This window comes from Malus domestica, chromosome 08 (assembly GCF_042453785.1).
Source record: "Malus domestica chromosome 08, GDT2T_hap1".
NCBI lineage: Eukaryota > Viridiplantae > Streptophyta > Magnoliopsida > Rosales > Rosaceae > Malus > Malus domestica.
This window is the reverse complement of record NC_091668.1, coordinates 28,714,130-28,773,459: the sequence shown is the minus strand read 5'-3', so window position 1 is coordinate 28,773,459 and position 59,330 is coordinate 28,714,130. Positions and strand designations below refer to the sequence as shown.

The window sequence follows — 59,330 nt, the reverse complement described above, 5'->3', positions numbered from 1 at the left end:
CGATCGGAGCCACACATGTTTATAGATTTTACCAATCAGAGCCAATTGGAAGTGATGATGGCGCTTCTGGTGATTAGCAACTGATTAGGTCCAACCGGAAGGGATTGTGTGGAGCCAAAAATAATCCCAAAAATTCTAGTGGCGACACGTGAACTTTTATTCAAGAAGGACAAGATTGCCCTTAATAAATGGGCAGGCTTCTCAGATTCTTGCATGCGCAGCTCACATCCCTGAAGGACTCAGCAGCTGAACACCACTGCCCACAGCTCACCTGCCCATGACAAGGAATTAAAGATAAGGATTAATTACCCAAATCCTATCTTTACTACATTTCTAATTAAAGATTGACTCCAATCAAGTAAGTAGTACTAATTTAAACCAATTAAGGATTATTACCCTATTATCTCAAGATATTATCTCCTATTAAATATCTTGAGAATATTTAGAGAATATTTTCTCCATTAAACCTATATGGCCGGCCCTAGCCCTATAAATACTCCATATTCTCCCAATTTCGGGGAGCTTTGGACAACCCTAAAAAGCCTCAAAACACTTTACTCTCTCAAAGAAATTAACTTAGGCATCGGAGATCCGTTGACCTAACCCCCCCCACCTCGTGGGCACGTGAGGCTTAGGTCTCTGATCAAAGGTGTTAATTGTTTTGCAGGTGCATTTTCGTCAAGACTGAAGACGGCGGAAATTTGCATCCACAAATTGGTGCTTTCATTAAGAGCTGATTCAAAATACTCGAAGAAGCCTCTCGCATTTGTTTCTTGAATTTTCTGTTACGTTGAATTTCTCACACTTCGTATCAATTAATTTTTCCTAGAAAAGTTTCTTGATCAATCCCTGGAGAAAGGATACAATGGTAGGAAATTCAGAAACTACGACGAACGGAACACCGTACGTGTAAGGATTTGGACTAGAGAGTGGAGATGAGGACATAGCCCCACGACGGAGGTCCTCAAGGCTCAACACGACAGCAAGAGGAGCCCTACCGCAGCGAAGCTGCGTCACCACATTCACCATCGTGACCCAGCAGCCACGGCAAGGCCACCAGGCCACGACACCACTTCCACCAAACCCTAGGCATGAGGCCCAGATCCATTTCCAAGCCCGTGGGCTCCCAGAACTTGGCAGCTGCCATGGCAAACCTTGGGCAGGCGGCCCAGCCCAATGCAGCAGTAGGCCTTGTTACTCAGCAGGCAGCCAAGCAGTTCAGCGGGCCCAAACCCAAGCCACTCAGCCAGCAGCCCAACGGCAAGGAGGGCCCACGGTCATGCATATCCAAGGCGAGCAGGAGCCGGTCTAACGCGTCCCGCAGCCTGCTCCAGCGGCCTGACCTGCAACCTAACCCATTCCAAGGCCATCTCCCGCGATCCAGATTCTGACCACCGAACCCGCGATCAATTCAGGGTTACTTACACCCCACTTTTCTGTAGGACTGCCCGATTTGGGTTCAAGCTTTGTACCTGCAGTCTAATATACTTCCACCACACATGGAGACTCCCATCATCCAAACTCTTCCAATCCAAATGGCGAGCACCATTTGCCCTAGCAAGTCGCCAATTTGACGAACGCCCTCGAGCAGCAGACCACCTTGGTGAACCAACTCCTCGAGCTCATCGAGGTGCAGCGCGCCCCAAACGAGGTGTCCCGAAGCAGGACAAAGGCGGAAGAACGTGACTCATTCCAGCGACGTCCCAGCAAAGAGCCACTCAGCCCGCCATGAACGGAGCGTTCGGGCAGTGTACACTCTTGTTTGAGCCCTCGGAGAAACGTATTCTCCCGTCTAGATGCGCAGAGAAGCGTTCATTCCCGACTCGGCTCACGAGTCAGTGTGCGTTCGAGGTTGGGTCCACACTCTGACGAGCACTCAGGACATTCCAGGCAAAGCGTACACACAAGGCTAGGCCCACAAGGAAATCCTCCTACGAGGCAACGGAGTAGGCAGCCGCATGACGCACAGAGAAGGGCATGTGAGCAGTCCAACTCAAGTTCCACTGGCAGCCCCCGTCAAGCGCGACGGCAAGCAGCACAACATGGACTACGTGCACAGAAACCGCGGCACGGACGAGCAGGACATGCTGAAGAGCAACATGGACCAACAGGTTAACACTAGGGGCAGCTGGAGGCTCCATTGCCCCACCAGGCACAAATCCAGGAGGAAGTACAAAGGCTCGTAGCAGAGCAGCTGCGCGAATTCCAACGCATTGACACTGCCGACGATGCATTTCTTAGAGACGTGGCTAACCTGAGTAGGTCACCATTTACAGACGAGATCGAGCAGACGGAGCCACCGCGGAAGTTCAACCCGCCATATTTCGCCTTGTTCAAAGGAGATGAAGATTCAGATAGACATTTGATGCACTACCGAAGTGCCATAACCCTCTACGCCAACAACGACGCGCTCATGTGCAAAATCTTTGCCGCGACACTCCAAGGCAAGGCACAAGACTGGTTCTATACCCTGCCGCCACATTCAATCTGGAACTTCAGCGAACTTTCCCTGGTTTTCACTAAGGAATATTCGTCCTACCGCTCAATCAAAAGGAAGTCTGACCACCTATTCAACATGAAAAATGACCCGAATGAGTCACGCTTTGGCAGATATCGGAATATTCGTCCTACCGCTCAATCCCAGTAGATTTCAGAAAATTGATCATGGACGAGAACCTGACCCTGGCAAACTCTTACGCTTTGGCAGAGAAGCACGCACTGTGGGATGAGGCCAAGCAATCCTGCGAGAATGAGAAAAAAAATAAGTGCATGAACCATTCTCCAAACAGAGAAGACTCAGCGCCTAAGGCATTCACCAAGTTTACAGTTCGGATTGGCCAGATTCTCCGTCAGCTCAAGAATGAACCATGGTTCAAACTGCCGCCACGCATGAGAGGTGATCTTACCAAACTGGATCAGACAAAGTATTGCGCATTCCACCAAGGGCCAGGTCACACTACCAACGGCTGCCTAAAATGGAAACAGTACCTCGAGGTGCTGTCAGTGGAACGAGTACCTCGACAAGCCAGCTACACGACCCATGCAAGCAGCAGAAGTTGACATTGAACCCCTATCGAAGACAATGCAAATTAATGGCATTTTTGCCAAGTCAGAGCACTATTGGTCCATCACCTCCTGAACCCTATTCAAGACGACAAAGTTCTAAGACTCAAGCAGCTCGATGAACAAGACCTCGTATACCGAGAATTGTTAGTTGTTATGCCATTATTGTGGAGCCAAAAATATTCTCAAGGCGACACGTGGATTTTTGGACAAAAAGGACAAAAATACCCTTGCAGTACAACGAGGTTCCTACGCGCAAGCAGCGGGCAACCCTCTTTCAACCAAGACAGAAGTGCCCAAAATAGGTAACATTTCAAAGTCCATCTCATCAAATCCTTTCTACAAGGTAATTCCCAAACACATTCCTTTTAAATTATGTTAATTGGCTAATTAATGGGTTTATTGCCTAATTAACCCATTAATTGTCAATTAAACCATCCATTATATCCAAATAACCACAAAACACATCCAATTCAACCCTAAAACACCACATGGCCGGCTATCCCCATTCAAAACCTAATCCATCACTTTTTCTACCTTTTTCACCATTTCTTCCTTTTTATTAGCCAATTAATTCCATAACCACAAAAATATTTCCTTTCATGTTTAATTAGCCAATTAATTGGCTAATTAAACCAAAATAAAACCTAAACCAACCTAGCCCTATAAATAGGCTCCTATTTTCACCAAATATTCATTCCAACACTTTGGCAAAAATCCCAAAATTCTCTAAACACTCTTTCTCTCTAAATTCTAACTTTGGCATCGGAGGTTCTTCGGCCAAAGCCCCCCCCATTCATCGTGGGCGCGTGAGGCTCTTGGCCTTAACCTAAGGTGTTAATTGTTTTGTAGGTGCAAAATTGTCCAAGATCAAGGAGGAAGAAATTTGCATCCACAAATTGGTGCTTTCATTGAGAGTTGAAATCCATACTCGTAGAAGACTCTCGCACAAAAAGGTTTTTTCTTTATTTTCTAGTCCATTTGAATATTTTTCATACGTTCTTATTATTAGAATTGTTTTACTTGCAAAGGTTCTTTGATAAAACGTATAAGCAAAATATAATGGCTAGAAATTTAGAAAATTCCACAAGTGAAAATTCTAATATTCAAGAAATGGGATTGCGGAGATCCGTGAGGCTAAATGCGACAATAAGTGGAGCGGCAGCACCACCACGAGTTTCCACCATGGGAACCACCACGGTGGCTACCTCGGTAGCCACCCGTGGCGAGGTCCATGGTGCCTTCACCACGACTCGAGCTGTGCCATCCAAGGCTCACGGCACCAAGGCCATTATCCAAGTCGTGCCATCCAAGTTTGCACGGGCCCGGGCCCAAGCCTTGCATTCGCATGCATCACATACTAAGCAGCCTGCTCCCGCCAAGCAACCTGCTCTCGCGGCCCAGCCTGCTCCCGCCAAGCAACCTGCTCTAACGGCCCAGCCTGCTTCTGCCAAGCAGCCTGCTCTCGTGACCCAGCCTGCTCCCGACGAGCAACCCACTCTCGTGACCCAGCCTGCTCCCAACCCACTCTCGTGACCCAGCCTGCTCCCGACGAGCAGCCCACTCCCTTGGCCCAGCCTGCTTCCGTCGAGCAGCCCACTCCCGTGGCCCAGCCTGCTCCTGCCAAGCAGCCTGCTCTCATGACCCAGCCTGCTCCCGACGAGCAGCCCACTCTCGTGGCCCAGCCTGCTCCTGCCAAGCAGCCTGCTCTCGTGACCCAGCCTGCTCCCGACGAGCAACCCACTCTCGTGACCCAGCCTGCTCCCGACGAGCAACCCACTCCCTTGGCCCAGCCTGCTTCTGTCGAGCAGCCCACTCCCATGACCTAGCCTGCTTCCGTCGAGCAGCCCACTCCCGTGGCCCAGCCTGCTCCTGCCAAGCAGCCTGCTTTCGTGACCCAGCCTGCTCCCGACGAGCAGCCCACTCCCGTGGTCCAACCTGCTTCCGTCGAGCAGCCCACTCCCTTGGCCCAGCCTGCTCCTGCCAAGCAGCCTGCTCTCGTGACCCAGCCTGCTCCCGACGAGCAGCCCACTCCCGTGGTCCAGCCTGCTTCCGTCGAGCAGCCCACTCCCTTGGCCCAGCCTGCTCCCGACGAGCAGCCCACTCCCGTGGTCCAGCCTGCTCCCGTCGAGCAGCCCACTCTCACGGCCCAACCTGCTCCTGCCGAGCAGCCTGCTCTCGTGACCCAGCCTGCTCCCGACAAGCAGCCCACTCCCGTGGCCCAGCCAGCTCTAGTCGAGCAGCCCACTCTCACGGCCCAGCCTGCTCCCGTGGCTTTCCAAGCAGCCCAAGTTGGCCCAAGACTATCTCAACCATCCGGACCTACCATCGAGCCGGGGGCATTCTCACCACATTTTTTCGCGGATTTGACATTTCCCAACTCAAATCTCGCGCCCGGAGTCTACCACCCTTCCACTGCCCAATGAGGCGCATTCCTTCCAAGCTCTTCCAATCCAAATGGCGAACAACACTTGTCTCGACAAGTCATAAAGTTGACGAGCGCCCTTGCACAACAGACAGCCTTGGTGAATCAACTTTTGCAACGCATCGGGATCCAACGTGCCCCGGACGAGGTATCTCGAAGTAAGACAAGGGCAGACGGACCTTTCCAGCAGCGTCCCAGCAATCGGCCACTCGACCAGCCAGGAGCCGAACGTTTGGGAAGTGTACATTCCCGTCTTAGCACGCGGAGGAGCATGCATTCTCGACTAGGCCCACGGATGAGCATACATTCACGGTTTGGGTCATACTCTGATAGTCAACATGAGCAACCTTCCGGGCAAAGTGTCTATTCGCAGTTAAGCCCACAAGGAGCATCCTCCACCTCACATCAGAGTAGGCAGCACGACGGACGGAGAGAAGTAGTCACTCAATCCAGCTCAAGTTCAACCAGCAGCCTGCGAAGAACTCGCTCGCCTGCTAGGAACGCACCACATGCACTGCATCCGCGGCATAGACGAGCCAAACACCTGGAAGAGCAGCCTAGACCTGCAAGTCATGGCTAGGGGTAGCCGAGAGCTCAGCTACCCCAACAAAGGCAAATTCAGGAAGAAGTAGAGAGACTCTTGACCAAGCGATTGCATGATTTCCAACGCAACGAGGTCACCGACGAGGCACTTCGACGGAACATGACCAACATAAGCAGGTTACCCTTCACGGACGAGATCGAGCAGGCAGAGCCTCCACGCGAGTTCAGCATGCCACATTTCACATCTTTCAAAGAGGATGAAAACCCGGAGAGACACATAAAGCGCTACCGAAGCGCAATGATACTTTATCGAAACAACGATGATCTCATGTGCAAGATATTCACCACCACTCTACAAGGCGAGACGCAAGATTGGTTCTACACCCTGCCGCCACAATCCATCCGGAATTTCTACGAACTTTCTTTGGTTTTCACCAAATAATATTCATTCTATCGCTCGATCAAAAAGAAGTCTGACCATTTGTTCGACGTCAAGAAGACCCAAAGGAGTCGCTTCGCGACTATGTGAGGAGATTCAAAGTAGAGAAGGCAAAAATAGTCGGATGCAACGACTCGATAGCTAGAGCAGCCTTCCAAAAAGGACTTCCAGCAGACCACCCGCTATTCGGAAAATTGATCATGAAAGAAGATCTAACTCTGGCAGACTCTTTTGCTTTGGTAGAGAAGCATGCACTTTGGGATGAGGCTCGCCAATGCACATTCAAGGACTTGAAGAAGTACCCGACATCACCTCCATAGAAGCAGCGGATGACTTATTCACATGTTTGACGGTATCTAAAGTAGAAATAAGCTCTACCATCATGCGAGAAGAGATGGGGGCCCGACTACCTGTATTCTACAGTTACCTGTATTCTATAGTTCAAAAGCTATCCTCAATGCTATTAAAAATTCAAAAGCTAACTTTGGCGATAGTTGTTGTAACCCGGAAGCACAAGTTTTACTTTCAAACGCATGCAGTCATCCTCATGACGTACTATTCTGCCCAATCCAGACGCGCGACAATAAATGCATAGACCCCGGCGGATGTAAAGTTTTCTGACGAACGCAACACTGGAAGGACACACTCAGAAGCAAGTTTTGTCCTCGTCACCCTAAAAGATTCTACATAGGAGCAACATGTACGGGCAGTTGTACCACTTCTTGCTGCGCACCACACGGCCCTAGCCGACCCTTGCTCAATGATTCAACTCTAGAGTGGCCCAATACCGGCAGTTGAGCATCTCCTGCTGCGTATGACATGGCCTCATCTCCACAGCTCCCTACTGCGCCTTCACGCCGAGCCTAGGTGACGCAACAGAGCGGCCCAACGATGCCTCAGAAGTAGCCGAGCACACTCTAGCCGCGCCTACTCCACCCGATGGAGACTTCTGGCATTTGCATGTCGACGGCGCAGAAAAGCCCTCATCACTGCCTACAGAGAATGATCCAAAAAGACGAATCTCATTCGGGAAGGTCTGTACAAAATCAGCAGAGTAGGCGGTAAGAGTAATTACACCATCGCCACCATGAAACGGCAAAAAGATCGAAAAACAGTATATGGCCTACAATCTGAAGAAGTACCATGTGTGACCTCCCGCTACATCAAAACCCGAAGACTCAAGAAGCTCGACGGGCACCGCCTCACAAGCTGAGGACTATCCAGTTGTTATGCAGTTCCTACCTTACAGCTAAAGTTCTCGTTCGTTTCACTCGTTTTTCAATGAGGAATTTAGAAGTAATCACAAATTGGCTTGGCTACATGCTTACAACAACTAATCACTCCTGCACTTCAAAAGAAGACTGCGCCTTCTTAGGGACTCATCGCAGGAATTGCACCTCCCGAGGGACCAACCATGCTCTCTAGTACGAGAGGGTAAACCAATTCCCCGACACCCATATGGGTTAGCTCTCCAAGATGGGAGGATAAACTTTACACTCCGAATATCTAGACGTGGATGAGCCTGGCTGCCCTAGTATAACTAGATGCACGATGGTGCGCCGGGATTTCTAGAAGTAGCCACAATGGTCTTTTTCAAGGCTTAGCTAACTGAAGGATTTTGGGTCTCTTGGCCTAATCCGTGGGAAACCGGGCCCTAGATACGGAGGGGGCACATTATGCAGTACGCCCTACAGACGGCTGCCCTGGAACCCTAAAGCTGCTACCGAGTGCACTAAGGTAGCCTACGGATTCCGGAAGACTGCCTACGGCTTGCCCTTCGAGCAGTAAAGCCGCATTAGACTTTTACAACCGCACATTCTTGTGAAAGGTTAAACAAGTTAGCACGCATATACGAAGTTTTATCCACTGCCGACATGCTACGTAGTCGATAAGCTTCACCTCTGCCAAGCGCGGAACAACCTACACCAAGTCCTAAAGTGTTGTGATACTTGCTACGCAACCTACGAAATTGGAGAAAGTCAAGTTAACAAGCCTAGTGGTTACGCGGACTTGTCTGCTTCTGTAAGTAAGGCATCCGGCTGCCAACCCTATGGCTAACAACTTTGCAAAGTTCTACACCAACACCTACGGCTGCATAGGCTACGCAGGCTTGTCTGCTTATAAAAAAGTAGCATGCCTGCCACTGGTCTATCAAGTCTAAAGGTTAGAGCATGAACAAAAGAAGCGAAGATGAAGAAAAGCGAAGGAAAACATATTTATAAACAACTAGCAAAGGCCGAAGGAGTTCAAGCAAAACAAGAGCTACAAGAAAAAAAAACAAATAAAATCCTAAAGGCTATCTAAAAGACTATAGCAGCTTGGACATCCCACGACTACTCGGTCGCCACACCTTCAGCAGCCACGACGCTCTTAGCAGCGGTATCATCCGGCGCTTCACCCCCGGCTGCCCCAGCCTGGGCACTAACTTCTCCAACTACTTCACCAATGGAAGCCTCAAAAGTAAAATCAAGCAAGTCTTCCGGAGAAATAAAGAAGGTCTCAAAACCCCGAGCCCAGCATTTTCACCTTTCAGCTGCTCATCCTCCTCGAGCAGACCAACATGGATGCTCTGCAGCTCATCCACTTCCTTCTTCAGACTTTCGTTGATCTTCAGTATGCCTTGAAGTTCCAACACTTGGGGTTCAAGCCTATCGATGATTCTCTTGAAGTGGATCACTTAGTTATAAGCAGCAATCAACTCTTCATCCTTTGTAGCAGAACGAAGCTTAGAAACGACATGCTTAAGATCTTGAATCTAAGGTATGTGACATCTGATCTTCTTCTCTGTACTTTCATGCTTAACTTGGATCGCGTCAAGCCTAGTCTTCAAGTCAACGATCTCTTGGCGAGCGGTCTCAAGCTGCAAAGAAGTGGGGGCAGAAATATTAGACCCCTTCAAAGTAATGAGCTCAGAATCTACCATAGTATTTGCCATCTCCTTAGCAGCCTTGCTATATCTACATCATAGCAAGAAAAGCAGTTCTTCTATATTGGGTCGTATGCTTCGCAAACAAGCTTGGGCAAACACCTTTCTGACGCCATCAACAAACTTGGCACAAACGTCCATGTTTTCAAGAGATCTGGTTTCAAAAGCACATAGATCTCAGCAGCCTCCCCAGAAGCAGGCTTAGTGGATTTCTCACAGCTGCCTACGCGAGCAGTCTCCTCATTCCCAGCAAGCGAATCAGTCTCAGCAGCATAAGGAATGGGCCTTGGCGCCACTTTAGCAGCAGAGTCCACCTTATCGCTCTTCATAATAGCAAGCCTCTCCAAAGGTGAACCAGACTTAGCTCCCAACAGACGTCTTGGTACAAAATTCGGTACTAGGGGCATGACAGGACCTTTATGCCGAACAATCCTATTAGCAATCGTACTAGCCATTCTTGACATGGCAGGCGCCACATGCTCAGATCTAGCAGCCTCATTTTTCGTCCCCTTGGAAAAAGTCAAGTCAATAACAAGCCTGGAGGCAGTCGACGAACCCGCGCGAGCGAAAGAAGTCTTTAGTTTTTCTCAACCGGCTTCTCTTGAGCAGGCAGGGAATATCATTTTTTCCCACCTTCACTTGCAGCAGGATCCACAACAATGATTGGACGAGCCAATGCATCCGCCTTGATCCTATTCACCTCATCTTTTGGGAGCAGCCCATGTTTCTCCTGACGAAGAGAGTTAAAGTAGCCAACGTCATTCGTGGTACCTAGCAGGGGAGTTCAACCCAACATTCCAGCAGCTCATGAGGCCCGCAACCTCTTCATTCATCTCAATCACCGGCCTAGCTCGCGTCGTGTTCAAAAGCCTAAAAGGACATGAGCCATGTGACTCGCCTAGTACTGCGCCCCAACGCCACAATCCGCGGCCCCAGCCTCACAAGCTGCCCTTGGTTCTAGCCAAGTCAAGCAGCTTAAAGCAGTGGTCCCTACCACAATACCTCCTCGGCCCATGCCGAGCCGACTCCTGGCCCATGCCAGCCGACGTGCCGTACCACCCCGACGGCTGCCCCGCGGTAGCACCATCCAAGAAGAAGACAAGGAAAATTAATTTTTTCTTACCTCAGTGTGGCACGAAGAAGACGAAGAAAGCAACGAAAGACGGTCCTTCGCACGGGCAAGATGTAAAAGATTGCTAGGGGAGGGGGAACAAATATCCTCTAAGCTATCTCTCTCTTGTAGGGTAGAATAAATCGCTCTCCAAAGTTGATTTAATAACCCACTTAAGGTGGACTTAAATAGGCTTTGAGAGAATTTTATTTCCCTTTCCTAGAAGGATCTAATTTCCTATTAAAGAGAGAATCTACATCAAAATAGGAAGCAGTCCTAAGTTTCCTAAAGCAAGAAGATCTCTACACCTGCTACCCTTTTCTGCGAGCAGCCCAACAGGTGTGGGGGCATTTGTGGAGCCAAAAATATTCTCAAGGCGACACATGGATTTTTGGACAAAAAGGACAAAAATACCCTTGCAGTACAACGAGGTTCCTACGCGCAAGCAGCGGGCACCCCTCTTTCAACCAAGACAAAAGTGCCCAAAATAGGTAACATTTCAAAGTCCATCTCATCAAATCCTTTCTACAAGGTAATTCCCAAACACATTCCTTTTAAATTATGTTAATTGGCTAATTAATGGGTTTATTGCCTAATTAACCCATTAATTGTCAATTAAACCATCCATTATATCCAAATAACCACAAAACACATCCAATTCAACCCTAAAACACCACATGGCCGGCTATCCCCATTCAAAACCTAATCCATCACTTTTTCTACCTTTTCCCACCATTTCTTCCTTTTTATTAGCCAATTAATTCCATAACCACAAAAATATTTCCTTTCATGTTTAATTAACCAATTAATTGGCTAATTAAACCAAAATAAAACCTAAACCAACCTAGCCCTATAAATAGGCTCCTATTTTCACCAAATATTCATTCCAACACTTTGGCAAAAATCCCAAAATTCTCTAAACACTCTTTCTCTCTAAATTCTAACTTTGGCATCGGAGGTTCTTCGGCCAAAGCCCCCCTCATTCATCGTGGGCGCGTGAGGCTCTTGGCCTTAACCTAAGGTGTTAATTGTTTTGTAGGTGCAAAATTGTCCAAGATCAAGGAGGAAGAAATTTGCATCCACAATTATCGCATACGAGCAAAGTTAATAAAAGCCTCTATGTTCAATGAAGATTGAAGGATTTATTCACAAGCCTGGGCTAAATGCATGAACAAACTGACCAACCCTGTGACAAGCAGAAGATGCCCGCTGCCCAGCAGACATGGCGTAAGCTCTTCAGTGCGAGAGGGTAAACTAATTCCCCGACACCCATTTGGGTAAGCTCTCCAGTGTGAGAGGGTAAATTAATTCCCCGACACCCATTTGGGTAAGCTCTCCAGTACGAGAGGGTAAACTAATTCCCCGACACCCATCTAGGTAAGCTCTCCAGTGTGAGAGGGTAAACTAATTCCCCGACACCCATCTGGGTAAGCTCTCTAGCGCGAGAAGGTAAACTAATTCCTCGACACCTATCTGGGTAAGCTCCCCAGCGCGAGAGGATAAACTAATTCCCCGACACCCATCAGGGTAAAATAATCCAGAATATCCAGACGTGGATGGGTGATACGACTGCTCAATTTCCCCTGAATGCAACGACTACCTGCGCCGGACGACTCCCAGAATTGGCCACGATAGTCATTCCATTGGAATAGGCTTAGCCAACTGAAGGATTAATTCCGCGGGATCCCGGGTATCTAACCGGAAGAGACAATTAAGTGCAGGACCCCTACCCATGAAAGATGTCACGTGAACAAGATGGTATGTCCTCGACGTGCAAATATTCATGAGTGGCTTGATTTCAATGTGTTGCAATACTAGTCAAGCGATCTGCGGGATCAAAGCTGCGACTCAGATGGATATGGTTTCTGAGGAGCGACTTCGCCTACATGCCAAAGAATGCCTCCGAGAGCCAGGGATGACGCCTGAAGTGGTCACGCGGGTCGTCTGCTTTTGTAAGTAAGACGCCCGGCCGACGACCCTACGACTATAAGCCCAAGGCAACCCATAAGCCATAACTTACACCTGCCATGACTACGCGGACTCGCCTGCTTACTTATAAGCAGCGCTTCCGGCTAACGGTCTATGGGTTAAGTTTTGTTGGGACAAAGTCGAGTGTCACGACTATAGTAGCTGCGCGGACCTCCTCTGCTTCCTACGAGAAGCACGAGTCCGGCCGACGGCTCTATAAGTAAAAAAATCTCGCAACATGCCCTGGGAGGGCCAAGGCTCAAGAAGCCACTAAAGTCGAGTGTCACGACTATGGTAGCTACGCGGACCTCCTCTACTTCCTATGAAAAGCATGAGCTCGGCTAATAGCTCTATAAGTTAAAAAAATCTCGCCTTTTTCCTCTTGCAGGTAAAGCTTACGAAGCTACCCAAGCCAAAACTGAAGCCTAAAGTGACCACGTGAGTCAACTGCTCCATCGGAGTAACCCACTCAACTGCCCGTCCTACAGCAAGGTTTTGCAAGACGCCACAAGCAGGCAAGGCTCATGAAGCCCAAAAGCCGAAACTAAAACCTAAGTGACGACGTGGGATCAACTGCTTCGTTAAAGCAGCTCACCCAGTCGCCCGTACTACGGTAAAGTTTTGCAAAAGACATGGCAAAATAGAAGGATGAAGCAAAAACAAGGGAAGCTGTTTATTAAATTTCTAGCAAATTGATAAACCGGCTTGAAGGCCAACAAAGTTCAAGCGAAGTAGAACAAAAGGGAAAAGAAGAAAAACTCCTAAGTCTAAGCAAAAAGACTACTTCTTAGTAGCAACCACCGGTTCCTCAACTGCCACACATTCAGCAGCCGTGCCATTCCCAGCAGCTAAAGCTTCCATCAGCTTACCCTCAGCCGCCCCTGCCTGGACTGCCTGACCTTCAGCTACTCCATTAAAGGCAGCCTCAAATGAGAAATCAAGCAGATCAACTGGAGAAATGGAAAAAGTCTCGAAGTCTTTCTCGGAAAACTCATAATCCGACGGCCTGCCCTGAAAATGGTCTACATAGCCAAGCTTATAAAAATCGGCCTGACAAGAAGCAAGCGCCACTTCGTGACCAGCTTTCTCATTCTTCAGCTGCACATTCTCCTCAACAAGCCCAGTGTGAGCACCATGCAGCTCATCCAGTTCATTTTTTCAGGTTCTCGCTAGCAGACAGCGCACCTTGCAAATCCACTTCCTTGGACTCAAGCTTACTGGCAATATCCTTGAGACGAGATACTTCAGCATGCATGAAGATAAGCTCCTCGTCCTTGGCAAAACAAGCATATCGTAGCTTTGAATTGACACGCTCAAGGTCATCGACCACCGGAGAAACACGACTGATTTCCTTCTCTGCAGCTTCCAACATCGCCTGAGTCGCACTAAGCCTAGCATTCAAATGGGCGGCCTCTTCACGAGCGATCTCCAATTGCAAATAAGTGGGGGCAGAGACATCAGACCCTTTCAAAACGGCAAGTTCAGATTCGAGCTTCTCGATCTTTTCAGCAGCCGAGTGAAGTTGAGTCACCAATGCCACTTCGGCCTCCTTAGCACACTTGACAGCATCCTGATCAACACGCATAGACTCAGCTGCCATGATCAAAGTCTTATGCATTGTAGCAATCAGGGAGGACCTTCTCGAGTAGGCAGAACGCTTTGCAAAAGAGTCTGAGCGGATGACAACTTTCCCAACACTGTCAACGAACTTGGCACATGCATCGACGTCCTCAAGCAGGTCAGCCTTCAGCAGCGCACAAACCTCAGGAAGTTCTCCAGCCTCAGGCTCGGTGGATCTCTCACAACTGCCCGTGCGAGCAGATTTCCCCTTCTCAGTAGACGAGTCAGTCACAATAGAAGGAGGAGTGGGCCCAGGCGCCACTTTAGCAGCAGAATCCACCTTCTCGCTCTTCATAACGGTAATCCTCTCAAAATCTGATTCAGACTTAGCTTCTGATAGACGCTTCGATACAAACCCAGACACCGGAGGCACCACCGAACCCTTCCGCTGGCCGAGTCTCTCAGCAATTGATGTAGTTGCCTTTGGAGCAGCAGGTTTCATAGGCTCAGGCTCGACGGTTTTCTTCACCATCTTGGGGGAAGTTAGATCAATGATAAGCTTCTCGGCAACATACAAGCTCCCACGAGCAGTGGAAGAAGTCATTGGCCTCTTTTCGACCGAAGGTTCACTGGCAGGTGAGGAAGATTTTCTCTTTCAACCATCGATGGTAGCAGGCTTTACAACAACGATCGGCCGAACCAACGCATTATCCTTAATTCGCTTTATCTCTTCCTTCGGAGGCAGACCACCTTTCTCCCGACGAAGAGGGCTGAGCAGCCAGCGCCATTCTCGATACTCAGCAGGAATGCCCAAGGCGATGTGAACTTTCTTCATATCTGCCGAAGTCCTTGGAGTTGAGCCAAACTCTGAATCTAAGCAAAGTAAGAAAGACGATCAACAAATTGAAGTCATGGAGCAGCTCAACAAAAATTCAAGTAGGACAAGAATGAAGCAGTTCACTTACCACTAATAAAAGTAGTCGGGACACGCAGCTCAGAAGAAGAGTCAGACTCCCACTCTCCGCTCACCTCCAAGGTGCCTCTCGCCCAGTCATGATCACCTTTGCTAAAAGCATCGAACAACCTATGGTGAGATCTCAGCTGCCCCACACCTTCCTTGTGGCCAATCTCAAAGAAATACTATAACTCATTAATGGTCAAGCCAAGATCAAAGAACCTGCTCAAGTTCGAGAATCCCACCATCGCATGAACTGCATTTGGGGAGCACTGAGCAGGCGCGCATTTTATGGAGCAGATCACCTCTTGGAAAAGACGTGGCATGGGAAAAGTGAATCCCAACACAAAGTAATACGAGTGGAATTTGATAGCTCTCTTCCTAGCAGAAGCATCATCTCCACATGGTTCATGGCCACTATCATCTTTCACCCGCTTGACGCGAACCCCAGACGGAATCGCATGCTTAAACGCCTCAAGAAAATCCCGAAACAGCTCATCGAAATTGATCTTGACATGCACAGCCTTGAAGTAACCCACCTTGCCAGAAGAACCACATGGACGATACAAAGGTGGAGGCCAGCCCCACGGCCTAGGCCCAACTCTCATTCTCCCTCGCGCCCTTCACGTGGCCCGTGCCGCTCCAACCCAGCATGGGGGGAGGCCCACGCCTCCTTCCCTTTTCTCCTTCAGCGCCCCCACACACTCTAAGCAGGCCTTAAGGCCTCTCGGCCAGTCCCCTTTGTTCCCTCTCGCCTGCAATTGCATGCCTGCACCTGCTGCGCCTAGCTTGGCCCCTGCCAAGAAAATTCAGAAGGGCTAAAGCCTCACGGCTCGCCCAGCTCAGCGCCCATGCACACCTACAGCACCGTGGCCTTCTTGCCGCACGCCACACACAACATCGGTTCCCGCCGAGCCAATTTTTCAAGCCCCAAGGCTCCCAAAAATTCAAGAAGAAAAAATTCAAATTTTTCTTACCTTGGCGCGGCACGGAGAAGAAGAAGGACAACGAGAAACAACTCTTCGCAAGGGCAAGAAAAGAAGAACGCTAGGGGAGGAGGAAGAAAAAATATCCTTCGGCTTCTCTTTCTTGTTGGAATAATGATTGTTCTCCAAGTTTATTTAATCCACTGCTTGAGGCAGAATTAAATAGGTATTGGGGGCAATTATTTTCCTTTTCCTAGAAGAAGTCTATCTCCCAATCAAGGAAGAAAATCAAGTTCAAATTGGGAAACAACTCTACAAGCCCAAGCAGCTTGGGATTTCTACACCTACTGCCATTTCCATGCGAGCAGCACAGTAGGTGTGGTGGCATTTGTGGAGCCAAAAATAATCCTAAAAATTCTAGTGGCGACATGTGGACTTTTATTCAAGAAGGACAAGATTGCCCTTAATAAATTGGCAGACTTCTCAGATTCTCACATGCCCAGCTTACATCCCTGAAGGACTCAGCAGCTGAACACCACTGCCCACAGCTCACTTGCCCATGGCAAGGAATTAAAGATAATGATTAATTACCCAAATCCTATCTTTAATACATTCCTAATTAAATATTGACTTCAATCAAGTAAGTAATCATAATTTAAACCAATTAAGGATTATTACCCTATTATCTCAAGATATTATCTCCTATTAAATATCTTGGGAATATTTAGAGAATATTTTCTCCATTAAACCCTATATGGCCGACCCTAGCCCTATAAATACTCCATATTCTACCAATTTCAGGGAGCTTTGGACAACCTTAAAAAGCGTCAAAACATTTTACTCTTTTAGAGAAACTAACTTAGGCATCGGAGTTCCATTAACCTAACCCCCACCTTGGGCACGTAAGACTTAGGTCTTTGATCAAAGGTGATAATTGTTTTGCAGGTGCATTTTCGTCAAAACTGAAGAGTACGGAAATTTCATCCACAGATTGGGCTGCTTACAGTTTAGGAGGAAGAGGAGATGATACAGCGGGTCTTATCCTCGTCGTGGTTGTAGTTTGTGTGGCGGCTGTGGTTGTTGTGCTAGGATAGCACCAAAACTTTTGGAACCAACTCAAGCTAACCCACAGAAAATTTATCAAATGAAAATGCAAGAACAATATAGAAAATAACACCAAGATTTTAACGAGGTTCCTCCACAGTCAGTGTAACTGGAGTACGTCCTCGGAGCAGTAGGAGCTCACCCAATAATCCACTATCAAACCAAATGGGAGTTTACAAAGTGTTGGCAATCTCACAACCCAAATAACCCAATACACCCAATAGCTCTCACACACCAAAGAAACAAATAGAGAAGAAAATATAGTGATTAATTTCTTCTCTATACAAAGCTCAAAGCTATTACAATTACTTTGATGGATGATTACTAACCAAAGAGAAGAGTACCTTCTTCTCTTCGAAATGGGGTTGCTGCTCCAGATTTCTTCTTCTTCTCTGCCCTCTGTTTTTCAGCTCTCACTCACTCCTTAAAACCATGAGGATAATTGCTATCCTTTAATTAAAACCCCAAAGCCATCCGTAGCTTTTCCCATGGGTCAAGACAAAAACAAAACAATTCCCTTTTTTCCTCCCCAAAACAAGGAAGACACAATCATTAAGTTGTCTTTTTTCTTTCTTTTGCTTTGTTTATTAACAAAGGTGTTGGCCACTTGGCCACATACTCCAACAATCTCCACCTTGGCCAAGTTCCGAAATCACCATGATAAGCCAACCAACACAAAAACACTCCCAAACACTAGCAAGAGAACAACTCATGCCGAGCCAAATGCTCCAAAACTCCTACTGCTCAACGCCTTCTTTATATAGGCAAAATGTGAGCCAAGTTCAAACAGTGAACAAACTTGGCTACACCAACAACCTTAGTCAACATATCAGCGGGGTTGTCTTTAGTTGGAATCTTCTGGAGAATGATTTCCCATTCACCAACAATTTCACGAACAAAGTGATAACGCACATCTATGTGCTTGGTCCTCGCATGATGAACCTGATACTTAGCCAAATAAATGGCACTCTGACTATCACAATGTACCTCCACCTGCTTCTGATCAACCCCCAAATCTCTAATCAGCCCATGTATCCAAATGGCCTCCTTTATAGCTTCAGCAACTGCCATATATTCAGCCTCTGTAGTAGACAAGGCAACAGACGACTGCAAAATAGACCTCCAACAAACTGGTCCTTTAGCCATAGTAAACACATAGCCTGTAGTAGACTTCCTTCCATCCAGATCACCTGCATAATCTGAATCAACATAACCAACTGCAAAATGACCAATACCAGAGTCATCCCTTTCAAAGCATAAACCAACATCTCGAGTACCATGGAGATACCTCAATATCCACTTAGCTGCTTGCCAATGCTCTTTACCTGGATTATGCATATATCGACTCACCATGCCAACTGCATGAGCAATATCCGGTCTAGAGCATACCATTGCCTACATCAAACTACCAACCAAATTTGCATATGGTATATTTTTCATTTGCAGCTTCTCTTTATCAGTTTTAGGACATTGTAGAGAACTCAATTTAAAATGAGGAGCCAAAGGGGTACTAACCGGTTTAGTTGAATCATGAACTCCAAACTTCCGAATCAACTTCTCAAGGTATTGTTTTTTATTCAAACTGACCAAACCCTTCTCTCTATCTCTAGTGATCTCCATGCCAAGGATCTTCTTCGCTTCACCAAGATCCTTCATCTCAAACTCATTCTTCATTTGCTTCTTCAAATTTTCAATCTCTTCAACATTCTTTGAGGCAATCAACATATCATCAACATATATCAATAAATAAATGAAAGACCCATCTTGCAACTTCTTGAAGTACACACAATGATCATATTGACTTCTAGAATAATTTTGGCCTCTCATAAATTTATCAAACCTCAAATACCATTGCCTTGGAGATTGCTTCAAGCCATAAAGTGATTTCTTCAATTTGCAAAACAAATTTTCCTTCCCATTCACTATATACCCATCCGGTTGACACATATAGATCTCTTCATTCAAATCACCATGTAGGAAAGCCGTCTTCACATCGAGTTGCACAAGTTCAAGATCATACTGTGCAACAAGAGCTAACATAATGCGAATTGAGGAGTGCTTCACAACCGGAGAAAAGATTTCGTTGTAGTCAATGCCCTCCTTTTGTGCATACCCTTTAGCAACTAATCTTGCTTTGAATCTTACATTACTTTTCTCATCAGCATCTTCCTTCTTGGCATACACCCATTTGCAACCGATAGCTTTCTTGCCCTTAGGCAATTTAGCTAACTCCCAAGTCTTGTTCTTCAAGAGAGAATTCATCTCATCACCCATGGCATTGCACCACCTATTCTTCTCCTCACTCTCAATAGCTTCCTCAAAATTGGATGGAATCTCTTCAGTGATAATAGGAAGAGCAAAAGCAACATAGTCACTATACCGAGCTGGCTTGGTAATTTGTCTATTTCCTCTGTTCTTGGCAATAGACTCTTGAGGTGAAACTTGCTCTTCAACTTGAATAGAATCTTCAAGTTCAACTTCTTCAACATCCTCATGGTCTCCAACTTCTTCACTTGTAGTGGCTTCGACATCAGCGGAAATAGGATTTGAAGTACCAGAGGCAACTTTCTCAAGCTCCACCTGTTGGACATCTTTCACATTCTTCTCAGAGACTTTGTACATACTTTCTTCATCAAATGTCACATCTCTGCTGATTACAAGTTTTTTCATCTCTGGGCACCACAACCTGTAACCTTTGACACCACTACTAAAACCAAGAAAGATAGCCTTTTTCGCTCTAGGATCAAGTTTATTTTCAGTCACATGAAAATAAGCAGGTGAACCAAAAATACGGATATAGTCATAATCAGAAGAAGGTTTTCCAGTCCATACCTCCATTGGTGTCTTACCCTGAATAGCAGCTGAGGGTAACCGGTTGATGATGTGACATGCATAAGTAACTGCCTCTGCCCAAAACGACTTGCTCAAACCCGACTGAGACAACATACATCTAACCTTCTCAAGCAAGGTTCGATTCAATCTTTCTGCAACTCCATTTTGTTGTGGAGTTCCCCGGACACTAAAATGTCTCACAATTCCTTCCTCTTTGCAAACTTTAAAGAAAGGATCGGATGTGTATTCACCACCATTATCCGATCTCAAAATCTTAATCTTTCTCCCAGTCTGGTTCTCAACCATTTTCTTCCAACCCAAGAAAATGCTTAACACCTCACTCTTGTGCTTCATAGTGTAGACCCAAGACCTTCTTGAATAATCATCAACAAAGGTCACGAACCAATGTCTACCACTCAAAGAGGGAGTCTTTGTAGGACCCCAAACATCCGAATGCACATAATCAAGAATGCCCTTCGTCTGATGTACAACAGTACCAAACTTCACTCTAGTTTGCTTCCCCAAGACACAATGCTCACAGAAATCAAGCTTACAAGTCGTGACACCTTTTAGAAGACCTTGTTTCACAAGCCCTTGTAGAGCTTTCTCACCGGCATGGCCTAATCTCATATGCCACAATCTAGTAGTATCTGAATCAGATGTGCCCATATTTTCAGAGACTACAGATGCTTCACCTGTCACAGTGCTTCCCTGCAATAAATACAAATGGCCACATCTAGGAGCTTTCATCACAACAAGTGCACCATAAGTAACTTTCAATGTCTGTCCATCTGAATGAAACCTGAAACCCTTAGATTCCAAAGTACCCAAAGAAATAAGATTTTTCTTCAAATTCGGTACATACCGAACACCTGTCAACTCTTTAACCATGCTATCATGCAACTTCAAACGAACTGTACCAATCCCTTTTGTTGTGCAAGGATTGTCATCTCCCATGAACACAACGCCACCATCAAACTCTTTCAAGCTTGAAAACCAATCCTTGTGAGGAGTCATATGATGAGTACAACCCGTATCCAACACCCATTTAGTAGCACAATCAAAAGATGAGGTAGTGGTTAAAGCAAAATCAGAAAAATCTGTTTCAACTTCAGCAACATTAGCTTCAGAACTTTCTTTACCCTTGGCCTTCAACTTAGGACAATCTTTCTTCCAATGGCCCTTATTACGACAAAAGGCACATTCATCCCTTTCCAAAGGTTTTCTACCTTTAGAGTTTCCTCTAGGTCGAGACTATGATTTTTTCCTGCTAGAAGATGATCTTCTCTCCGATGATCTACCTCTAACAAATAAAGCTTCAGAGGTACTATCATGATTTTTATCTCTATGCCTCATTTCATAATTCATCAAGGCATTTGACACATCTTCAAATTTCACAGTTTCTTTACCATGCATAATAGTGGTAACAAAATGCTCATAAGAGTCCGGCAAGAAATTCAACAATATTAAGGCCTTATCTTCATCCTTAATATCCTCATCTAAATTTAACAAGTCGGCAATCAACTTATTAAAAGCATCAAGGTGTCTAATCATTTTTGTACCTTCTTTGTATTGGAAGCGGTAGAGCTTTTTCTTCAAGTGTAGCCGGTTCTCTGCACTCTTCGTCATATACTTGTCTTCCAATTTTTGCCACAACACATTTGCTACCGTCTCCCGCATCACAAAATACTTCTGAGTTTTTGCAAGGCATAACCGAATTGAAGAGCAAGCCCACAAATTTAATTTTTCCCATTCCGGCTTCGACATAGCTTCCGGCTTCTCTCCCAAAGCGGCAAGTAGATCTTGTTGAGCCAACACATCTTTGACCTCACATTGCCACATCCCAAAGTTGTTTGTGCCATCAAACTTTTCAACTTCGAACTTTGCATTTTGCACCGTAGTTCTTGCAAACCCGGAGGTGCTTCCAAAAGGATTCTCATCTTGCCCGTCTGACATCTTTGGCAACTAGACAGTACCCAAGAGCAACTAGTGCTCTGATACCAATTGTTGTGCTAGGATAGCACCAAAACTTTTGGAACCAACTCAAGCTAACCCACAGGAAATTTATCAAATGAAAATGCAAGAACAATATAGAAAATAACACCAAGATTTTAACGAGGTTCCTCCACAGTCAGTGTAACTGGAGTACGTTCTCGGAGCAGTAGGAGCTCACCCAATAATCCACTATCAAACCAAATGGGAGTTTACAAAGTGTTGGCAATCTCACAACCCAAATAACCCAATACACCCAATAGCTCTCACACACCAAAGAAACAAATAGAGAAGAAAATATAGTGATTAATTTCTTCTCTATACAAAGCTCAAAGCTATTACAATTACTTTGATGGATGATTACTAACCAAAGAGAAGAGTACCTTCTTCTCTTCGAAATGGGGTTGCTGCTCCAGATTTCTTCTTCTTCTCTGCCCTCTGTTTTTCAGCTCTCACTCACTCCTTAAAACCATGAGGATAATTGCTATCCTTTAATTAAAACCCCAAAGCCATCCGTGGCTTTTCCATGGGTCAAGACAAAAACAAAACAATTCCCTTTTTTCCTCCCCAAAACAAGGAAGACACAATCATTAAGTTGTCTTTTTTCTTTCTTTTGCTTTGTTTATTAACAAAGGTGTTGGCCACTTGGCCACATACTCCAACAGTGGTGGTGGCGGCCCTGGCGGCTGAAGTGGCGGTGTGGTTGGGATCTATGACCATGCTGATCTCTGCCGGCAGTGGGTGTGGGTGTTCGTGATTGTCAGTTGATTGAACTGATCGGCGTTTCTTCATTTCCTTTCTCTGTTGGCTGCAGGCCATGTGTTTGTGTTTTGTCCCCAATGAAAGAAGTAGAGAAAATGGAGAAGAGCTCCAAAAAGAAGGGTAATTTTAGAAAGGGCAAGGAAGAAAAGCTGATTGTTGAATCTGATGGTGGTTGGTGGTGGTTGATCCACAGGGGAATCACAGCTTCATTCTTGTCCATTGCATTGTTTTCGTTGTTGGTTCGAGTCGCGGTATCGCTGCATCCTTACTCTGGTGCGAAATCCTCCCAAATATGGGGACTTTGAAGCTCAGAGGCATTGGATGGAGATCACACTCAATGTGCCAATCAAGGATTGGTATCGAAACAGTACGGTCAATGATCTCAGATACTGGGGTCTTGACTACCCTCCTCTCACTGCCTATCAGAGTTATGTTCATGGCCTTTTCCTTAGATTTTTCAGCCCTGAATCGGTTGGGCTTTTCGCTTCCCGCGGCCATGAGTCCTATCTGGGAAAACTTCTCATGAGGTGGACAGTGTTGTCCTCCGATGCCTTGGTGTTCTTTCCTGCTATTTTATACTTTGTTCTTGTTTACTATGCTGGTCAAAACCCAAATCGCCGAAGGAGTGACATAGCGTGGCATATCGCGATTATTTTACTTAATCCGTGTCTCATCCTGATTGACCATGGTCATTTCCAGGTTTACAGTTCATTTTTCCATTGCATTCTTCGTATTCGGCATCCATGAAATTTTTTGTAGTTGTTACTCTGAACTGTTTAAATTTACAATCTTATTTCTTATTGATTTTTTGCCAGTACAATTGCATCAGCTTGGGTCTGACTATGGGAGCTATTTCCTCTGTTCTTTCGGACAAAGATCTTGTAGCCTGTGTCCTATACAGTCTTGCTCTCAACCACAAACAGGTATCTTTTAATTCAGTTTTAAATCTGCATAATGGTTGTTTAAGTTTCGTTCTATATTCTTAGCGAATAGCGACAATTGTATTTCCTCACTTAACTACGGTTTGAAAAATGAAATTGTTGAACTGAAGTTAAATGTGATCACATCTTTGTCTTTCTGCTCGGTGATATCTACTTGTTGAACATGATATGATTTTTTGCAGATGAGTGCATATTTTGCCCCTGCATTTTTCAGTCATCTCCTGGGTAAATGCCTAAGGCGTCGGTATCCACTTCTGGAAGTGTTAAAACTTGGCATTGTGGTCTTAGGAACATTTATTGTTGTCTGGTGGCCATATGTTCATTCAACGGAAGACTTCTTGGGGGTAGGACACTAGTTAATTTTGTCAGCTTGCATAATTTTGAGCTTCTGTTTGTTTCTTTTATTTTGTAAAAAGAATCAAGACATGCTTGGTTTCTTTTGTTTACACTTTACGCACAACAGGTGTTCGTTTCCTTATTAGTTTTGGTCAATTGTGCAGGTTCTCTCTCGTCTTGCTCCTTTTGAAAGAGGGATATTTGAGGATTATGTGGCTAACTTTTGGTGCACCACTTCGGTTCTTGTAAAATGGAAGAGATTGTTTCCAACACAGTCCCTGAAGCTTATCAGCTTGGGTGCAACTGTTTCTACTTTCCTACCTTCAATGATTCAGCAGATATGGGCTCCAAGCAAGCCGGGTTTCCTTTACGGGTTGCTGAATGCTTTCTCGTTTTATCTTTACTCATTCCAAGGTAAGTGAAGTGAAGTTTGCCCATCGTTTCAGCTTCTGTTCATAATTTCGTGATACTACGGTGCATAATGCTTGTTGTTCTTAAACTTTCAGTGCACGAGAAGTCTATTTTACTGCCTCTCCTGCCAGCGAGTCTTTTGGCAATGGAAGAACCAATGCTTTATACCTGGATGACACTTTACGCCTTATTCTCGATGTTCCCTCTTCTACACCGTGACAAACTGGTTCTACCGTATCTTGCGTTATCTGCCCTCTTTATCCTTTTAAACCATGTGCCAAATGGAAGACGGGCCACGAGGGACACAAGTGCCTTGAGATCATCTGTGACAACAGTCTCTGTCTTGTGCTCGGTCGTTCTTCATGTTGTTTATTTAAGCGTGCATCCCCCCGCCCGGTGTCCTTTCCTTTTTGAAGCTTTGATAATGCTCGTTTGCTTCACCCAGTTCGTGTGTCTTACTTTGTACGCCAATGCAAAACAATGGATGTTGCTTAAAGACTTCAACTTGGTGGATAAAGAAAAGAAGCTCCTTTGAAACCTCTGTATTTAGTTAGAACAGGCAGCAAGTTTTGTGAGAGATTGAATGCGATTGCTGCTATTTTTGTAACTCGCATTCTCTAAAGCTTTTTTATGCTAATTAGATACCCGTGGCTAATTCAAGCAAAAAGTGTACAGAGTTAACTAGCGAAGAGAAGAAAAAAGCAATATGTTGTCCACATTGGGAATAAAATTATTTTATTACTCTCAAACATTTGTCGTGTGACCAAAACAGATTGAAAATTGAATGAAAAATTCTAAAATCTAACGTTAGGGTGAAATTGGCTAATTATGAAAGTTCAGAGGAATAATCGGCTAAAATTAAAGTTAAAGGGAGAATTCGACAAATGCCTCTAAAAATTAAATTCTTCAATTTATCTCATTATCTCGTTTCTCTTTTAATAGAAGAGAAATATTGTAAAAGAAAAGAAATGAAAAAGAAGATGACAAGTGCAAAAGAAGACATTGATTCATCCTTTAGAGCAAAATTACAAAACATGATGACTAATCAAGATTACAATCGCTTAATGTGCTTTTCAATACACAACCCTTTTCTTTCTTTTCATGACTCCATCTACTCTTGTAAAACTTTGTGGACAACCTAAGGTTTTACATACACAACAAAACGAAATTAGCTTCGAGAACAGGGGAAACAAACCTGGATCCCTTTGATTCGACCGAGTTGAAAGTAGCAAAACTTTTACAACCCCTCTTTGCATGCCAAGTTGACGGGGCCAACGGGACATTGCTTAAGTTAGTTGAGGGGCGTTAAGCCATGTCGGCCTCCATGAACTTGTATGAAGAGAAAGGTTCAATATAAGGTCGTCGTTGAATCATCATTCCTTCTTGTCTTCTGTATCATCTTCATCAAAATCTTTGGTGCTTTCAATGTTGTCTTGCTTGACTAAGCTGATATCACCCTCTAGCTTGGCCCTTGTAAGAGAGTGAGATTCTTCGTCATCAGACTCTTCTCCCACTTCATCTGAGTAAGCATACCTATGGACATTTGGCAGTTCAAATCAGCTCAGTCGGGTACAAGGGAACCCTAAGAATTCTATGACACGAAGGAATTTATCTAACGAGCGATGTCAGTTACAGATAGAGTTCCTGATGTCATGAATGAGGGAAACATTCCATCAATTGCATTAAAATCCAAACAATAATGAACCTAAAAAAGCATGTGGATGCTTGACACTTTGACATGATGACTTAACTCCGTATACTCTGGCATCTATTGGTTCAATAAGTGACAGTACAAATTGAAGCAAAGTTGCAAGCGGATCCAAAGTAAGCAACATACTCTCCATTGAGGACACCTTATTTCCCTAGCAAAATGATTCGACTTAAGGATTATATTGACTATATAGGTATAGAAGAGTATAACGCACCGTTGAGAACTCTGAGATGGAGCCCAAAGATAGCAGATCACACACAGCAATGCAAACGCAAGAATATCCCAGAAAGCAGTGATGACCCAAGCACTCTGCCACTTCTCATTGAATGGATCTGTTGCTTTAAAGTATACCTGCCAGCGGAGGCTTGTCAAATGTCTAGTAGATATTCAAACCCACAAAAAAGATAAAAATTTGAAAGGATAAGACACAGGCATACAAAGAGCCCAAGTTCAAAACCGACAAAAAAAAAAGCAAGAGAAAAAGTGAGCAGCATGCATAATAATAGTACAGTATATAGACACTACACCATATGAGTATCACTTTGTCTGTCTGCCAACATAATCTGCTAGTCTGCTACTCATAATGCCTTCTTTACATTAACCAGACAAAAGGTGGTGATATTTTTCAACTGCAAGATTTCTAGTGTAACTCAGTAACCTCATAATCTTGACCAGGGGGATCTCGGCGCAAAATCAGAAGCCATGAAGGAACAGTGGTGAGTACATAATCATATGCAATCCTATTTAATTTCATATGGTGAATTGCTAAGATTCCAATTTGGCTTCAATTGAGCCTTGATATGAGTATATTTTCAAATAGACAAAACACACTCAGAATCCTCAGTGTTTGTACGTCAAATTTGTGCAGGTTGAAGATATCAAACACTTGAACAAAATTTTCTAGTCAGCCAAGGATGCAGTAACTCATTCTTTACCTGGGTCTAGTTTAAGATAAATAAAACCATACCTCATACACTATCCATGCAACTGAGGCAATGACTGTGACTGCTAATGCATTTGAGAACTTCCTATACATATCCAGTTTGACAGAGCTTCTCTTTGCCTGAGAAGAATATATAGTTCAACATTTATAACTGCTATGTTACGGCGAAAATAAAATACAAGTAAAGCATGAAATCAAGAAACAACAATGCCAATGTAACTTAAATAGAGGAATTCAAAATTGTATACCTGTAGCTGCTCTAGTGTTTTTGAGAGAGAAGTAAAAATCCATAATATCAAAAATGCGTCCAAGAAAGCATCAGGAAGAACTAGAAACAATCTTGCTCTTCCGGATACATCGTTGATTGTCCCCACATACTCCGTGATATTAAGCAACTCTGTGGCCAGAAAAAATGTTATTCCAAGGAGAAGCACCTTTGAGGTAAGGCCCCCGAGAGTGGGCCGCACCACACCATAACCCATCGAAACAATGAGGATAAGAAGACGGGAAACTGTTTTTCTCACAGCTCCAACTGTGACAACCAATGTTGTAACAACAATTGGCCTCATCCCTGTATTATTAAAATTTACGTAATCAAAGTACCAAAGAATCATCTCAAACAACCCAAGAGCAATAACAGCTGTGATGCAGTGCTGAAGTTGCAGAATATCCTTCCAAAACCTCACATACTGAGTGAACCAAATTATTCCAAGCAACACGTAAGCAAGTGCCATAAACACATAAAACTTCATTAGTGGAGCCATTCGACCAGGTAGATAACCATCAGGATTTTTCCACAAAGTCTTCCCACTCATAGTTAGTCCCTTTAGTTTTGGATCACATGCTACAAAAAACAAGTTATACATCCCAGTTTTTGGGATTAAAATCTCTTGATAATCCATGTTTGTGTACAGGTAGTTCCCACTGAACTGTACATTTAAAACAATAGGCCAATTCTTATCTGTTGCAGAAGGTCTCCTGATGACTTCACCTTGCTTACAACCTTCCATCTTAGCAAGATCAGGAGTGCAACATATAGCTCTTTGTCCGCCATAAGCAGAACCACCAATATTATTCCGATCAGCTGTCTCAAATATTATAACTTGTATCAACCCAGTACTATGCTCCATGTCTGAAAGCTTCTCAGCAGCATCCTTGCTCCTCCAGAAGGTGATATTCTCGAATCTGTTCCACACGGAAATGTCAGAGACAAAAGTAAAGGTCGTACCCAGTGCACAAGGCTCCCGCTTTACGCAGGGTCTGGGAGAGGTGAATGTCGGACCATGTAAATGTATCGGACTATGAATTCAGTTACATTGTCTGCACAATATAAAGCAGCGTCCTTAATACTTATTCAGGTCCCCGCCAAAAAGAATGATTATGCACTTGGTGAATGGCAATGTGAGGACACTCTGAGACTAAGAAATGATGCTTACAATAAATAAAACTAGAAGATCTACTTCAGCTGCTTCAAGAAAAACTTTTTTGTGAATTTAGTTTTGCACACTATACTTTCCGCGAAACAATTTCTAGAAATCCTTCTTTTATTCTCTTTCATGTCCATGGATTCTGCAGGATCATAGTTACACCATATTTCACATTCATCGTCTATGTGTCAGTCATCATAAACTAGAGACTTGGTAAATTTAATTGATCATTAATTTGCATCGAAAACGTAGTTGGATGCTACTAACTAAAACCCAATGTTTATACTAAACCCTTCATTGAGAATATTAATATACTGTACTAAATTTCCCCACTTCTGGTCCATCCCACATTCAGATAGATTGAATTAAGCTTTACCCTTTTCATAGAACACATTTTATTGGCTACCCAAACAAAAGTAGAAATACCCAAATCGATCACCCACTTCAAAATTCAAAAATCTAAAATCTTGCACATGTCCAACATTCCAAAAACCCAATAAAATTGAATGAAGCAAATTGTACATAGGTCTAGCAATAAGCTGAAAGAAATACAAATGCGAAAGCATTACCGAATGTAAGAACGGGCGGAGAGAGTGGCGGCGATGCCTTCGCTGCCGCCGGAGAGAAGGTTGGCGTTGCCGACTTCTCTGAAGGTTTGGTTGTCGTAGACGTGGATCGAGGCGTTTGTGGGGTTTGGAAGGAATGATAGCAGGAGGAGCAGAGACAGCATCAAGAAAATGCCATGGGGAATGCCGTTGCTTCTTCTTCTTCTCCTCGTTGCTCTAACCTGGATTGTGAAATCCATACTCTTTGGAGATTGGACTCTTTGAGCTTTGGTGTTTGAGGTTAGAGAGAGAAATGGAGGGGGGAGAGAGAGAGAGAGAGAGAGAGAGAGTTGGTGAACTGTGAAGGGTGAGTGAGACCTAAGCAATGTGTCGATGATGGATGCAACTGCTGATTGCTGTCGGTCAGGCTGTAGGTGGTTACGCGCCGGACAAATTTTTTATTATGACGGGACATGGTGGTACGTGTTTTTATAAAAATTGTTAAATTTTTTTTTTAACATTATTAATTTTTAACACATAAATCTTATTATTTGTATGATAACACGTAATGTATTACTTCATGTACTAATTACACTGTGAAATCTCTCGTCATATTGGTCATATCTATTTTTAACCATTTGCACAGTTTCTTAATGTTCTTGATTGAGGATTCGAGGTTGGAGCATGATTCATGTTGAATCTAAAGGATCTATTACTGATAGATGCATTTGGCATCTCATCCTTTTGGTAGTAAGATAGTAGCACATAGCACCTAAATGTGCAATTATCGTGCCCTCGTTGTCTGGAAATAGGTAATGGTTACTTGTTTGTTGAACTAAATATTAGTTTGGTTAATAGGGATCTCGAAATTTTTTTTTTCCGAGGAATGAGACAGACTGAAGCATTTCTCAAGAACAATGGACTATGTTGATGACGGCGGTCGCGACAAGTTGACGACGGTTATGTTGTTACCGTTGCGGAGATGATGTGTTACTGGGCCATAGCACGTAGGTGGAGAAAAGGAAAGAGAAGAGGGTAGGGAAGAAAATGACCTTTTTTGCCTTTTGAAGAGGATCACATGGAAGATTAAACGGAAGACTAGATGGAAGTCATGAAAATTTAACTGCGAGGCGAAACTTAACCAATTGTAAGCGTTCTTTGAAAAATTGGCCAGACCGCTAAATTAAAATTTAGGAAGAACACTAGTAGTGTCTTACAAGTTTTGGGGGTAAATTGACTAATATTTTTCTATCCAACAATGCATTTGTTTCTTTTTTTTCCCTCGGAAAAATACAAATTTTGTTGGAAACGTAGAAAAATCAAATAAAAAGAGAGATTGGTCATGAAATACGATTCAGACAACAAACACAGTTCACTAATTTTATTTAAACTTAAGACATTGAGTCAAGGCTTTTGCCTCATACAATTCTTAATATATTATTAAAGTAAGACATTATTATTATTAAAGTAATTAATTATTATTAATATTATTAATTAGCAGTGACTGCTATCTTTTGGCCACGATCGCAGTGGCCAGGAACACCGCAGATGAAGTAGTATTGTCCTCGCGCAAGTTTGATTTCATCGTTTCCCGACGGGAATTCTTTGCCGCTGGCTGTGCATGTTTTGTAACCATTTTCATCTACCAATACCACATTGTGCAGGTCCTTATTGTATTTGAACACTGCAAATACAACAAATGAGAGCAAAAATGAAAAATAACAGAGATGCAGAATGAGCAATTGTACACAGATCTGGCAATAAGCTGAAAGAAATGCAAATGAAAAAGCAATACCGAATGTAAGAACGGGCGGAGAGAGTGGCGGCGATGCCTTCGCTGCCGCCGGAGAGAAGGTTAGCATTGCCGACTTCTCTGAAGGTTTGGTTGTCGTAGATGTGGATTGATGAGTTTGTGGGGTTTGGAAGGAATGACAGCAGGAGCAGCAGAGACAGCGTCAAGAAAATGCCATGGGGAATGCCGTTGCTTCTTCTTCTTCTTCTTCTCCTCGTTGCTCTAACCTGGATTGTGAAATCCATACTCTTTGGAGATTGGACTCGTTGAGCTCTGGTGTTTGAGGTTAGAAAGAGAACTGGAGGGGAGAGAGAGAGAGAGAGAGAGAGAGAGAGAGAGAGTTGGTAAACTGTGAAGGGTGAGTGAGACCTAAGCAATGTGTCGATGATGGATGCGACTGCTGGTTGCTGTCGGTCAGGCAATTTTCTGACTGTTGCAGGTCGAAAAATGACAGATGGTAAATGTAAAAAGAGTAAAGATGAATATTTTTACAGTAAATCGGACAAGTTTGCATACAATTATGTGGTTTTTGTTCACTTTTTATAGGTGAATAAAGATGATTAATATTACAGAAGGTCAATCGGGAATTTAATGTTTTAAGATTTTGTAATGATATGATTTTAATTTATTCGAAATCACATTTAGAAATATAATATTTATTTCCTTAGGGAAAGATATGATTTTATTTCTCTCGATCCACCTATTGTACCAATCTCTATATTAGAAATCCATATTCATTAAAAATAAAAAAGGTAAACCTTTAAATACATTTTCACCACCGGAAAATGCTTGGAAGATCATATTATTAAACTATATTTTGTAGACCAAGTGATGCGTCGTTGATAGTTGTATACTTTTTTTAATAATTTAAACAAGATGGGACTATCCACACACTTATTTTTACTTCTTACACATCTCTTTCAATTTTCGCCCTGCAAATCAAATGAATTGAAGAAGATCAATAGACAACAATTAACAAGGGTGTGTGCGAAGTAAAGAATTGTGTGTAAATAGCATTATCCTTTAAACAATGAATTTGACCGTCAATTACCACATCATGTAGTCAATGGTCTACGAAAAATTATTCGAGTAGATAATTTTTCTAGCATTACCCCCTAACCCCTAATTGAAGTTGAGCTTATAAAATAATACAGCCTTGTAAATATAGTCCTTGGGTTGCTGAGTCTTATGGAAATTCTTCTCCGCACATTGGAACGCTAAACAATCAATCTTTTGTCCTTTCATGCGCCCGAGAGCAAAGCTCATGAGTTTTACGGTTTTACCCTTAAATTTGCTCGTGGTTTATCTTTTTATCTCTGTTTTTACAGTGCTAAAAGTAAAACATTAGATTATTGAATCCGCAATTTCATGTAAAAATTAAAAAAAAAATCCCAGTGTAATAAAATATTGAATTTCTTGTGTAGATTTAAAATTACTTACAGATCTTTCATTAATAAATCGAAATGCAAGCCCACTAAATTGGAGGGAATAATGTGGCCCATAAGGTTTTGTTTTGTTTGTTTTTTTTTTTTTTTTTGAGTACAACGATATATTTTACATTACGGGAAGAAGAAGTTCGATTAAGCCACACAATGGGCAACCTAATTTAGTATCGAATTCGCCATCCACGAGATTCGAATATAAGATATTTCACTTACAAGTGGAGATGAATATCACCAGACCATATAAACACTCCTAGAGATAATCAGTGCATCTCATACGCCAAGTGTACGGTAGAAGCACTCGTGGAGATAAAATGGCGGTTCTCTTTTTCCGTCAAGTTAACAGTTTCTGCTCTAACCTTTCAACTGAGTTAGATGGTACAACCATCTCTTTCAAAGTACCAAATATCAAACACAAGCTACTTCATATGCTCCATATATCTTCTTTCATAGAAACATGCCACCCTTTCATCTGTTCCACTTTTCAAAGTACATGGGCAGTTGACACACCGACGGCACACGTGATTTAGGCATCCTTAGTAAGAAAACTTCTTACAGACATCATTAGTTCCTCCAAATCTTTATACGAAGAAAACTTCGCGCAGTAAGCATTTCCACCATTTTCAGAATCTCCTGTCCGCATTGCTGAAAACTATGTTCGAAGGCCAGTGCAAGAGATTGTGAATGATCAGCTTGAACCACCAATGATCTCTTCCTTGATATATTTGACCGCGTTTGAGACACCATCCTGAAAAGTAAAACATTATTTGGTAGATTAGATTTGTAGCAACTTTTATTCATGTTCTCAGGTCAAATTTTCAGAGACCCACCACAAAATAAAAGTCAGATCTCCAAACTATCGATGGTGATGGAAACTAGGAATATCCAACCTAGTAGAAAATTACAAATAAAAAAAAGGTCGTACCCAGTGCACAAGGCTCCTGCTTTACGCAGGGTCTGGGAGAGGTGAATGTCGGCTAGCCTTACCCCCATTTATGGAGAGGCTGCTCCCAAGTCTCGAACCCGAGACCTACCGCTCATGGGCGAAGGCACTTGCCATCACACCAAGTGCGACCTCTAAAGAAAATATTTGTTTCCATGCAAAGAAAACATTTCAACGCAAATTTTGTAGACGCATTGAATGGCATCACAGATTACACATATCACGTTGAACATTGAAAAACATAAACAAAACATGTTGCACGCTACTATAAACTATAAAGTCCCCTTCTTCTTCCTCCCCCTTCTGCCAAATCTATTTCAAATTACAGTGCCGTAATGACACTTCAGAAAGGGAGTGAGGAAGGTGATGGATTAGGAATAGGAATTATACAGTAACTTTGCACATCCTATGAGTGACAGAACGGGACATAACTCATATAAAATATTCCAATTCAAGGATATATAAATCTACATGTGCGGTCTTTCTACCAACAATTATTAATTTCATAATTCAAGAGTAAGTGTTACCTCAAGAGATATTCTCTTAGAAACTTCTACAGCACGTTCTTTAATTTCAGGGGATAATGCATCATGTATGGCCCTCGATAGAAAATTTGCCGCTATTTTCTCATCACTTTCTTCTGGAAGTAAATGGGTTCTTTTCAATGGCTCAGGTGCTACTCCAAGCCAAAACATTCTTTCAGCCCAGTAAAACTGATCTAGCACAAATGGACAGACTACCTGCAATTTGTTTTTGCCTCTTGACTGTTATAACTGATATACTTGATTAACAAAAGAAAACATATGTTCATGATCGAATATAGAGATGCATGTACTTCCATAACTAACCTGTGGGATTCCTGCCAATAGTGCTGCAGCAGTAGTGCCACTTCCACGTTTACAGGAAACAGGAAATAAAAAGTCAATACTTTGCTTGTTACATATTACTACAAAATGTTGAAGTAATTTGAGAGGAAAAAAGAAATTGATAGGCTCAATTAGAACAATTAGAACGGCATTGAAAAAATCAGCAATTAAGTGAACATATAATAAGAGTTGGAGCACTCTCACCTTCCCCCATGATGAATTGCAGCAGCACATCGAGTAAACAGCCACTTGTACGGTACAGTTCTATTCAACAAGGAAATAAAATATTATTTAGCAGAGGTAAAGAATAACCAGACGCCAACCCACTGCAACTTACTGTGTTTTGAAATTTAAGGATGGGAAGATCAAACTCAAAAAACACAAAAAAATAAGCAAGAAGATGAAGAACGCCAAGAATTAAGTACATTAGGCTATAACTTTAAGAAGGCAGCAACAACGAATCTCCACTATATCATCAACGGTACAACAAAAATATATTATCAAGCTTCAAGAATTGATGAACAACTAGAAAGGACAAGAACGAGAAAACAAGGAAACACTCTTATCCCTTTCTTCTGTCTCACACACACTCTGCCTTCCGGATTCTCTCATTCTAACACTTGAGTGGTTTGGACAATCTACTTAATTGATTGGATGAACAAATATGATCCTCTACAACCTTTCTAAATTTTCCTTTAACATATCAATCCAGAGTCTAATAAAGTTCCAAATAAGTGCTAGTCATAAACAACTTAAAAGAGATTCCTGAAATTTAGTTATTATGAGAACCAGTTACCTCAGTTACTTAGCCTTTTCTATAGGCTTTTTAGCCAAAATGGTCCCTGAGATTGACATAACTCCTCACTTTGGTCCTTGAGATTTAAAATCGATAGAAGTGGTCCCTGAGTTTGTCCACTGTCAATCATTTTGGTCCTTCCGTAAAAAATCTCTGTTAAAGAAGGATCAAAACGACAAAAAATAGCCTCATTTTTTTTGTCAAACCATTTTGGCCCATTATTTATTAAATTGAGGATATTTTTGTCATTTTGGTCCTTATTTGAATGGCCAAAATGATTGACGGTTGATAAACTCAGGGACTACTTCTATTGATTTCAAATCTCTGGGACCAAAGTTAGGAGTTATGTCAATCTCAAGGACAACTTTGGGTAATATGCCTTTTCTATATAAAAGTTGTGCGCATGGCATTTGTTGGTTTTTATGTAGTAGACTCCTATGTATCTTGGTGTTAACTGTTAAGGTTAATACCAAGAGTACACAGTAGTCAGCCTTAGTTAAGGTAACACCACGATACACAGGAGTCTACTACATAAAGTCAAGTAGTCAACAAATGCCATGCAAACAGCTTTTATACAATACGGTAGTAAGAAGTTACAAACGGCTCCGTGAGGGTGCAATCCATGTTTACTATTGCATACACTAACTATAAACACAGTGAAGAGTAATTATGTTGTTATCAAATATTAAAGTCCTGTAACTACATGCAACATGTTAAGAGAAAAAAAAAATGTGATTTTGCTATCACAAACACATTCAGGTGGGAGCAGATCGGAATGAGATGGTCATACAAGAAGCTTTTTGCATAGTTTTTATTTTTATTTTTTTTAGTTTTGAAATAGCTTACATACTTTTTTCTTTCCAAATATCCTCACAAGGTTATTGTTTCCAAGTAAGTTTGCCAATAAACATTCACAAACATTACAAGTTTCAAGAGAAAAAATGCTCATTTTATATTCTTATAAATACGAGATGCTCACCCAGAAAAGCAAAAGAGTCGGTCATTGAAGAGAGAAATGCACTCGTCATTAAACTGCTTGTGGGTTACATATGGTGATGACTCAGCAGAAACTGCTCGGATTGCTGCATCTAAAGGTATGTAGCCGGCTGTAAAGAGGATAAAGCGGTAATTTGTTATCTCTAAGACAGTTTGGAGAAGACGAAGAAACGCTTGAGTGTTTTTTAAAAATCCCATGCTGCATGCACAATGGGAAACTCAGATATCAGTATTTCAGTAAATCATACGAGTTGATCGTGCATTAACCTGTACAAAGGAGAACAAAGAAAGCTAATTATATATAGCGCAAGACTACAGCATGTAATAATTCAATTACATCCAGAGTCCCTCATATTCTTGTAAAGTAAATTCTGAGAATGCATTAAAGAAGTAGCTAAGGAACCAATTAGAGAAAGAACTTGCCTTCCAATTGAGCTCAGGCCTATGAAAATAGGTGGCATAGACACTGGGGTCTTCAAAAAATATTCTAACTGAACATGAGCTGAACACATTTCATCTTTTGTGTAAAGACGCTCTGAAGAAACAATTCTGGAAAGTTCACTGCACTGCTTACACGAAAACTGCCATTCATTTGGGAGAAACCAAAAGCCACAAACCCGAACATTTGATGGCCAATAACCTGTCAAAGTGCTAAAAACCAGTGAGAATTTTGACATAGTAGGAACAAAACGTGACTGACCACTTGACCAGATCGACCATATTCAAAAGAAGAGACAGGATCTACCGTAGCATTTACGAAAAATTAATAAATGATAAAGTCGCATGCATTGATTATAGTAAAAATCACTCAGCATAAAATGACCGGGGGAAGCTATTTAAGCTGTGAAGCACTCCTAAATTTTAGGTATGGAGTATCCCTTGGCTATATGTATTCAAAATTGAAATATCCCTTGGCTATTGTCAACTCTGACTTTAGGATTTTCGCCGACACTCTAGTGTGACACCACTATTACAGTCAAGATATATGGGAAAACCATATAAGAAAATGCAAATCTTTTCATTGCTGAACAAGAATGGGATGCTGTATTATTTACACGTGAGGAAAATGAGAGCAAAGATAGTATTATGAATGATGTAAATAGTATAATTTGCAACTTTTTGTGTTTTCTTTTGTGTGGTGAGGAAACATAAATAGGGTGCCTGGACAAAGGGGTCATGTATGATTAGCATTGAACTTAATAATATTATCTTATTGACATATCCTTACTGAATCCGTACCCTAGTTTCTAGAGATTGTAGAATCATTGTCATAATGCCAAGAAACCTTTCTGAGGTTTTCTGTGAAGATATAGAAAAAGTGAACTTGAAGTGCAATCGTATCCATGGTCATACAGAATCACTAAGTTCAAGAAAGCAATCAAAGTAAGCTTCGCACAGTAGTTCAAACAATCCCTTGTGTGACGTGCTTGACACAGAATCCTGCCATCTACTCTTGGAAAGACCATGTAAGTTTGATAACAAAGCAGTGCACCTCGGGAAAATAACATTATCTTTGTCTTCATTAAATATGAAACTACTTATGAAGTAGGCACCCAAAAATTGGGGATTGACTCCATCCTCTATGCTTCAAACTAGTGACAAATTTTCTCAGCACGATGAAAGAGAAGATGAAGAAGCTATCATAAAAAACTAATACTCAGGGACGAGTTGTTTCACAGAGAAAATGACACATAACAAATTAATGATGCCGAGATAAGCGTCTGAAAATCAGAAAAGAGTTCAAGAGCCTTTTATATTTCCCATGAGTAATATTTATGGGCTAAGGTAATTAATGATTTGTTTAGGGAAGTATGCAAGAACTCATAATATAGAGACCTTAGAAGTAAAAGAAAATATCATCTGACCAATTCCTATTCTGCTTTAACCCTTTAACAGAGTTTTTAGCACCATTTTCACTGTTTATCAAAATCTTCCTCTGTCATTTCTTAGGCTTTTCTCAGATTTCTCTATAAGTCTTGGCTCCAAGCCTTCAACGATGATTGCATTATGAATATGCTTCTACTTAATCTCTAAAGGGACTATTATTCATTCTCATCACTGAATTCCTCTCATCCCACTAAATGAAACAATACAAACCTTTCCTGGGCAATTTTTTTAAGTAGAAAGTTTAGGAGCACCTTGGTGCAACCTGTGTAAAAAGTTTAGGGCTACAACAAAGTTAGAAGGTAAGAGATTTCAAAAGGCTAAAGCAAGAGCAGTAAATAAAAGGGATTTGAGAATGTTAGCTAGAGATTGATTTTCTACCTAGTTGCATGATATGCAAAACCATCACCTTCGCAAGTATCCTATATCAAACCTATGAATTCAGTAGTACAACTGTACAATACAGACATAAAAGAAATTTGTACAAGTTTAAAATTGTATAAACATTTATACCAGGGCACTCGACTATTTCTTTGCTAAATCCATACCTGTCACACAGTGAGGAAAATCTTCAGAATAGAAACTATAAATAACTTCTTCCAGCAAAGAATTAAATAAATAACACACATTTATTTGAATAGATGCATGGAAAACTAGCCATTTTTCACATGGAACTTTAAAATCTACAGTATTTACCAGATAATTGCAGAAAGATAATCAACACTTTTAAATCATTTTGTTACCTATACCTATGAGCAAGTTGAAAACTCAGAACTAAAACAAAAAGGGTGGATGGAGGCCTATCATGCCAAGTGGGTAGACCTGTTACTGGGTCCTGCTTTTGAATGTTCATTTTGTTACCTATACCTATGTGCAAGTTGAAAACTCAGAACTCAAAGAAAAAGTGGGGATGGAGCCATGGAGGCCTATCATGCCAAGTGGGTACTCTCTCAAAGAAAAAGTGGGGATGGAGCCATGGAGGCCTATCATGCCAAGTGGGTACTCTCTCTCTCTCTCTCTCTCTCTCTCTCTCTCTCTGCTTTTGAATGTTTTTGAATGTTCATTTTGTTACCTATGCCTATGTGCAAGTTGAAACCTCAGAACTCAAAGAAAAAGGGGAGATGGAGCCATGGAGGCCTATCATGCCAAGTGGGTAAACCCTCTCTCTCTCTCTCTCTCTCTCTCTCTGCTTTTGAATGTTTTTGAATGTTCATTTTGTTACCTATGCCTATGTGCAAGTTGAAACCTCAGAACTCAAAGAAAAAGGGGGGATGGAGCCATGGAGGCCTATCATGCCAAGTGGGTAAACCCTCTCTCTCCAGAATTGTAAATTTGTTACTTGTACCCTATGTGCAAGTGGAAAACTCAGAACTCACAGAAGAAGCGGAGATGGAGGCCTATCATGCCAAGTGGGTAAACCTGTTACTGGATCCTGCATTTGACAAAGAAACAATTACACAAGTTCAAATATAATTACAGCAGATATGTGATAGACAATTTTCAGCTAAGGTGGTACAAACTTCATTTGATGAGTGAACAACTCGTTGCAGAAAAAATACCAAATGTGTCAACGTTGGTCCTCAAGAACTACTGTTACAATACACTGAATGCATTAAGGAGTTTCAAGTCAAAGATATTAACCGTAAAAGGGCAAGGACTCAAATTCAAATCGTCACATCTCCAGGATCCCCAATACTCGCTGAAAAGCGGCCACATCCAGTGGATCACATCTTTCCAACAAACCTATGTGCATATAAAAATTGAAAAGAAGAATGTTATTTTTGCAGGTAACAAACTTAATTTATATTACGTAGACAAGGTACTAAAGTTGAAATTCACTTGTTAGCGATGCTGTACACCATCAATTCCTAAGGCAGATCAATACCACTTACATCAACATTATTTCAAATATTACTCTACAAACAATAAAGTACCTTAGTGTTGTGAGCTTCCTGTAGGTATTTATATAAAAGTGGAAGTTCTTTTTCAAATTGGCGCTCAAACGACGAAGGTGCACTGGAACATAATTTGAAGCAGCAACAAATCATCAAGCCAGAACTTCAAAACGTTATAGCTACTTACACGTTCTTACATTATTCCTTGGATTTTCTATATACCTATACACAATAGTGTTGCTCTAGTTATTTGATAATGAGGATATGGAATAATTGCTTCCTGACTTTATATGTAGGGTAGGCTATTCACACATCCATTTTTTCTTCTTCCACACCCTCGTTAATTTTTGGCCATTAATCTTCTTCAATTCATTCGATTTGACGACCGAAAATTGAGAGGGGTGTGTGAGAAGTAAAAATGGGTGTGTGGATAGCACTACCCTATATGCATCTTCATACAATTAAACACAAAGTCAAATACTGATTTTCCTTTCTATATGATCAGTGGAACTCATTATGCAGTAGAATTTCAAGGTGGCCCTAATATTAATCCCCCCGCCTCTCCAAGATCTTCATAAACATGAGAGATTCCATATTAAAACGCGTACAGTTGAGGCTGGCCAGTCACCATATATACATTGATTGTTACATAAGATCAATATTCAACTTAAATAAAATAAAACAAAAGGTTTAGTACCTATATGGAACAACATAAGGAGCAGCAACTATGCAACGGACATGAAAAAGTTCTGCAATACTCCATCCTTCCTTGACCATCAAGCAATTGAAACCAATTTAGATATCTCGTCATTATACCTACTGTCAGAAAGTCTAGTTGGATGCAATACTTATTTAGGGTCGAATAAAATTTAACATAATGCTAACTTGAGATGCAGATGTTCAAGATGTTTGAGCCGGCAATAAAACCTACGTAAGAACTTGAATGGAAAACCAGATAACCATACAAAACTTCTATTTGTTAATATTTGACATCCCTGTATGTAGCCTTTCAAAATTTATTCTTCTTTCATGCACAATGTATTCATCCATAGAACAGATGCCTATGACGTAAGTTACGGAAAGGATAAAGAGTGGAAAAACCAGCAATAAGGAAGTACCAAAGCAAAGAAATTGATCAGTATAAAATCACCCTCCATGCTCGGGCCTGATCCAAATATCTTCTCCACTGCCAAACAACATTCTTGTCTGTGTTCAGCAGAAAACATGATTTTCTCCAAAGAACCTGGTAAAACAAAACATCCAATGACAACTTTACACATGCTGAGAGAACAACAACGAGAGAGTAGCGGAGCAATCTGAACCTGGTTCTTCTGTACTATCATGTTCCCGATGGATTGGGACAACAGGTGGTGATGAAATTGGAAGATACGAAACATGTTTTTCGGCTAAATGACAACGTAAGTCCTACATTACAAGTCACAACAACAACCAACCAATTACAAAAACAATTAGTAAATTAGAAAAAAGACCCCTACAATCATAAGTTTTCATAGAAAAACACTTCGAAAGCTCAATTGGAGGGAAAAAAATAATAAAAAATTAAACCCTCCCCTATCGAATCGTCATGCTCTAATTAATTCTTAATTGTAAAATTCCTTTGGTGTACAAAGTATATTGGGTTTTTCTCTAAATATCGAGTTTGAAGTGTTCATACATACATACACATATATAGTATACTATCAAACAAACCTCATGTGCTGAATGCGTGATAAGGACGACATCGTACAGTATCTGATCACAAGCAAAAGCCGCCGCAATGGCCTGCAAAGTGCAAACCGCAGAAGCAAAAACCGTCATTAGATTCTGGCAATGTTTCAATTTCTTGCATTTTCTCGGGAACCAAAGGGAAAGAATGAGTGGGAGAAAGGGATGATGACTTACAGCAATTGGATAGACATCGCCTTTGGTACCAAAGGCCATGAACGCAGCAGCAGGTTTCGTCCTCTCCGTCTCGACCTCCATTACTATTCCCTACTAGCTTCTGCAAATGCAGACCATGCTTTCTGTTTAACAAGGTTTAAGTGACGAGCCCACAGGGCCACACTCCGTACTACCCAATATAAGTTGTTTCACTAATGTTCAACTTGGGCCTTGCTACGGGCTAGTTTGGGATTATTATGTCTTTTTTTGTCAAAATTGTTTCTGCAAAATAAACAGATACGTGTTTGGTAAACTACAATGTTAACAGTACTTTTTAGTAAAAAAAGTAGTGTAAGAGTATTTGGTAAATTTAAGCAATGTCAAACTAACCTTAAGTCTTACATGGGCTTAACATGATGATTTGGTTCGAATTGGCATTTGGCTCAAACATAAGATTAAGACCTCTCACTTATAAGTGAATAGAAATACCACTAAGACGTAATACTAAGTGGCAGATCGTGATTGTATTAAATACGTATATTCACATGAATTATTTTTTACTGTTAAATGAGAATTGTATCAAATACATATAAGTATTGTTGTCAATTTCAAATAATCAGTTGTGAAATAAAATATAAGTGTTTGATAAGTGTGTCTCTTTATAAGTGACGTGGATATCAAAAGCAATGAAAAATGGAGTTACATGACAATATTAAACGTCACTAGAGGAAATAAGGGTATGTTTGGGTTCCAAATTTTAAGGCATTTAGACCAATTCTAATGTGTGTTGCTAAAACCCAAAATTTAGAATTTAGGAACCAAAACCACTCCCAACCCGAGCCCAATTGTTGCTAAATTTCATTATCTCATCCGTACGACCCCAATTTTGGGAACGGAATTGGATCTCATCCGGATCTACTTTATAGGGATCCTAGTCATTTATCGTGTATTGTACGGTAAAAAATTATTTGACTTTTTTTATTTAAAATTAAATACAAATAGTATCTGACGAAAACTGGCCGCACGATGTACGAAGAACGGCTTGGATGTGGGGATCCCTAGGATTCCCACAAAGTGGATCCGAAGGGATCCTCTTCCTTTGGGAACTCCTTTTACTGTTGCCATTTCTTGTGGACCCCACAAATAGCCTGGCAAACGGGTCGTGTTTGCCATGTTCGTGTCGTTTTCTTGTAAAAAATAAAATATAAAGGCATTTTAGTAAAAAATGGTCCCTGATATTGGCATAATTCCTCATTTTGGTCATTGAGATTTGAAATTGATAAAACTGGTCTCTCGGTTTGTTCACGGTCAATCACTTTGGTCATTCCATGAAAAATCTTTGTTAAATAAGGATCAAAATGACAAATATACCCTCAATTTAATAAACAATGACCCAAATTAATTTGACAACAAATTAAGCGTATTTTTGTCATTTTATCATTTAGTGTTATGAGAGGGAAGGGTAATTTTGACAAAATACCCTCACTTTAATAGAGATTTCTCACATAATGACTAAAATGATCGACGGCGGACAAACTTAGGAATCAGTTCTATCAATTTTAAACCTCAAAGACCAAGTAAGGAGTTTTATCAATCTTAAGAACTATTTTGATTAAAAAGCCAATAAATAATTGGGATACAGGTAGCATTTTTAACGATATATAAAATATAAGCACTAATCCAATAGTGGAGATGTTAATTTGAAATTTTATTTTTGAAATACGAACCAGTCCCAACGGGTACTCTGCACAGGAGCCTAAGGGTGCCCTTCTGATGGGCCGGCTAGCCTTGGATGTCCAAATCCAAGGAAAATTCCAAACTGTATCTCAAATTGACGGGTTGGTGTGAGCTTATCTACGCGGATATGTAATGCTAAGTGACATTTTTACCTTTTAATCGCTTTATGAACTATGGAGCACTAAAAGTCAGCTAAAGAAAAAGGAAAAAAAAACAGACTAGAGTGTAAAGCGAGAAAGCATAAAATAAAGGAATCTTAATTAAACATTTCTAATATTGTTCATTTTTAACGAAAATGATATTTTTACTTTGAAAAAGTCATTCTTGATATTATTCACTTATATATTTATTTTGTCATTTTCGTTAAAACATAAAGTTTTTAAGAACTTTTTAGTGATTGGATAAGGATTAATTAATTGAATATAATAATAATAATAATGGTAAACGAGTAAGCAGTGCAGGTGGTAGGAAACACAGAGAGAGAGTAGAGCCTACGGCATCACGACTTTTGGTTCGTTTTGTTTGTTGGTTTTGGAAGGAATTCCAAAGCAGTTTAATTATAATTATTTTTAATTAAAAAAAGATTCATCGGAATTCTTCGTCGAAGAAGAAAAAGAAATCAGGTGAAGAATCAAATCAGAGGGCTGGAAATCCGGGGGAGAGTTGCGAGGATGATGGCGACGTCTTCGAAAATGGCGGTGGTTTCAACCGCGAATTCGGATCTGCCGCGGAGGGAGTCGTCTATATGTTCACTCTCCACTTTCCTGGCCGACGACGACGACAACCGTCACCACAAGCACCAATCCATGACCATGGACGACATCCTTAGGAACATCTACAGCTCCACCGGGACTGGCACCGGAAATGACATGGACGACAATGGTCACCATCAACAACTTCATCATCACGCCGAGGCCAGGTCCGTCGACGAGGTCTGGAAGGAGATCGTCGCCGGAGGAGCTGGAGTGGGAGTGGGAGTGGGAGAGGAGGAGGTGGGAGTGGCGGAGGGAGATGGCGGGGATCAGGTGCGGGGAGGAGAGGGAGGAGGTGGTGGTGGGGGTGGGATGGAGGAGATGACCTTGGAGGACTTTCTCACCAGGGCTGGGGCCGTGAGGGAAGAGGACGTCAGCGTGAATGCCGGCGGAGTTCCGATTGGGTACGGGCAGTTCCAGGTGCAGCCTCCTCCTCCACCTTCGGCTGCTCAGGGTCAGCTGGTGTACGCGAACGGGACAACAAGTGCCAGCGGAGGCGGAGGTGGTGGTGGTGGAGGAGGGAGGGCTGGGAAGAGGAGAGCCGTGCAGGAAGCTCCACTCGATAAGGCAACGCAGCAGAAGCAGAGGAGGATGATCAAGAACAGAGAGTCCGCTGCCCGGTCCAGGGAACGGAAGCAGGTTGGATTCAGTCTTTGCTTGACCATGTTTGTTTGGTTTCTGAGAAAATGTTAAATTGATTGTAAACAAACAGAAATCTGAAATCGTTTATTGAAATTGCCGTGTTTTAATTGCGATTTTAGGCTTACACCGTAGAGCTCGAATCTCTGGTAACGCAGCTGGAGGAGGAAAATGCGCGGCTCCTCAGACAACAGGTCTATTGATTCTTCAATCATTTCTTAAAATTTGATCATATGCTTTTACCATTCTGTTTAAAAGAAAGTTTTTTCGCTCTAATTCCGTATGAATTCTGATTTCTGAATGCAGGCTGAGCAAAAGAAGGAGAGGTTTAAGCAGGTATGTACTTTACATCTATGAATTGTGAACTGCCTTAGTGTGTGTATCGATTTATTCTTTATGGTTTTCAATTTCGGAAATGATTCGTAGGTGTGATCATGTTGAACATAAGCAGCTTCCAGTTCATAAGCTTGGAACTTTCCTTTTTAATCAGCTTTAAGTTTAAAATACGTAATCAACTTGATAGGAGTTATTTTCTAGCTTTACTGATTTTTGACCTTGCATTGTGAAGATTTCTGTGTAGAAACAATACCTCAATTGGGAAGAACGAAAGTTTATATTTGATTTACGAACATTGCCATCACTTACGTAGGGGGTTCTTGGGATAGGTAGAAAAAATCATTATGGCTGAACAAGATTAGGATTAGTTTTCATAAAATGCAACAAAATCCATTAAAAGAGTATTCATTTGCTCCTTGGAGTCTTTCTGATGCAAGAGAAATGAGGGAGACAACTCTATGGCCACATCTGTATGCTTTCTCAGTAAGAAGCATGGCAGCTTTTCGTATAATCAAATCAGAGAGGCTTAGGGCTCGTTTGGATGTGCTTTTAAAATGGCTGGAAGCGTCTTTAGAGAAAATGTTTTTGGGTTCCAAAAGCACTTTAAGTGCTTTCTGCAAGAAGCACCAGTTATGTGCTTCTTCTGTGAAACACTTTAAGTGTTTTTCCAGGATTTACTTGCATTTTTACTAGGGATTGGTTCCAAAAACATTTTCACCAAAAATGCTTTAAGTCATTTTAAAAGCACATCCAAACGAGCTCTTAAGTTGTCATTATATTTAAATGGCACAACGCTTAACTGAAGTTTTCAAACGTCTTTTGGTATTTTAGCATCATGATATTGTGGTTTGACCATAAGAAGAAAGTTGGGACTGGGTTTTGATATGTGTATGCTGCAGTTAGTATGCGAGCATACAACCTAGTTTGTTAGTTGTTTGGTTTGTGAACCGGAACTTGTACGTGGCCAATCAACTAACATATCGTTAAATAACTGAATTAACTGCAAAAAGAGGTGATATCAGCAAAAGCTTTTAGTATTTTGATCAGGCTGAAGTTTGGCCTATATCTGGAACCTAAGTTGCATGTCACCCTTTCATCTTCTGGTCTGATTTTCTAACACTATTTAGTATATGTTAATTTTTTTACAAGGAGATGCAAGATGTTCACAATTCGGATTCTTTTTCTTGGCTTTTTCTCCGGATTTATCGATGAAACAAAGGCCCTGTTTTGCTGCATCCCTATACTATTGTTGAAAACAGACTAGGTTGCACTTACACACTGCCATTCTTAGCGATCACTCGTAGAATACGCCCTCTGGTTGCTTAGTATTGAGTTGTATAGCTTACAAGTCAAACAACCTTGTTCGGGAAGATATTCCAAAACTACAATGCATTGCAGTCCGTGATTTAGATTCGACGATGTTACATTGTCTTCTTTATATACATCCTTTTATTTTGATCATATCTTCTTTATATACATCTAAAGCTGCATTTTACAAGTGTTAGTAAATGATCTAACTCTCTCTCATTCTGTCTGCACTTGCAGCTCATGGAGAACCTCATTCCTGTTGTAGAGAAGCGGAGGCCACCACATGTTCTTCGGAGAGTACATTCGGTACACTGGTAGATGCGGTACCAACCGTGTGGTCTGCGGTTATACATAAAAGGAATTTGGTAGATAAATACTTAAAGAAGGAAAACAGATTAAGGGTCGATTAGCTGTTGGTTGATCTTTTGGTAGTCGAAGCGGATTTTGTAAAGAGAAGCAGGTACAGCTGAAGCTTTGGATCAATTTCAATACAAGTAACTGTGGATGCTCTCAGTTGACGGCTTGTGGGAGATCCTTTTCAAACACTTGACAGGTTCATTGTAATTAGTATTTGTAGAAAATAACCTCATTTACAGAAGGCCCGGTTGCCCTTCATGCCGGTTGAAGGGCAAGCCGATAGAGCTAGACGACGGACTAATTTATACTAATGTTGCTGTTTACTCTTAAATGATATGCTCGAGTGAGGAACCATATGGTACATGATACTAAAACCCGTTCACGATTTGATTTTCGAATTTGGTTTACCGATGTTGATTTGTTTTCGAATGTGATATACCGATGCTGATCAGTATTCGTTTTGATAAGTTCCGATTATGTGTTAGCTTCGATTTGTATGTATGTAACTAAATAGGACTGAGTTTTATATATCAAACGATCCGGAGCTACAACCAAACTGTAAGAATATTGCAAAGGACTTTTAGAACGTAACATATACAAACCAAACTGTGACATACATACCTCATTTTACCAAAAGTCCCAGAAACAAAGAATTACCATGTTGCTCGAGAAACCGAAGAGATTCTTTCACGGTGTTTGTTTAACCTCTGTATTGTTGCTGACCGATATACTCCTTCTCTCCTTGCAAACTCGGATATATGCAAAACAACGAATGTATTCGCAAATTTGTACATTTCTTGCTCCGTAGAAACTCTCTCTTTTAAGTTACTCCGGGTTGTTTGCGCGACTCAAAAGTTCGAGACCCTCAGTTCTGCAATTCATAATCCGACGGAATACTTCCCTGATTTGGCGTTCCAGCGGATCCAGTCCGTTCTTAAAACTTTCACAAATCGATGCTAGCTCCTGCAGTTCTTGCTCGACTTCCACTTTCTGTTCCTCTTTTAACGGGAACTGAACCAGATCCATCAAGTCTGTCATGTGGCGGGCACATCTCTCGACGTGATAAATCTCCCTCAGCAACCCGTGAGAGTTCTGGCGCTCTCGCTTCTTAGACTCCTCTATTATCCGTTCGTGAAGTGAGGATAACGGGATGCCCCAGGAGTACTGCGGCGGGATCGAAAAATGAGTGCTGATACCTCGATCCTGACATGGGATCGCAGCCACAAGAGACAACAAAACAAACGTGAGAACACAACTCATTGTGAAAACAGACCCTGCAAGACCATTTGTTGCAATAACCTCGTTTCCACGAGGTGCTACCAAGTTGCTTGCAATTGACTGAAGCTGCTTAGCTGCAGACCAAGAATGGGATATGCTCCACGAGTGAGAGCGGGAATGCCCAGTTGGATTCCCAGATGAGTGTTGGCGACGGCGAGCATCCTTTCTTGTGTTATTGTTACGCCCAAAAGACCAGTTGCGGTGAGAAAAAACAGACCCAGAGTCTCTTTCACCAAGCATTTCAAGTGCCAAATCCACCAAAGCCTTTCTTGCTCGACGGAACTGGCCCTCACAGAATGCCCTCTGGCGCGACTCCAAGGCACACAGAACAATCTCTAAATGCTTATGCCACGCACGAATCTTGTCAATCCCATCACGAGCAGCATTGCAAATGTCAAGTGCCTTCAAGCTCCTATCTAAGTATTCATCCGCCCAGTGGTCCAACGGTGGTTTAGAAACCTGCACCTTGTTTTTCAACAATAAAACCCTGAACTCGTCTTGGCAGCTAACAAAAACATCCAAAAGTTTCCGAATCCACGCAATGGAGAGCAATTCATCAGCACCAGCAGCTGACAAGTCATGAAACAGGTCCGTAACAAGTTTTTGAAAAGATTGAACCTCTAATTCCAGCTCACTCAACTCCTGATTAGCTTCTTCTGATTGAAATGGCTCTCGCCGACTCCAAATCGAGCGACCAATCGAAGTCATAGGCGAAGAAGAACCCTGATTGTGCGTCGAAGGCATGGTGACAATGCCACAATATTCCAACACCAAACCCTTCTGAATACTCACACAACTCACAGATTTCACAAAACCAACAGAACCCCACCTCCAATTCAGCTAAATTCGATGCACCAAACCGCGAAAAATCGACAACATTTTAAAATCCACCTACAATTCATTCAGGTTTATCAGTTAAAAAACTCGCGAGTTTAAGCTTTTGTTCTTCCACCTTTACTCAAAACAAATGCAAAGAATTTGAAACCCTAACACAAAATCGAAGAACAAACCCACCTCTACAATGCAATAACACGAAAAACCCAGATCCAGAAAATCTCAGGAGGCAAAGGATCGAAATTTTAAATTCTGAGAAGTGAAAGAAAAGAAAAGTACCTTTGGTTTTGCTTGGAAGGGAGGCTCAGAACTCAGAAGCTCAACTCTCAACGCTCTCCAGGAATGTTTTTGTTGAGAATAATTGAAGACAGACAGGCAGACATGTGCGCGCCTACTGAGTCACTGACTCGGACTCGGACAAACAATATAAACAGTGGATCTTCACAGCTCAGCCCTCTCGCTTCGCTTCCTTCGAAACCCAAAATCCAGGAGCGACAGATGCGGAAATATATTTTAAGAACAAAACAAAAGGAAAATTTGACAAGTCGATGACGTGTCTGAAAAATCACGTGTATTTCTGAAATGTACGTACGCGAGTTGTGTAACAAAGTATTATATACGAATTTACTGATTACGAATGCAAGTGATACTTTGACATGTATTTCACGAATTGTCAAAATACGCTTTTGAAAGGTTTAAACGAAAACTATAAAAATTGTTTGAAAACTTTGAGTTTTAACGATAAGGAAAAAATAAAGGGTAAAGTGAATGATACCATGATTAATTTTTTAGTGTAAAAATGTGGTTTTCGTTAAAGTGAACAATACCGGCAACTTTTCGTTAAAGTTTCATATTTTTAACTACGCTTGTTGGAACTCGATTTCAATCTCACTTTGTCCCTGAAACTCAAAAGCCGACATCTCAAAAGCTGACATTTTACTTCTTGAAACTCGATTTTGATTAAACTTTGTCACTTAAAACTCAAAAGTCGATATTTTGTCGATATTTTACTTTCTAAAACTTGATTTTGATCCACTAAACTTATAATGATTAAGTTGAAGTGTGATCCTAGTTGATAGAAGTACATGCAGCTTGTGTTCTTTGGGCCATTATCACGTAGATTTGTTTAATTAGCCGTTTAAGTGGAAGAGACGTGATAGACGACGCAAGTCAGAGTTCATGATTTTTGGGTAGCTAATTTGGAGTCGGATTCTTTCTTTTTCAAATTTCTCTTATTTTATTTGAACGGTTACAATTAAATTACGTCAACATCTATGTTGATTTTTTTATGAAGGGACAAAAAAAGAGAGTGAGAGAGGAGGAGAGCAATGAGTAGGAGATTTGAAGTGGAGATAATTTTACTCCGGCTAACTCGGTTGCGGGTTAGGCCCATGAATGGGCCAAGAGTTATGGAGTTATTGCTCCCCATCGGGTGACCATGATGGGTTGCCTTGTTTAAATAGTGACTCGTTTGGAACTACTTTTAGAATGGTTGATTTTTGTTTCTTTTTTCGTGAACATGTTTTTGGACTCAATCTTTAGTAAAAATGTAAGTGAATCACGCAAATATACTTGAAGTACTTCCTACTACAAGCGGATAACTGGTGCTTCTTGCAGGAAAAGTGTTTTCGAAACTCAGTAACATTTTCTCTAAAATCACTTTCAAACAAACCATATATCATGTTAAGGTTAAAAGACTTCTTATGATGATCGTAATTTGAGCTATCACATAACATACCTCATTAAGTGTTTCTTGCATAATTGGTGCTTTTTGTAGGAAAAGTATATTCGAAACCCAATAACATTTTCTCTAAAATCACTTTCAAATATTTTAAAAACACTTTCAAGCGAGCCATATATCATATAAAGGGTAAAAGACTTTTCTTATGATGACCTGTAAATTGAGGTGTCACATGACATGAGAGATTTTTTAGTGTGATCGGTACACGGGGTGGTACATCACGTGTCATTATACAAATGGTGGAATATGTGTGCTAAAAAGTTAATAACTTAAAAAATAAAATTTCTCACAACTTCTATTAAAACACGTGATGCACCATTTATGTTTTCGTCACAATTAAAAATTTCTCCACATTAAGCGTATCTTTCCCGTGGAGATTTGAGAACCAAAATGGTCAATAGCCACCTCCACGAATCCATAGGATAATTTTTGTAAAATATTGGGCTTTTAATATGGGTTGAAACATCCATAATTAAAAAATAATAATTAATGTTGCAGTCATATTTAGAATATGAATGTGATTATGTAAATCCTAGTAGATATAGGAATGTATCTTATTTTTCTATTAGGAGTTGATTATCTATTAAATGTTGTAATCCTAAAGGGAAAGGTTTTTGCCTATCCTACTACTATAAATAAAGGTACAATAGAGTGATATGAGCACACCTCACAATTAAATCACTCTCTCCTCTCTCTAATTGCTGCCGGCCCTCTCTCTCTCTAAACCCTAAGATCGTTCAATCAAATAGGCCTACAACATGTTATCAGCACGTTCTTGCCAGAAGCTGAGGAATTGACGGATCGTAGGAGAAGGCTATCATCCACAAAATTCAAAGGTTTATATTTGTTTTCTGCTAATTAGGTACACTTAAAATAAAAGAAGATATTTGAAACGTGCCCGAAGCATGAAAACATTCCCTATGATATATAAACCCCACTATGTTTATATTTTCCTTACGATATATATATTGTATATGTTTATATATTTGTCAATATATATATATTTGTTTCATGCATTACGCAATTATATTTTCTATGTGGAATATGTGAGTCAAAGTATATTCACAAATTAGAAGCAAATAGGGTTTTTTCAACCCTAGATTCGAAAAAAAAAAACAAAATTGGGTGATTTATTGCGGCACCACTGTGCCTCGACTTGGGTTCCCTATCACATAGGCCTGAAAGCCCTGGTCCACCCAAGCCCAAACTCGCATGCCAGAAGCATGTTGGGCTTGTTCCCAGACATGGGCATGCAGCCCCAGTTCTTGGTTTCGGCCCACGCCACAGCTTGCTGGGCTTTGTCTTAGCCCCAACCCGCATAACAAGCAGTTAGCCCATGCGGCTGGGCTCACCTCTACAGCCCAAACTAAACCTAACTTAGCTAGGGTTTCTCGCGACACACTCAGGTCAACCCTGTGCTGGGCCCAAGTCTCTTGCGCCTTTTTGTTTCCAACCCGGCCCGTGGCCTACAGCCCACCTCCGAGCCCTTTTGCTCACGGCACCCAGCCCTATTTTTTTGGGCTATGGTATTTTCGACCCAATGCTATTATTTTATTACTATTTTGCTTCTACAATCGACCCCGTATGACCCAATTTATTGAATTAATTAAAGTGACATACAGTCCATTAATCTAATAATGAATCCAAAATTATTGATCTGAAGATCACTTTTAAACATTAACGATTCAATAATTTATTTTTATACTTTGAATCGTTGACATACTTTCATAGTAACGAATCTCTCACACTTGAGTTCCCAAAGAAACTCAAACCCACTATATTTAAATTAGTATATTGCATTCTGTGTTTCTTGTAGAAACCTTTCATTATGAACTAATTGGTCATAAAACTAAATTGAACCTGTAGTTTCAAATTTAGTGCCTTTGAAACCCGAAGTTTTCATTCAAAACATACCACATGAAACCTGTAGTTTTCATGCATAAATTAAACCAATATATGTCTATATAACCTGTATGTTCAATATATGTTTATAGCTTACCATATGATTAATCACGTTTTTTCCCTCCGTTTTAGGGACATGTCGAACTTGAACAAGCTCGATTTCTTTGCTCTAGAAGTCTCCAGAAGAAACTATATGAAGTGGGTTCAAGACATGAAGCTCCATCTCACTGCAAAGGGTATTAGAGCCACCATCGAGGCACCTATCGCCGACAAACCTGTTGACTAAGCTTAGAAGGCTAATGCAATGATCTTCATTTGAAGACACATACATGATGCACCGCAGACTAAGTACTTCGCTGAGGAGGACCCACGCACCCTCTGGCTTGCTCTGGCCGACAATTTCGATCACTAAAAAGACATATATTTGCCTGAAGCAAGACACGACTGACAGCACATTCACTTCTAAGACTTTAAGTTTATGAATGAATACAACTCTGAAGTTTGTAGAATCCGTTCACTGCTGAAATTTTGCAAAATGGAACTAATCGAATCAGATCTTCTGGATAAGACCTATTCGACATTCAATGCTATCAATATTGTCCTGCAACAACGATATAGGGCATATAAATTCACCAAGTTTTCGGATTTAATCTCTGTTTTACTTTTCATTGAAAAGCAGAACCAGCTTTTGATGAAGAATCATCAAGCTCAATCCACTGTCTCGAACGCCACGCTTGAAGCACATGCGACCAATTCTAGCAGCCATAAACGACGAAAGAATAGTCATGGCCATGGCAATGGACAACAAGCCCCACCACAGGCCCAAGGTCAACAGAATGCTGCACCTAAGGGAGGAAATATGACCCAACAACGTCCATCACTTGCCTATAAGGCCTCAAACTTCAAGAACAAGGGCAAAGATCTCGTTCAGCCTGCTTATACTGAACTAGACATGTGTTACCACTGTGGATCAAAGGATCATTGGTCATACGTATACCAAGCTTCCCCTAAGGCTATTGCCAAGTATCATTCCCGTCGTGAGTCTAACTTTGCACATGTGGATCATCAGAAAGATGCAACTACATCAATAGAGATATTGGATTTTTAGGAGGCGTCAGCTTCTATGGATGAATAAATTAGACATGTTTTTAGGGTGTTTACCCCTAGTGGCCGAACCCACTAGGAGTGGCCGACCCTTTCCCCCCCTATTTTTCTAGGTTTATGGTTTAATTTTGAACAATTTTTCTAAGTATTTGGAATAATTTGTTTGGTTTTGGTTTGCTTTGAATTATGGATTGTTATTTGAATGGATATTATTTTCTCGAATTGCTTAATTGAATGAATGGACTTATATTTATGCATGTGACCAATTCAATCAATTTATTTCTAGGTATGTTTAGTGGGGAAGTTAGTTGTCTGGTAGATAATGCAACCACGCACACCATCTTGCGTGAACGACACTATTTTACTAACTTAATGCCCAAGAAAGCTCATTTGAAAACTCTCTCAGGCCCATCCAACCTAATTGAAGGATACAGAAAGGCACGTATCATGTTGTCCAATGGTACTATTTTAACCATTAAGGAGGCATTCTATTCTTCACGTTCTGAAAGAACGTTGCTGAGTTATAGAGATATTCAAGATAATCAATATCATATTGAAACCACTGAAGATAATGGTTATGAATTTCTTTGTATCACTTTGTACGAATATGGCCAGAAGTGTATTCACAAGAAGTTGGAACGTCTGCCGAGTGGGTTGTACATCACAACCATTCATGGCATAGAAGCCCACTGTGTGGCCTGAGTTCAAGGACACTTTGTTGCTTTGGCATGACCGTTTAGGACATCCTAAACGTGACATGATGCGATGTATCCTCAAATCTTCACATGGGCATTGGTTACATCATTATGTTGGACTTCCGCCATGCAAAGTGTGTTTTTAAGGGAAGTTGAATACCCAACCCTCACATACAAAGATCATTCACAACGCCCCTAAGTTTCTACAGAGGATTCAATAAGACATTTGTGGACCTATCCAACCAACTTGCAGACTATTAAGATACTTTATGGTGTTGGTTGATGCATTGACACGATGGTCACATGTTTGCCTGTTGTTCACACGCAATGTTGCGTTTAGCTAAACTCCTAGCTCAAATCATTAAGCTAAGGGCTCACCACCCTGATTATCCGATTAAGTCAATTTGACTGGATAACGCTGGAAAGTTTACATTACAGACTTTTGACTATTATTGCATGTCAGTAGGGATTGATGTGGAACATCTTCTACCCTATATTCACACCCAAAACGGCCTAGTAGAAGTTTTCATAAAGCGCCTTCAATTGATAGCTCGGACTTTGGTTATGAGAACCAAATTGCCGATATCTGCCTAGGGCTATGCAATATTACATGCAACTATGTTGGTTCGCCTTAGGCCCACCGCTACCCACATTCACCGTTACAATTGGTCACTGGATATGAGCCTGACATCCCGTATTTACGGGTGTTTGGGTGCGCCATTTATGTGCCAATAGAGCCGCCACTACGTACCAAAATGGGTCCTTAGAGAAAAATGGGAATCTATGTCGGTTATGATTTGCCATTAATTGTTCGCTACTTTAAACCCTTGACATGAGATCTCTTTACCGCATGTTTTGTGGATTGTCACTTTGATGAGATAGTTTTCCCGTCGTTAGGAGGAGATAAGCATGCTAACATTCCTGTAGAACGTCGCGAATTGTCGTGGTATACTCCCACTATGTCTTATTTAGATCCCCACACTGCCCAATCTGAAACTGAGGTGCGACGAATTATAGATCTTCAGAGCATTGCTCAAAGCATGCCGAATGCTTTTAATAATCTAGTAAAGGCGACAAGATCACATATACCCACTGCAAACGCACTTGTAAGGATAGATGTACTCCGTGTACATTGGCAGCACCTTCCACGCGACAAGGTACATTGGCAGCTAGCTAATCATCTGTTCCGACCCTGAAGCGTGGTAGACCCCTTGGTTCAAAGGATTCACAACCTTGGAAGAAGAAAATGGCATAAACTAGTAACCCTTGTTTGAATCTGACCATCGCTCACTCACCTGTTCCAACGCATAAGGTTATTCTAAATTACAGTGATGCTTTAGACGAAATATGTCGGCCTCCAGAGAATCATGAGATTTCGATCCACTACGCAGTATTAGATGAGGTTTGGAATAGGAATGAGATGATTGTCGATGATGTATTTGCATACTCAGTAGCTACTAGCATCATGCTTAGTGACATTGACCCACGCTCTGTTAATGACATTGGTCAAACTGGAAACAAGCAATCCAGGTCTAACCCGATTCGCTTGCAAACGTAAAGTGTTTGGACGTATCGTTCCTACACTACCATGCACGAAGCCCGTTAGCTACAAGTGGGTTTTCGTGAGGAAGCGTAATGAGAATAATGAAATAATGCGATAAAAAGCACCCATCGTAGTGCAAGGCTTCTCTTAGCGCTCTGGGATTGATTACGAGGAGATGTATTCCCTCGTAATGGACGTTATAACGTTCCACTACCTTATCAGTTTGATAGTTTCTGAAAAACTGAATATGCAGCTCGTGGACGTGGTAACCGCGTATCTCTATGAGGATCTAGATACAGAAATATACATGAAAGTTCCAGAAGGACTTCCATATAATTAGATTGAAGAGGTCACTCTACGGATTGAAACAATCCGGGCGGATGTGGTATAACCGTCTGAGTAAATATTTGACAAGTCAGGGTTATGTGAACAATGAATTATGCCCATGCGTGTTCATGAATAAGTCACATTCCGGATTTGCAATCGTTGCAGTTTATGTTGATGACATGAACCTCATCGAGACTCTCGCAGAGCTTGAGGAAATTGCTACACACTTGAAATAGGAATTTGAGATGAAGGATTTTGGGAAAACTTGATATTGTCTCGGCTTGGAGATCGAGCATTGTTTGGATAGAATCCTAGTACATTAATCGAACTACACCCAAAAGGTATTGCGACGTTTTAATGAGGATAAAGCGAAGCCTTCGAGTACACCCATGGTCGTTCGGACTCTAGATGCTAAACGAGATCCCTTCTATCCAAATGAGGATGAGGAAAAGATTTTGGAATCTGAAGTTCCATACCTAAGTAGGCTTTATTGTACTTGGCTCAGTGCATTAGACCAGACATCTCATTCGCTGTTAATCTTTTGGCAAAATACAGCAATGAGCCCACACGCAAGCATTGGAATGGTGTTAAAGAAATTTTCCGCTACCTCAAGGGTACTACGGATTTGGGCTTATTCTATACCCGCGAATCTTCAAGTGTTGCTGCTCCCTATAGTTCTCGAATTGATTCTCGTCTTATTGGTTACGCATATGTTGGATATCTGTCTGACCCATATAGGGCACGTTCTCAAACGGGTTATGTCTTTACCGTTGGAGACACGGCTATATCTTGAAGGTCTACCAAGCAAACGCTAGTTGTGACTTTGTCGAACCATGCTAAGATTCTCACCCTACATGAAGCATCACGTGAATGCTTTTGGCTTAGAGAAATTATGGAACATATTCGAAGCACGAATGGTCCTACATTAGTCGTTGACTTTCCTACGACGATCTTTAAAGATAATTTAGGATGTATCGAGCAGTTAAAGAAGGGATACATCAAGGGAAACAACACCAAGCACATAACGCCGAAGTTCTTTTACTCACACCAGCAGCAATAGCATCAGAACATTGAAGTCAAGCAAATCTATTCACTAACAAACTTGCCGATCTCTTCACCAAGTTGTTGCCCAAGTCTACTTTTCAGAAGCTCATCCAAGGAATCAGTATGCATAATGTCACGCCTCGATCCCGACATACGTTCAAGATCGACACGTGACGTCACAAAGTATCCGTATCTTTAACATACCCCACCTCCGAGATATGCACAAACACAACTCACGATCCAACTACATAGTAATTTTTCGTACACTTTATGGCTGCATCTAACCTCCTCGTTAGACTGCCTACGTACCCTACATAGGGATCAAGCCATTCGTAGTTCATCATTCACTACCCATCTACATTTACCACAGTACGTTCAAGCCTAAAGATATAACACTCCTCAATCAATCATTGAAACTTTACAAGTATGGAAGTAATAGATTCAGGGCTACATAATAATCCAATATGACAATCAAAATTTCCACTTCATCCATCATAAATCACTATGTTTTCAACATGAAACCTTAATCCACAACATGTAACATATCCAATAACCAATAAAGCACAATATTATTCTCAAGCCACATTGAGCAACGAGACTAATCATAATAATAATAATCATATCCCACATCATTCCACAATCATTCTAATTAATCAATCCTAAAAATCAAAGAAGCATGATATCAACATTTACTATGTTATTCAATCAATAAGGTCTCATATCAATTCACAAATTTTAATAAAGGATCCCTACATAATTCCCCACCTAGATTCCAAGTACTAACATGATAAGTCTAATTTATACACAATGTCTACTATGAACAATTCATATTCACTCGATTCTAAGGTCGGACTACCTTTATGGAAATGAGCAAGAGTAGGGATTCCAGACCACTTAACAAAATCCAACCAAAATACCAAGTGACCTCTTGTAATCTCTTCAGACCTGACATCTGTACAATCAGTGCCTACACCATGGGAATGGTGCAACGGCATTAAGAACTCGGATAGGCTACGAAGCTCGTGTGAGTGATAATAATACAAAATTTGTGATAAGAATAATAGAATCAGCCATCAATCACAGTTTATAAACCTCGAATATAAATCATTCGCAAGAAATCAATGTCAAGTCTCTGAAATCTCTGAATGAGTCACCCAGACATCCATAGGCCTTTCTAAATCAAAACACAAGGTTCCCAAAACTATAGTTCACGAAAACACTAAAAACTAGGGCTAGAGGGACGCAGTTCGACCAAAACTTACATAAGTAAACAAACAAGAAGTGGCCCCCCATAGTGGATTAACCAAGCAGAGCCACCCCTGAGTAACCATGTGGGTAATGACCCCCCATCGCAGATTAACCAAGCAGAGTCACTCCCACGAATCTGTTAGGCAGTGATCACCCATCGTGGATTAACCAAGCCCTAAGTATGTATGGCCATAAGGATCGCCCATCACGGATTAACCAAGCACAATCCATAAATAATATGGACTCCCATTGCAGATTAACCAAGCAGGACCACTAGTGACCCCCCATCGCGGATTAACCAAGCAAGGTCAAGATAACCAAGTAGGTAGTGACCCCCCATCACGAATTAACCAAGCAGAGTCACTTTTAGAAAACTGTTAAGCAGTGATCACCCATCACAGATTAACCAAGCATGATCACTCCTAAGTATACATGGCTATAAGGATCGCCCATCACGGATTAACCAAGCACGATCCATAAATAATATGGTCCCCCATAACAAATTAACCAAGCAGGACCATTCATGTACCATTGCTACATGGTGCAGACTCGATGTCACCTAACCCCATGACACTAGTGTAGCAGTCCTCTACTAGCCCTTGCATTTCTCAACATTTCAAATATATATTTTCAAACACATTTCATAACCATTTCAATAAGCAAGTCACATAACATTTCATAAAGTAGATCAATGGTAAAACTTTATAAAAATAATCATTTAGCATAAAACATAATTTAGAAATCCATGATGTATCAACAAAGTATACTAGCACGAGAGTTTTCAGGGTAATAACTAGATCACATATATTATAATCACTCACCGAGATAAGCCGCAAAGTCTCACTGAGCCTCTATTAATACTAATTTTAACTTTATAAACGATTCGAGACATGCGTCAAATGAGAAGGACACGTCACCACAATGAGCCCATTAAGTTCCATGAAATCTCAACCACACTCTACGATAGCTGACACACTAGAAGAACTCGGACTAGTTGACTAAAGAGCCAATTGTCGATCAAGGTAGATAGTATGATCTACAACCCTAGAAATCTAAACCAGAAGATTTGC

The 59,330-nt window shown here is 41.6% G+C and overlaps 5 protein-coding genes, 1 long non-coding RNA gene and 1 pseudogene across 6 annotated transcripts; 3 read left to right on the top strand and 4 right to left on the bottom strand.

Moving 5' to 3' along the window:
- The first annotated feature begins 22,474 nt into the window (after positions 1-22,474).
- Positions 22,475-25,043, top strand: LOC139197946 (probable dolichyl pyrophosphate Man9GlcNAc2 alpha-1,3-glucosyltransferase; annotated as a pseudogene).
- A 239-nt stretch (positions 25,044-25,282) lies between these two features.
- LOC103437500 (uncharacterized) lies at positions 25,283-29,385 on the bottom strand. The gene is made up of 5 exons (XM_008375977.3): positions 28,945-29,385; positions 27,197-28,133; positions 26,973-27,068; positions 26,220-26,356; positions 25,283-25,827 (listed from the first exon to the last, which is right to left on the bottom strand). The coding sequence occupies exons 1-5, from the start codon at positions 29,178-29,180 to the stop codon at positions 25,668-25,670; spliced, it is 1,566 nt and encodes a 521-aa protein (XP_008374199.3). The 5' UTR covers positions 29,181-29,385; the 3' UTR covers positions 25,283-25,667.
- An 888-nt stretch (positions 29,386-30,273) lies between these two features.
- On the bottom strand, positions 30,274-31,118 carry LOC139197949 (uncharacterized). The gene is made up of 2 exons (XR_011583365.1): positions 30,716-31,118; positions 30,274-30,604 (listed from the first exon to the last, which is right to left on the bottom strand). It is a non-coding gene; the product is annotated as an uncharacterized lncRNA (long non-coding RNA).
- Positions 31,119-32,191: 1,073 nt separating this feature from the next.
- On the bottom strand, positions 32,192-41,591 carry LOC103428942 (sterol 3-beta-glucosyltransferase UGT80B1). The gene is made up of 15 exons (XM_029107318.2): positions 41,437-41,591; positions 41,245-41,316; positions 40,857-40,959; positions 40,653-40,777; positions 40,232-40,302; positions 39,574-39,655; positions 39,281-39,382; positions 39,016-39,071; positions 38,153-38,187; positions 36,179-36,395; positions 35,739-35,954; positions 34,168-34,227; positions 33,946-33,985; positions 33,625-33,837; positions 32,192-32,902 (listed from the first exon to the last, which is right to left on the bottom strand). The coding sequence occupies exons 1-15, from the start codon at positions 41,515-41,517 to the stop codon at positions 32,843-32,845; spliced, it is 1,533 nt and encodes a 510-aa protein (XP_028963151.2). The 5' UTR covers positions 41,518-41,591; the 3' UTR covers positions 32,192-32,842.
- A 2,012-nt stretch (positions 41,592-43,603) lies between these two features.
- On the top strand, positions 43,604-47,011 carry LOC103428922 (bZIP transcription factor 12-like). The gene is made up of 4 exons (XM_008367053.4): positions 43,604-44,543; positions 44,666-44,737; positions 44,850-44,879; positions 46,425-47,011. The coding sequence occupies exons 1-4, from the start codon at positions 43,824-43,826 to the stop codon at positions 46,503-46,505; spliced, it is 903 nt and encodes a 300-aa protein (XP_008365275.3). The 5' UTR covers positions 43,604-43,823; the 3' UTR covers positions 46,506-47,011.
- A 36-nt stretch (positions 47,012-47,047) lies between these two features.
- Positions 47,048-49,180, bottom strand: LOC103428921 (protein ROH1D-like). The gene is made up of 2 exons (XM_008367052.4): positions 48,936-49,180; positions 47,048-48,713 (listed from the first exon to the last, which is right to left on the bottom strand). The coding sequence occupies exon 2, from the start codon at positions 48,564-48,566 to the stop codon at positions 47,370-47,372; it is 1,197 nt and encodes a 398-aa protein (XP_008365274.3). The 5' UTR covers positions 48,567-48,713; positions 48,936-49,180; the 3' UTR covers positions 47,048-47,369.
- Positions 49,181-52,834: 3,654 nt separating this feature from the next.
- On the top strand, positions 52,835-53,407 carry LOC139198158 (uncharacterized). The gene has a single exon (XM_070826426.1). It carries the CDS (start codon positions 52,835-52,837, stop codon positions 53,405-53,407), a length of 573 nt encoding a protein of 190 aa, XP_070682527.1.
- Positions 53,408-59,330: the final 5,923 nt, after the last annotated feature.

Bases quoted from the DNA above. Each gene is read 5' to 3' on its own strand.
- LOC103437500 (XM_008375977.3), bottom strand. From the start codon at position 29,180: ATGGATTTCACAATCCAGGTTAGAGCAACGAGGAGAAGAAGAAGAAGC. The intron at 28,134-28,944 runs GTAATGCTTTCG...CGTGTGGAACAG, and splicing joins TCCGCCCGTTCTTACATTCG to ATTCGAGAATATCACCTTCT. The intron at 25,828-26,219 runs GTGCGTTATACT...AAATGTCCATAG, and splicing joins CCATCTCAGAGTTCTCAACG to GTATGCTTACTCAGATGAAG.
- LOC103428921 (XM_008367052.4), bottom strand. From the start codon at position 48,566: ATGCCTTCGACGCACAATCAGGGTTCTTCTTCGCCTATGACTTCGATT.
- LOC139198158 (XM_070826426.1), top strand. From the start codon at position 52,835: ATGGAACTAATCGAATCAGATCTTCTGGATAAGACCTATTCGACATTC.
- LOC103428922 (XM_008367053.4), top strand. From the start codon at position 43,824: ATGATGGCGACGTCTTCGAAAATGGCGGTGGTTTCAACCGCGAATTCG. The intron at 44,738-44,849 runs GTCTATTGATTC...TTCTGAATGCAG, and splicing joins CGCGGCTCCTCAGACAACAG to GCTGAGCAAAAGAAGGAGAG. The intron at 44,880-46,424 runs GTATGTACTTTA...CTGCACTTGCAG, and splicing joins AGAAGGAGAGGTTTAAGCAG to CTCATGGAGAACCTCATTCC.
- LOC103428942 (XM_029107318.2), bottom strand. From the start codon at position 41,517: ATGGAGGTCGAGACGGAGAGGACGAAACCTGCTGCTGCGTTCATGGCC. The intron at 35,955-36,178 runs GCAAGTTCTTTC...TTGTGCATGCAG, and splicing joins GGCCTGAGCTCAATTGGAAG to CATGGGATTTTTAAAAAACA. The intron at 33,986-34,167 runs GTGAGAGTGCTC...TAAACGTGGAAG, and splicing joins GCAATTCATCATGGGGGAAG to TGGCACTACTGCTGCAGCAC.